At 42.8% G+C, this 71,652-nt stretch overlaps 2 protein-coding genes across 7 annotated transcripts; one reads left to right on the forward strand and one right to left on the reverse strand.

The window, feature by feature from the left end:
- Nucleotides 1-6,223: 6,223 nt before the first annotated feature.
- On the reverse strand, nt 6,224-34,919 carry MDH1B (malate dehydrogenase 1B). 5 transcript variants are annotated; one of them, XM_084818667.1, is made up of 13 exons: nt 34,741-34,919; nt 33,279-33,391; nt 31,939-32,073; nt 28,592-28,734; nt 25,864-26,363; nt 22,906-23,047; nt 18,678-18,841; nt 16,837-16,976; nt 15,059-15,110; nt 13,780-13,830; nt 12,439-12,492; nt 11,043-11,132; nt 6,224-6,694 (listed from the first exon to the last, which is right to left on the reverse strand). In XM_084818667.1, exons 1-13 carry the CDS (start codon nt 34,760-34,762, stop codon nt 6,678-6,680), a joined length of 1,623 nt encoding a protein of 540 aa, XP_084674793.1. In that variant the 5' UTR covers nt 34,763-34,919; the 3' UTR covers nt 6,224-6,677. The 5 variants fall into 5 exon arrangements, with proteins under 5 accessions (XP_084674793.1, XP_084674834.1, XP_084674824.1 ...); XM_084818678.1 differs by having other exon boundaries at nt 6,227-6,694; nt 25,864-26,267; XM_084818708.1 differs by lacking the exons at nt 18,678-18,841; nt 22,906-23,047 and having other exon boundaries at nt 25,864-26,267.
- A 25-nt stretch (nt 34,920-34,944) lies between these two features.
- Nucleotides 34,945-56,626, forward strand: FASTKD2 (FAST kinase domains 2). 2 transcript variants are annotated; one of them, XM_084818646.1, is made up of 12 exons: nt 34,945-35,040; nt 36,486-37,307; nt 40,289-40,392; nt 42,621-42,729; nt 43,740-43,863; nt 44,546-44,685; nt 46,417-46,589; nt 47,943-48,106; nt 48,427-48,654; nt 51,157-51,244; nt 53,139-53,253; nt 54,567-56,626. In XM_084818646.1, the coding sequence occupies exons 2-12, from the start codon at nt 36,558-36,560 to the stop codon at nt 54,663-54,665; spliced, it is 2,094 nt and encodes a 697-aa protein (XP_084674772.1). In that variant the 5' UTR covers nt 34,945-35,040; nt 36,486-36,557; the 3' UTR covers nt 54,666-56,626. The 2 variants fall into 2 exon arrangements, with proteins under 2 accessions (XP_084674772.1, XP_084674782.1); XM_084818656.1 differs by having other exon boundaries at nt 34,945-34,994.
- Nucleotides 56,627-71,652: the final 15,026 nt, after the last annotated feature.

Raw genomic sequence — 71,652 nt, forward strand, 5'->3', positions numbered from 1 at the left:
GCCTTAATAGAAGCCTGCTTTTTCCCTCTGAGCAAAGTAGCCTTACAATTATTAGGAGACCTCAGGACTCACTCCATTAGTAGACTAACAGGGAGTGTAGCATGAAGGCACCAGCCTTTTAAACTAGAGGGAAGACCACCACCTTCCCTTCCACAATCTGCCCATTATTTTCATTAAGTCCAGAGTCCAAAATTACCAGCAGCACCACTGTCACCTGGCTTTCTCAGAATCTGCCTGACTCTGCAGTGATCTGTCCAGCCAATTGCTACTGGTCAATTGCACTTGTGCCCTGGCCATTGGTAAGCAGTGAGGCCTTAACAAGAGGAAGAGCAGGCGCATGATTTGCTCATATATCAAAAGGAGTTCCAGAGGCTCTCTTCATCTGTTGTTTCCTCCAAGCTGGCCTAGGATCCTCATCTTTGGGGAAAATAGAAGTGGATTTGCTTGCAGAAAGGGTTTGAATGAGCAGCAATGTCTGAATTTGGGGCAACATAATGAATGGATTTACAGCTTGACCTGGCTTGCTGGCTAGCTTGAGTGTGTCTGGAGCAACTTGGGTCTGCAGTCACCTTTCTGGAGTGCACCTGGTTGTTGCATGATCCATGTGGCCAGATTCTGGTGGTGCATGGTCCTCCTTGGCATCAGGAGTTTGCACTAGGCTAGAGAAAGGTAAACAGAGGATAGTAGCTTCTTGATCGTTTGTGTTCAAAAGCCACAATGCCTTGTGGCACCTTAAAGACTCATAAATTTACTGCGGCATAATTAGCTTTCATGGGCAGGAGTCCACTGTACAGAAAGTTATTTTGAAAGATGTTGCTTTTCATGTAACTGGAGAAAATGGTACTTGCTGAAATAAAGGTACGGGGCCCTGATGATCTCTGTTGCATTTGATCCCCCTGGATTAGCTGGCTACTTAGTTTGCTAATAAAATAAAATTTAAACTATAGTAATTATTTATAATTATGCAGATATATTTACATATGTGAATTAGTATATGCAAATTTGTGCAGTTCTTTTGTCCTGTGGGCCTGAGTTTCAAATCTTTCTGATACCCAGCAGTGCCACCTCTTGCCTCCCTGATACCACCCTCCCTTCAAAGTCTGTTCAAAGGATGAAGTTGGGCAAATTTCATATTTTATTTCCTAACACTGGTGATTCCCAAAGGAGCTGGTGGGTTCACCGGTCTTCAAGTCTTTAGGCGTGCTTCCATAAGGAACCTGTTCAAACTTGGTCAAGCTGATCCAGATGAAAACATAATGTACTAAACTCTGGAAAATCTTTGAACCCCTCCTGTGCAGAGGTCAATGCAATGTCTAACTTGGCTCTTTTCAAATTGTTCCAAAAGTGGCCTGATCCTGACTGCTGCACTACTCACGTTGGCATAGACTTTGCACAGCACGGAGCTTCAGGGCTGTTCTGTAGACAGAATTCTGAATGGCATTCAGAGCCTCTGTGAAGAAAATCCACAAATATCATAATCACATTCTTTGTTCCTTTATTTTTTATTTAAAAGGCCAGGTTAGGGTGGCCATGTGTCCTACTACTTTACAGAGGACAATCCTCTTTCTGAAGCCATCATCTATTTGAGGGGCTGCCCAGTCCAAGTCTGGTTTAAAAATAAAGAACCCTCCGAAAGGAGAGCCGGGGCCTTGAAGCTGCCCAGCAACAGTGTTTGGACAGCACACTGAGCCACTGCACAAGTCACCTGATCACAATCTTCCTTACTAAGGTTAGAATTACTGCATTTCTATTTAAATTACAGCAATTATTTCTAAATTTGCTTCTCTCTCTATAAATTAGCACATGCACATTTTAGGCAAATATATATTTTGTCCCCCTTTTTTAAGTGATGCGTAAGTGACCTCCCTAGAACACCTTCAAGTATCAGTTGAAAAGAAGCAAGTGCATTTCATATTTACCTTGTTGATCCAGATCCATATCAATCTTAGAGACAGGAGGTCAAGCAGATTCCCTGAAACAAAACAAACTGTGGTAGAACATTATAGCTTCCAAGCAGCAGCAGCAAACACAACTCACATTACACATGGTAATAAGAAACAATACACCAAAATGGCATTTATTTATTTATGTATAATATTTAGATCTACCCCTTTATTTATTCATTTATTTATTGCATTTATATCCCGTCTTTTTTCCTCTTGCAAGGAACCCAAGGCGGCTTACATTATCCTCCTCCTCCTCTCCATTTTATCCTCACAACAACAACCCTGTGAGGTAGGTTGGGCTGAGAGTCTGTGGCTGGCCCAAAGTCACCCAGTGAGCTTCCAGGGCCAAGTGGGGACTAGAACCCAGATCTCTTGGCTCCCAGTCCCAACACTCTCACCACTACACCACACTGGCTCCTTTTTGATAAAACATTGCCAAGAAGGCTTACAACGAACAACTTTATCCTTGAGTTTAAACTTACATCCTTCAAATGCTGTCTACCTGTGCATTTTATATCTCTGTGTAGATCCCAGACACCTCTGACTTACTGCCCAGCTTTCAAGTCCCCCAATGTGCTCAGGTGGGGGATCATGGAAGAAGGGTGCACACAGGAAAGAACACGTTTTAAAGTACAGCATAAACAATGGTAATATCAAATGTTACCTCCTGCATTTTTTTTCTTGCATTGACATGCTGCTGCAACTGTATACGCTAGCTTGCCTTATGTGAAGGCCTTACCTCAGCATCAGTCAGCTACCGGAAGTCTCCAGGGGCCTCAAGGCAGTCAGAGTGGTCTACTTCCATTGTAAAATGACGTCCCAAGAAAAAGCGTTTCACCTTGAAATTACTGTCTCATTTACTGCTTTACAGACATCGTGGTAAAATGGCTCAGCTTCATCCCAGCTGTTGTCCCCTCCCAACAACAGCAGCAATTCAAGTGCTATCAATTAATAATAAATATTCTGAATAATTGAAAACAGACAGCTCCTTTGACCTTTTGTCTCTAAAGGCCATTTCACACAGGTTCACCTTCTGCCCCTCTAGAGTGTGAACCTTGAAAATCTATTGGTTGCTGAGAAACAAGATGCTACTATGGAGACAGAGAAGCAAGAGAGAAGTAAGTCATTAATACAGGAAGGAGACCATTATATGACAATGAGCTACTTCAAATTCCTGACCTCCTCTTAAAAACAGAGAGAGATATGGAGAGAAGAGACAATCTTAAGGATCTGAAATGCACTTTTGCAGCTCTCAGGATTAGCAGCCTCAAGAGTTTCTGAACAGTGAGCTTGTTTTATAAAAGATCTTATTCTTGCTGGTGCCTTTGGAATCTGATGTACAGTTTTAGGCATTTGGTATGTACAGTTTTAGGCATTTCATGCTATTACACAAGCACAGTGAATGCTCCCTTACCAGATGTAGAGTCAAAAGCCTGCCAAGTCTGATGGCCAATTTCTGCATAGTAATTAATCAGATTAATGGAATTAATCCCCTAGGATTCACTCTCTTCCCTAGTGTTCCATTCTTGGGGGAACAATTGTCATGGCTGTAAAGCGAAACATTACGGGTGCTTCCAGACAGAAGGCTCCCAGTACTACCAATCAAAAGGCACTGAGGGTCAGTGTGGTGTAGTGGTTAGAGTGTTGGACTGGGGCTGGGGAAACCCAGGTTCAAGTTGCCACACGTCCATGAAGCTCACTGGGTGACTTTGGACCAGTAACCGATTCTCAGCCTAACCTACCTCACAGGGTTGTTGAGAGAATAAAATGGAGAGACAGAGGACTGCATACACTGCCTTGGGCTCCTTGAAGTAAAAAGTGGGATATAAATGTAACAAATAAATAAATATTCTGTCTCTTCCTCCTTTATGGGTTTTTTTCTAGTAAGAAAAAAATGGAAGAAGCAGTGGGAAAACAAAGGAGGGTTACTAATGGAAGACAAAATTGTCTGGATCCCTTGTAAAATTCCATGAATGAAGTAGGGCACTTGTGCAATTAAGGGCACGATCCTATGCATGGCTGGCTGGCTGGCTGGGGCATGCTGGGAATGCAACTCTTGTCTCATCCCTGACCATTGGTCATGCTGGCTGGGGCTGATGAGAGTTGTAGTTCAAAATATCTGGAGGGTAACAGGTTGGGGAAGGTAACAGTAAATAGGGTCTAATGTAAAAGTACAAGCACCCATGCAATGGGATCACTTACTTTTTTGAATCCTGTCCCCAAGTAGTGTTGTCAAAGGCACTGAACAAAGACTCTATTCCAGACCATGTCTGCTGTGTCTCAACAGGTGCCTTTCTAAAATGGAATTATGGGGGTAAAAGGATCCAAAGATAATCAAAAGAACACTGGATGGAGAGGTCACAATTTGTACCACAAAGATGTACTTATTACAGATGTACTGACAGTCACTAAAGGACATTCATAGGAGTTCAAAAAGGACTCAATGGTTCTCTCATCAAGCAGAGTGTATTGCTTCAGCTCTTGCAGCGTATGCCATTACAGTAAGGAACTGTGCTGCATCTGTAGCTATCCAAGATCCTGATTCAATGCAGCACCTAGTTTTTGCTTTGCTGAATAGTTGCTTTTGTAATGGAATGACATAATTACGCCAAATGTTGGGAGATTGATCCCAGATCGATGACACTTGGTGTTAACTGTCTCAAATGAATCAATAAGCAGCAGTGAAGCAATTAGATTATGAAACCTAACTCTTTGGCTGCAACTACTGCTGTTACCTAATGTCTGAACATACGTGATGTCAAGACTTGTAACTCCTCCCAAAAACATGCTGCATAAGGACGGATCAATTTTTCTTATTCAAGAGTGACAGAGGTGCAAGATTCGTTATTGCTTTTCTACACATTCCTGAAACAAACCACTACTACTGGCTGTAAGTGACGTTACATCAAATACAGAGAAAACGTTTTGTGACTGTGTCAAAACCTAACCATGGACTCTCAGATCAAATATTGCAGTACAGTTTGCAAAAGTTTACACTTACGCTCCAATCCTGTCCTGTACATCTCCATACGTGACATATACCTCATTCCTTCTAAGCGCAAATTCAAATGGTTGAGTGCAAGACAGGATTAGAGCCAAAACAGGGCCACTAAGAAACAAGAGGGACATATCAGCATGCTCGGGTGAACCTTGAGGTATGCAGAAGTACAAAGTATTAAGGAACAAACAAAAGCCCCCCGCCCCGCTCAGTAAGGACTGAGCATGCTCGATGTCAGTTGAAAAAGAAAACTGGGAGAGTTAACCAGGAAAGGGGAAGAGTGAATTGGCCTAACTGAGCCCTTACGCCTGGAGGAAGTCATGGATACAATGCAACATTTTGTTGTAGGTCCCATTTATGTGTGTGTGTGTGTGTGTGTGTATATAATATATATGGGCAGTATCCAGTGGCATCATTCCACAAACTCAAATAGCGCTAGCAGAGCTCCCCCAAATCTTTGCATTGAGCAAGAGCTTGCACATTACACTTGCCCAACAGTGCTTCCACAGACGTAACTTTAGTTGTATCTCTTGCGCATGGTTTGGAACCTAATTTCCACTAGCACAATATCATTTCCTGTTGTGGAATGACACAGTTGGATACTGCCCACATGCACACATATATATAGTTTATAACACCACATATATATTATACACACAAACACACTTGCATGCATTATTTATATTGACTACTGATTATTCAGAATACGTAAAGATATATTTCTGCTTCATGAAATCAACCCAGAAGTGTCTAATTTGACAGCATCAGCAATCAACAAAATGATGATTGCATTTTACTGAAATCTTTATGTAAACTGCCCTGGAGTCTCTTTTGATGAAGGGTGGTATATACATACCCTAAATAAATAATAAATAAATGAGGTGCAAAACAAAGCCATGGCATAATTTGGTGCTGAGCAGGTAAGAATGTTTAGTGAAGCAACTATTTAGGAAAGTAGCAGTAGGAGGATGTCTAAATAGAATATTGTCATTTGTTTTCAGTCCTTTTTAACTGCACTTTCTATTGTCCTAAAATACCTGTGCTTTACTTTTATATGGAATTGATACTGTAGAATTCATTGTTTTTGTACCTGCTTTTTGAAAGCACTTACACCTTTCTTCAAATTATCCCCAAGACAACTCCATTCCATGAAGACTGCTCCTAGAATCTCTGGTTTCTTTTGAGCATTCTACACATGCTCCTCATGCTTTACACATGCTTCCACATTTCGAAAATTGTAGGTAGTTGGGTTATTCCATTAGAAAAAAAAGCCACAACCCATAGTACTGCAGTACCTTTATTAGGACTAAAAAAATACGACAAAGCAGTAAACACATTTTTGAGTTCTCCAGAACTCTTCTTCAGGCTGATTGTTAAGCAAAACAACATCAAAAGGGTAAAGGGAAGAGAAAGGAGGGATGGGAAATGACCTTTAAGATGACCTTTCCCTGCACCAAAATCGATCTAAACTGGTTTAACCAAAATACTTCAGCTCAAATGAATAAGGTTGGCCATACCACATGTGTTTAGTGTACAAATAAAAGACAAACATGCTTAGATTTTGACATAGCTACATTCTTCATTATATACAGAAAAAAGAACTGACATTTTCCTGCACTGAATCTATTGCTGAGTCATAGAAGCCACCATATCCAGGAATTCTCTCAGCTATAGGTGAAGTGATCAGTAACAAATTATGAACTTTCTTCATTATTGCTCAGATTGGCCTCTGCTTAAAACAAGTCAGGAGCTGCAAAATACAAGTAAATAAATACGAATTAGTTTTGAGTTGTTCTCTGTTTCCTTTTCCAAACAGGGTAATCTAGTACAGTGGTCTCCAAACTTTTTTGATTGCGCACCCCTATTGGTAAAAATGTTTTGAGCATGCACCCTCAATATATGTATATTTATTTATAAATTATATGCATGCACTACTAAAATATTATGGACATTATAAAACATACAGAAAAACCAGAAATTAAAAAAGGATGAGATAAAGATTAAATAAACAATATTTTTTAAAAAATATTTTATTTTATTTATTAACGGTACAACCCCCCTTTTTGCTCTCACTAAAAAAATATTAATAATAATGTTTTTTTAGGGAGAGCAATGTGACTGAAGATGCTTCATTATTTTTGAAAATCTCGGTTTAACACGTTGTGATACAGCAATTCCAAGGTCTGGTTCTAAGTTCAGTTTATTTCGATACTTGGCTTTGATGGCTGTCGTGGATGACACAGCTGTCGTAACATGTGCTTCCTTCTCGGCTTCCTTCTGCCAAAGGAGAGTGGGGAGGGTTAATCTCCTTCCTGCTCACCTTCGGCAGGACGACAGCTGCTCTGGAGCTGTTCTTCCTCTGCGGTGCCTGGCAGAGACTGGTGCAGTTGCTCTCGGTGGCCGCGGCACAGGCAGGATAGGACTGGAGCCGAGAGGGAAATGCCCTGGAGCTTCCTTCTTGGCTCCTGTCCCACCCTGCCGCCGCCATCACTGCACACAATGGCGGCTCATCAGGGCAGCGGGAGGCAGCTCAATTATCAGGTGGCTCCTGCACCCCAATGGATCGACTTGCGCACCCCAGTTTGGAAACCACTGCTCTAGGACTCTCATGGAATAGCCAGTTGTTGACATTTTTATGGCTCGCTGCATTTACCAGGGTAAAAAAATCTGCTTTCATTTATTTATTTTTTACAGTTCTTGTGCCTGTGATAGAGAAAAACAAGAACAAACACAATTGGACTGTAAACCCTCAGCCACATTTCTCAAAGGCCAGCACTGTACCTCAGGGTACGTACGTCACTATGGACAAAACGCTACTTCTCTAATTTATGCAGCAACATACCAGTATTAGTCCAGTACAGGAGTGGGTAACTTCAGGCAGTCTGGGAGCTACTTTCCAGTCCCTGGACTCCGATGGGGGCCACAGTCCTGTCACTGCACCGCCCACAATGGCAAAAAGATTGGTGGTTTTACAAGGTAAAAATTGGTTTTACCCACCCCTGCTCTAGTGTTTGCAGTGATAAACATACAAAGCCAAAGGGAAAGCCTTTTATCTCAAAACACACAGTGGACATGCACCCGGGAGCTGCAGCCAATCATGGGATGGGTCACCAGCATGTGTTCCCAAGTGTACCAGAGCAAACACAGTGTGACATCAGTGTAGCTATGGCAAACCTGATTGCTGCAAAAAGTTGGAAGTGTCTCAAAGAAGGCTCAAAGCCCAGCAGAGAGGGACCTATATTGCCCAAAGTGCAAGGATAACATGCGCCTGAGTAGAACTGCATTAAGGGATGACCGCCCCCTCCCCCATGGATTAGACGCTGGAAGCATGAGTTAAAAGGGTCCTTTATGAAACACTTGAGACATGATGGGCAACAGAACAGACTGACAGGTGTTATTTCAGGAAATAGTGATGTTAAGTTCTAGGACAGACTGTGCTGGGAGCAGAAGGGATACTGCCTAGGGGGGAAGATTTGGTTTTGACCAAGGAACTCTATGGCACATGATGCATCTAGAAAACACACGCTACCAGATTAGATTTAGACCGATTATATGCCATTAACCAACTACATGGCTGCTTATGTTTTAACCAGAAACATAATCCTTTAAGTTAAAACTAAACATGTACATGACTAAAAATAATTACAAACTATTATCACTTTAGACCTGGTATTTTATTACTTCATGGCTATGTTTAGGTGGTCATATTGTGAAACAGCATTTTGTGAACTCACAACCAATGTCAGTCCTTTGATAAAAACGTATTTTTATTTATAGTTTATCAAATTACATTTGCATCATTCCAGGGAATGAACTTGTGGACATTTGACTGATGGTGCCTGGTTTCCTTGGCCTTCACCTGAAACACCTAAAGATCTACGCAGTTCACGTCATGATTAAAGCAATGTCTTACTGTGAATGACACCCTGCCAATGATAATGGGAGTCAGAAACCAAAGAAGATTTGAGAAGAAGATAAGCATCAACAGATGCCGTACCAGCTTTAAACTGGAAATAAAATTGACCAATAACTGCAACTATATTAATTCTTCCGAAAAGCAAGGGAGAAAGGGGAAGATATACCCAACTGAATGCAGAGTTCCAGAGAATAGCAAGGAGAGACAAGAAGGCCTTCTTAAATGAACAATGCAAAGAAATCGAGGAAAACAACAGAATGGGAAAGACTAGAGATCTCTTCAAGAAAATTGGAGATCTCAAGGAACGTTTTGTGCAAAGACGGGCATGATAAAGGACAAAGAAGGCAGGGACCTAACAGAAGCAGATGAGATTAAGAAGAGGTGGCAAGAATACACAGAAGAACTATACAGGAAAGATCTGAATGTCCCTGATAGCCATGATAGTGCGGTCACTGAACTTGAGCCGGACATCCTCGAGAGTGAAGTCAAGTGGGCCTTAGGAAGCATTAGTAACAACAAAGCTAGCGGAGATGACAGTATTCCAGCCGAGCTATTTAAAATCCTAAAAGATGATGCTGTTAAAGTGCTGCATTCAATATGCCAACAAATCTGGAACACTCAACAGTGGCCACAAGACTGGAAAAGGTCAGTTTACATTCCAATTCCAAAGAAGGGCAACGCCAAAGAGTGTTCAAACTACCGCACCATTGCGCTCATTTCACATGCCAGCAAGGTGATGCTCAAAATCCTACAAGCTAGGCTTCAGCAGTATGCGAACCGAGAACTACCGGAAGTACAAGCTGGGTTTAGAAGAGGCAGAGGAACTAGAGATCAAATCGCCAACATCCGCTGCATCATGGAGAAAGCAAGAGAATTCCAGAAAAACGTCTATTTCTGCTTCATTGACTATGCTAAAGCCTTTGATTGTGTGGATCACAACAAACTCTGGCAAATTCTTAAAGTGATGGGAGTACCAGACCACCTTACCTGTCTCCTGAGAAACCTGTACGAGGGTCAAGAAGCAACAGTAAGAACCAGACATGGAACAACCGATTGGTTCAAAATTGGGAAAGGAGTACGACAAGGCTGCATATTGTCACCCTGCTTATTTAACTTATATGCAGAGTACATCATGAGAAATGCCGGGTTGGATGAATCAGAGGTCGGAATTAAGATCGCTGGGAGAATTACCAATAACCTCCGATATGCAGACGATACCACCCTAATGGCAGAAAGCGAAGAGGATCTAAAGAGCCTCTTGTTGAGGGTGAAAGAGGAGAGTGCAAAAGCTGGTTTGAAACTCAACATTAAAAAAACAAAGATCATGGCATCTGGCCCCATCACTTCCTGGCATACAGAAGGGGAAGAAATGGAAACAGTGACAGATTTTATTTTCTTGGGCTCCAAGATCACCTAAGGCGATGACTGTAGCCATGAAATTAAAAGACGCTGGCTCCTTGGGAGGAAAGCTATGGCCAACCTAGACAGCATAGTAAGAAGCAGAGACATCACCTTGCCGACAAAGGTCCGTCTAATCAAAGCTATGGTTTTCCCAGTAGTAATGTATGGCTGTGAGAGCTGGACTATAAGGAAGGCTGAGCGCCGAAGAATTGATGCTTTCGAACTGTGGTGCTGGAGAAGACTCTTACGAGTCCCCTGGACTGCAAGGAGGTCAAATCAGTCCATCCTAAAGGAAATCAACCCTGACTGCTCATTGGAAGGACAGATAATGAAGCTGAAGCTCCAATATTTTGGCCACCTAATGCGAAGAGAAAACTCCCTGGAAAAGACCCTGATGCTGGGAAAGACTGAAGGCAAAAGGAGAAGGGGACGGCAGAGGATGAGATGGCTAGATAGCATCACGGATGCAATGAATATGAACTTGAGCACGCTCCGGGAGAGAGCGCAGGACAGGAAGGCCTGGCGTGCTATGGTCCATGGGATCACGAAGAGTCGGACACGACTGAACGACTGAACAACAACAACAACAACAACAACAACAAATATTCATTCTTCACATGCTGTCTTCTTATATTATATAGTTGGGGCTTTTCCCTGCATACTTGAGAAGGCAATGCAGCTGTTATACATTGTACAGCCCAAAGAATAAAAAATACATGTTGTACATGTTGTACAGCCCAAAGAATAAAAAATGTGGTTTTCATTAAGCTTTCTGGCCTACCATCTGTAGGGTCTTCATCATTTTCTTCAAGGGATTCTTCAATGTTTCCTTCTTCCATACTCCTTGACTCATCGGGAGAACCTTCAGTCTCTGCAATAAAATGGTTAATTTTGCACATAGTCATACACAAGTTGCTCTTCTTTTTTTACCTATTAGTATATTCTGACTTCTCTTTTTCCCAGGAGGCTTAAGAGAAATATGTGGGATGAGTATTTGGGCTCTCCATCATTAATGTTGACCAGTACTCATGAACTGGGGAGTGCTTCAGAATGAGAAGGGGTAGAGAAATGCAGGGGTGCTATTAGGAAAACAAGAGTCAAAAGCTATGGATCATTCTAGGGTTATCCAAGAGTTGTTTAGCCTTCAAATAACCCATGACACCCAGGTTCACATGACTTGATAAGCAGTGGTGCCCCCCGCCATGGTCTGCATATTCAAAATGGTAGCTAGTGTGTGTCTCAGAGTCCCATGGGTTGATTAACCCATGGTGGCTTATCATTACATGCGAACCGGCCCATTGATTTTTCATGTTTTCTGGTAGTTAAGCAGGGACACAAAAGAGGCTTTACCAGCTTCTCAAATTCAAATGCCCGAAGTAGAACTAGGCAAAATACTTAATCTCTTTGTCTCAGGGCTAGTTCACACATGCATGTGTGTAATTTGATTACTGCAAATCAAATGGTGACTTGCAGAGCTGGCATCATAGTTAAAACTTCAATATCTCCTCACATCACCTAATATATCATGCTTTTCAGTGGGATCAATCAGCTACTCTTGTCAAACAAGCTGCTTTTTCATCACATGGGAGATGTCTATCCTCACATCAACCATGCATGAGGTGGTGGGGTGGGGAGAGTAATTTTGAGCTGGAACGTACCAGAGGGGAAAGGGTTATGTGGCCTCTCTCCATCTAGTCTTTTTTCACCCTGTACTGCAACACCCAGGGCGCCATCACACTAGGCTTTTATTGTGCACTCATGGTGGGTCACTCATGGAGGTTTGCGGGTCCTTTTCATGACATTGTCATCCTCTGGCGCCTCTCCTGAAGTTGTTTAGGTTTATCCCACAATGCTTTAACTCACCAATAATGTAGTAATAAATTATGCCACCATTAAAGAGGACATGTAATTCCGGGAACGCGCAATATCGCCATAGTGCCGCCGCGCCAACTAGTGGCTGTATAAATGGAACATTGGGAACTTCTGCAAAAGGGAATTGGCCAACCCCCCCCCCCCCCCCAAGGGGGAGGCACATGTATTGTGCTGATTGTTATGCTAGAAAGACTCCAGAAGAAGAAAGCCTGGTAGGGGTGTGGGATTTCTGCCCCGCAGGCTGGTTTTGGCTTTTTAAAAACCTGTGGAAGGGGGATCCCCTGCTGAGCTCTGTTGAGATTTACCTTCAGCAGTTTGATCTTCACTTTCCAAAGCGACTCCTTGGCCACTTGATGAAACTAAAAGAAACCAAATTAAAGAACAGACCAGTTGTGTAAGCTTTTGCAATGAATGTAGCAGTTCAAAGGTTCAGAAGTTAAAATGCCAGCACTGGCACAGAAACAGCCATCAGTGTGGCAGTGCCTGTTCTTTCCCCTTGCCTTTGTACAGCAGGCAGCCGGGGGGCTCACAGAAAGCCCTTCTGCAGCTTTCTCGGAGTCATTACAGTTTCCTCAGAGTCTATCTGCTAGCAGAATTGTAAGGGGATTTAAGAGTAGCCAGTGGCAATTGCTCTGCCCTATCGTCAAGCATAAGATACCACTTTCTGTGGTGGTACAAATCACTGAGGAACCCGTTATATTTTTTAGCTGGTCTTACAAAGCTGACACTTTCACTAGAACCAGTTTCTATACTGATAGCGTAACTGGGGATCCAGAGTCAGTTACAGAAAGTGCTGCCAGGTCCTGATCATGGGAGAGAATTCAAAAATTGTATTCCCATATTTTAATACAGTCCACTCTCTCATGTCAGGATTCTATCACCTTATCCTTCTGCAGGTGTAGACCAGGCTGGCGGTTATGCACATTAACCATTCATCTCACCTTATCATTGATAGGAACTTTGGATGGAATTGTAAAAATTAATTGTTGCAACTCTGTGTATATATTTTACAGTTTTTAGTATGGTTTTAAAATGTCAATAATGCTTTACAATGAAATTTTATTTGCAGCCCCTGGGGAAGGAAATAACTTTTTGAAATGTGTCAGGCTTACCAAAGCATTTTCAGGCACTTGACAATATTTTCTATCCTGTTTTTTGACATTCCTAATTGAAGCAAGAGTTTATTGCTGTGAAGACTCTTTCTATCATAATGGATATAAGAAACCATGAGCTCATTTGGAAAAGTAATCAGTGTGAGGTTGTCGATTCTGACTTGTCATTGCACTATTTTTCTGTGTATGGAACTACAAATTTGTATTCTACAGAAACATCTACCATCATCTGAGCAACAAAAGTCTATTTAAAATAAATAAAGATCAATATTATATGCCACATCTTCTCAATACCAGAGTGCATTGCTGCTATTTATATTTTTCAATCCTGAAAAATAAGTCGGGGGTAATGGGTAAAATCTAGCGTAAGCCCTACTTAGAGTAGACCCATTGAAATGAATGGAATGGAAGTTAGTCATCACTAACTTATGTCTCATTCATTTCAATTGTTCTACTCTAAGTAGGACTTACGTTGGATTTTACCCAATGTTTTCTCCAGTAAAATTATGTACTTCAAATATTTCTTTGCCTTACGATCAAGGACTTGCTCTTCTTCCCCTGAAGGAATGCGTGCCACACGAATTTCTGTAAGAAAGAATGCCATTTAATTATTTTTATTAGTATGAAGAACTCATAAAATGCACATTGATAAGTTGAAGTAAAATATGGTAACAACTGGGTCATTAGGTTTGGGTTTTGAGGTCTAGAAGAAGCCTATTAGGGAAAAAAATGTAAGAAACAACCTCAAGGAAGACTTCAGCCCATTATCTTCAGGCATATGGTCAAGAGGCAGTATCCAATACCACTGCTACACTCCTGCCTGACCCATCACTCGTGCAACAGAAAGTAGCAGTTCGAAAAGCAACCCCAGAAACAAGTGGGAAAGCTTGTTGCTGTATCAGGAGAGATCAGCGGAACTTCCCTCTGCAAGCGCCACTGATCTGCCCCATTTCAGATTGCAAGTGTTTCCGCTTGTTTCCGGCTGCTTTAAAATTGCTAGTTCCCCAGTGCCCTAGCAGTGAGACCCGCACAGCTACCGCACAGAACATGCTGGATACTGCCTAAGTATTATAACAGTTTTTCAGAATTGTTGAGATTTTAAGACTGCAGTCCTATATCCACTTACTTCTCCGTAGACATGTGTAGGATTGCACTTTAAATCAGGCCTGGGCTGCATTCAGCATTTCATGTCTTGCCCTATAGTCTGCCTGGTGCTTGAAAAAATTGATAAAGTTCTAATTTTCTGTGCCCTGGAGCTGCAAAATTGATAACCAGTGACAACTGATGCCTGGGATCCAAAGAGCTCCTTAGATAGTATTTTCTGTTAGCTCAGTGAAATTTTGACTCCCCCCAACTCTAAACAGCCATATCACAAATTGTTTTTGAAACTCCCCCAGTTCCAAAAGCAGTTTGCCATGTGGCATGGGTGAAGGGCTGTTGTTTGAGAAAAATAAGTCTAAACCTTTTGGTGCATGGAACTAGCTTCACTGTTCTTTGGAGTCTAGCCCGGATAACTCTCTGGATCTTGAGATGAAACAATCTTCTACCATTTTTTACATTATCAGTCACTGATAATATAAATGTAACTCAGATTTTATGACCCAACACTTGAGTAATTGGGAATTCCAAGAGTCTAGTAATGGATAGGATGATTAGACTTTATTCAACTGCAGCTAAACCCCAGATGTTCTCACTCCACAACTTTGGTTCAGTTTAAAAATCTAGTCCCTGAGAATGTATAGCTTAAAATCTGGTCTTCAGATTCTATTTGTGTTAGCTTAGAAAGCACTTTAACTCCACCACTGATTTTTACCTCGTCTCTGAGGATACATTTCTGCTACTTCACCTAATGCAACTTGTTTTTCCTGCACAGAAAACAAAATATTTTATTTAGCACATAACAGTTGTAGCTGATACAGCTATTACACTTTTAAAGTGCATTCTAATAAAAGTAACTTCAAACAGAGCTAATAACACCCTTTTCCTAAACATATATTTCTGCTTCTCTTGTTTAATGTCATGGACTGATTCCAAACTATTACTATGTTCGTGTGGTATTTATCTACTGATACCACAAATGTTAGGGACTGAGCCATGAAGATAACCAAACCTTTCAAAACTTTACAGTACTGTGTTTCAAATAATATTTTCCATTTCAATATTCTGAACACAGCAAATTGAAAGAAATGAACAATTAGTAGAAATCCCAACAACAGGACTATGCCCTCCAGGAGTTCTTAATTAGTTTCCCAAAACTTTTGATCCTATCTGCACTACAACTTCTACTGAAATTGAAGGGAATGGACTAATTTATTGTTATGCTTCTGCTGGCTTTTGTGCCTGTGAAAATCTTCTCCAAATGTGCAACCCACAGATCTCACCCACAGTCAAATTTATGATCTTTAACGTACATTTGGAACTGGTTTTAGGTGATCTGTGAGTGACTGCTTCACACATTACATATTTGTACCATCTATACAAATATGGGCATTTATTTTGTATCCTGTATGCAGTAACCTGCCTAACTGTGAACTAGCCAATTAAATGGATGAAATCAAGCAATTATTAAGCATGTACTCCTTAAATGTCACTTAGAGCACAATCCTATGGAGATGGCTGTAAGTTTCCGAACTCAGAGGCTTATGGCCATCCAATGCAGAGTGGGAGGAGTGGCAGAGGTGATCTTTGCCTCTACTCTCCTCCCACTCTGCATTTTAGCTCGATGGGCATTCTTGCCCGTCTAGCTGAGGCGTTGGGAAGCGGGAGGGAAGGAGGCTGAGGCTTCTGGATACAGCATAAGCTGGCCTCCCTAGTCTCCTCCCCTCCCTACCCATGAGAACACCCCCTTTACTTTCCCTCCAAGACAGCCAGCCCAGCTCTCTTCACACTGGCTGCGAGTGGGATGAGGCAGGGAACTTGAGCTCCTGGGTATGAGGTCGGAGTGCTGTCTTCGACCTCGAATCCAGGAATTCAAACTATCCCTATGGCCCCCCAGACTGTCTAGGGGCCATATGATTGCTGTCTTACCTGTACAGTTCCAATGTAAACTACTAGCAAGGGCTTTGTTGATCTGCAAATAGGGCCTTCGCACAATGAATGAGGGATAAATTTGTTCAGTTCACATTTTAATGTGAATTTACATAATTTTGCACTTTTGAATCACTATGCAAATCAAAATTCAGTTGTCTGTTGAAATTTGCACTTTTTTGAATTTTGCAATGGAGTTTTCCATTCATAAATTTCCATTCATAAATCTATGAAAATTCATATATTCGAGAAAATGTTATATTAGGAAAACTGTTTCCCCATCTATATGAAAATGCATACAGAAAATTATGTATTAGGGTAACTGCAAAAAATGCTTATGAATTCTCATGCAAGCTAAAAAACAATTCTCAAAGTTTGGGACAAACGGAACTTAAGACTAGAAAAGGAGAAACTGAGAGAAATTGAAACTGATAGATTTGTTCATCGCTACTCCACACCTGGAGTAAAAGTGATGTACAGGGACTCTCTTGTTTGAAATGTCCAAAACTATAAGGAAGAATTCTGGAAGCAATATTATAGGACATGAAAGCAGTACGGTGTTACCCGAATCAGATCACAGGCTAGAATCTGAAGATATTCTTGAGTTTTCTCATTTATTTCTATTTCTGTGAAGACCTTCCAGCTGCCATTCTCAAACCGTACAGGCATGGAGTAGACAATCCCCTCAGGAAGCCCAAACTGACCTACAGAACAGAAACAGTTCTTCCAAAATGTGTTTTATTCACAGATAATATACTCACTTTTGTCATTAAATGAGAATGAGAAGAACATGGAGCACGTTCCACAGTTTTGCTTTGGGTGCTTCCAGATGAGGCTTTTACGGCACCATCGCCCTGCCTTGTTCACAGAATTTTCCAGGGGTGGGGGGAGTTTCAGGTGACAATAACTTTCTCTCATAACCCCCCCATGTTTTCTCCATTGCAGAAAATCCATTAAGGAAAAGGACGGAATTACAGCACAATGCCTTCTGATGGTTAACACTAGGAGCCCTCCATCTGAAAGCACCCCTTGTCTGACCTAAGAAATGTGGCAGTGATGTCCCCTCTCTAGGGATTAATTTAGATACTGAATGGAAAGGTGTGGAACATAAGGAGGCATCCATATCTGAAAGACATGTGGAGGAAGGAGATGAAGGTGAGCTGTTGTAACTACCATGACCAGGAACAAGGATTTGCATAACTGAAGTCTCCTGACTTGGGTTCTTTATCATGGTCACAAGTACATTTATAGTCTAGAGGGTATTACAATATTTCTCAGATTACTTAAAGAGGTATTAGGAATTTAGATACAAATCATGCAATGAATCTTACTGCAATCTGGATCTGTCACATTTTCATATTTTAAAAATCGAAAGTACAAAAAGTGATAGAGATCTTACAGCCAGATCTTTCAGAAATAGTTCTTACAAAAATATTTCTGGATCTATCCCTTCGTGCAATAGCACAATGTGGTGTTTACTAAATAATCCTGTTAACATCACTTCAAGATCCAATTCAAAGACATTTAGCTCAATCCAGGGGCACACAAACCAATTCAAACATAGCAAGGTCCATGAGCTCCAGGAGTCTCAGCTCATACAAGATATCACAATGGCTACATTCATGATCCCCCAATATGCAACTTTGCTTGGTTCAGAGATTTTTTACAGCTAGAAGTATGGAAGACAGAAACACAAGGGGCTCACATTCCTATGTAGTACACTGGTTCTAAATTGGGTGATGGATTTACACAGCTCTTTATGTGGACAGATACTACAAAAACACATTTGGACAAGAGATTTCAGAGTAAGAATGAAGAATATTTTTTCTTTGAAAACTGCAAATACAAAGATTCTAATGGAAAATGTCACTTTAAAGCAGTTTTATAGGTTAAACTACACAAGAAACTATTGTACTGTTTCACATCCAGATTTTGGAATTCTTTGTGATTTCATTTAAATGCTTGATTTTGAAATGGTTGAGGCATACAATATCTAGATATCCCTTATTTCCTTTGTGCTGTCTTCCTTTTGGTTGCTCTATTTTCTTCTACTGGGAAAAGTGGATAATATTTTAAAGGCTGAAAGCTGGCCTGATGACCCACTCTTTTAAAAACAAAACTTTCATAAAGGTGGGTTTTCTTTTCTATTCTCTTTCAGAATATTAAGGGCATGATGTAGCCAAAGTAAAGTACTTTTAAGTACAATTGATTTCACTGAAAGTTAAGTAGGTATTTAACACTGCTACTGAAATAATTGGGAATGAACAGTGCTTATCTTTGGCTGGATCATGCCCAAAGATTTTAATTGGGATAGAAAATACTGTCTTTTTCATAGCCTCCAGTGAAAATGGAACAGTGAGACAGAGAGGCATTTCATGACTACTTGACTAAAGAACAACATTTACCTTCACTGATTACACCCAGAGAGACCATCTCGCCTGGTGGGGAGTCCTGGTACCAATACCTCAGCAGAGTAGCAATGACATGTGCAGGCGCCATGCCTAAACAGTGAGTCCCCCAAGAACTCAGTAAACTCAGTGCAACCACAAATTCAGTACGCATCCATTCACTGTCAGTGAGAAAGGAGAGCCTTTCTTATACACAAATAAGGAAAATTAAAGTAAAAGGCTATTATCTAAAGAGCATTCCCAACCTTTTTTTTAATGAAGTCCTTTTTCAAGAGGTTCAAGTCTCAGATTCCCAGCCTCATATATCACCACAATCTCTTCAGTAAGGTTTGTAGTGCAGCGGGAGGGCCAAAGAACTAAAAAATGTCCCTCCATTTTGTGCCTCTCCACCAGCAAGCATTCTTAGCCAGGGCTGACAGGTTGCAACCCAGAAACTTCTCCTTTACCTTTAATCTGCTGCTGAATTGGGACATGGGGCAGCCACATCTTCTCCCACCCATTTTCCCTCTAGTTCTCTTGTGTGCTTTTCTCCTCGATCTACTGCAATGAGCAGGACTCCAAGTGTGCAATAATGCTGGTGAAGAAGATTATGGACTATACGAGGAGAAGTGAATGGATTGGAGAGCGTGTGGATAGATGCCTTGTCTTCCAATTTAGCAGCAGATCTGAATGTAAAAGTGGAGTCCACAGGTTGGAGACTGGTAATTATGTGTGGGAGACATTGGTCAAGGGTACTTAAAAACAAAACAGCAGCTTTCAAATACAGATGTATTTCAAGACAAAATCTTCCTTTCGAATAAAAAGTTGTATTGGTCTGTGACCGTAATAAACCATTCATTCATTCATAGTAAGCAGCACTTATAAATATTTTTGATGGAAAATATGTGTTTCAAAAGCCTTGTGTGGTATGACTTTAAAACAGCATTGGAGCTATTGCAGGTTATCACCATTTTCATAAGCGGCCCATTTATTTCACTTTTTTATCTTAATAACTTTAAAGCAAAACACCAGGTTTTAGGTAAAGATGCTATTTCCTTATGTAACACTTCACAAGAGCTCACATGAGGAAAGCTTTAATTTGTAGAAGAGCTCTCCCTGTTGATGGGAGGAACGATTTAAATTTGAAAAACCTTCCCATGCCTTCTCCTCTGCTCTTCACTTTAGGTGCTCCATTTTTTTTTTTTTACAGTTGGTTTTCCGATGCAATTTTAAAGACAGGTAGAGAGAAACCTTGCTATAGTAAAGCCAGCCACAACATCCTGATTGAATTCAGTTTTGTGAATTTGGTCCTTAGGATTTTGCCCTGAAAAGACTCACATGTCTACTTCTTAGTACAATACTACATGAATACTTATTTTATTTATTTACAATATTTATATACTGCTACACATCAAAGATGTCGGAGTGGTGAACAACAAGATAAAGGGATAGAATACCATATTAAAACAATGAAAACATTGTAAAAGAAACAGATTCTGAACTTAATAACTTGTGGCTGGTCATTCAAGGAAGACCTCTTGAAATAACAATGTCTTCAGGAGCTGCCAAAAGCAACACAACGTTGGCACCTGTCTGACCTCCAAAGGCACAGAGTTCCACAGCAAGGGGGCTGCCACACTGAAGGCTCTTTTCCTGGTGGACTCCAGCTGGGCCATAGGTCCACGTGGAACCATGGAACATGCCCTCTGATGACCTCAGTGACTGGGCAGGTTGATAGAAGGCGCTCCCTCAAGAATCCTGGTCCCAAGTTATTTAGGGCTTTGTACACTAGTACTAATATCTTAAACCTGGCCCAGTAGTGAATTGGCAGCCAGTGCAGTTCCCTCAGCAAAGGAGTTACATGCTGAAAAGGGGGAGCTCCTGACAACAGCTGAGCTGCTGCATTCTGCACTAGCTCCAACTTCTGGAGCAGCCCTAAGGGCAGCCCCACATAGAGCGCATTGCAGTAATACAGACTTGAGGTTATTAATGCCTGTACCACGGTGGCCAAACTTATCCCTGTCCAGGAGAGGCCATAGCTGGTGAACCAGCCGAAGCTGGTAAAAGGCACTCTGAGCTGCGCCAGCCACTTGGGCCTCCAGCGACAATAATGGATCTAGGAGTACTCCCAGACTACAGACCTGATCTTTCAGAGGGAGTGCAACCCCATCCAGAACAGGCAATGAGCCTATCTCCGGACCCGGGAACCACTCACCCACCGGGCTTCCGTCTTGCCAGGACTCAGCTTCAGTCTATTGGCCCTCATCCAGCCCATTACTGAGTCTAGGCACTGATTCAGGACTTGCACAGCCTCTCCTGATTCAGATGTCACAGGGAGACAGAGCTGTGTGTCATCAGCACACTGATGGCATTTAGGTCCAAATCCACTAATGACCGCTCCCAACAGCTTCATATAGATGTTAAACAACATTGGGGACAAGATGGTACCTTGCGGCACTCCGTAGCTCAGTTGCCAAGGGGCTGAGGAACAGCCACCCAGTTGTTACTCTCTGAAATCAGCCCTGTAGGTAGAACCAGAACCACTGTAAGCAGTGCTTCCGATACCCATCCCCCGGAGTCGATCCAGGAGAATACCATGGTCGATGGTATCAAAAGCTGATGACAGGTCGAGCAGAATTAGCAGGGTTGCACTCCCCCTGTCTCTCTCTCAATAAAGGTAATCCATCAGTGCAACCAAGGCTGACTCAGTCCTGTAACGAGATCGAAACCCAGACTGGAAGGGGTCTAGATAATCAGTATCCTCCAAGAGCGCCTGCAGTTGCTCTGCCACAACCCTCTGACGTACCTTCCCTAAAAAGGGGGTATTTGTGACTGGGCAGTAGTTGTCTAATACCATTGGGTCCAGAGTGAGCTTCTTCAGCAGTGGTTGCACCACTGCCTCCTTAAGGAGAGCAGGAACTACACCTTCATGCAGGGAAGCATTTATCACCCAGTCATACCTCCTCAGCTAGCTTTTATTAGCCAGGAGGGGCAGGGATCGAGAGGTTACATAGTTGGTCACATTGAAGGCACCTTGTCCACATCATCAGGCCACAGCAACTGGAACTAATCCCACAAAATCAGGCAGATGGTCACATCAGACACCTCAACTAGAACTGCGATAACAACAGCATCAAGTTCACTGCGGAGACAAGCGATTTTGTCCTCAAAGTGCGATGCAAAAAGGTCACAGCAGATCCTCAACGGGGCCAGGGGCCCATTTGCTGGGGAGGGTGTTAACAGCCCCCAGACCACCCGGAAAAGTTCTGCTGGACAGCTACTCGAGGACGCAATGGAGGCAGCAAAATAAGCCTTCTTTGCTGCCTGAACCGCCATGCAATACGCACAATTATCTGCTCTAGAGTGCGCCTGGACATCTTCACTTCAAGTCTTACGCCATTTGCACTCTAGCTGACGTCCAGCCTGTTTCATTGACTGCAGCTCCTCAGTATACTAAGGAGCGAAGTGGGCTCTACAGCATTGGAGTGGGCACTCAGGTGCAATCAAGTCGATGGCCCTCCGCATCTCACTGTTCCAGAGTGAGGCTAGGGCCTTGGCTGGATCACCACCTCTCTCCACTGGAAAACCCCCAAGAGCATTCAGAAATCCATTGGATTCTATCAGTCTCCTGGGCCAGACCATCCGAATGGGTCTCCCACCCCTGCAGAAGGAATGTAGCACCGTGAGTTGAAATCTCACCAGGAAATGGTCTGACCATGACAATGGGGTTACTTGGATACCCCTCCCCCCAATCTTCAGACTACCCAGCTCACAACCTGGAGCAAAAGCCAAATCTAGGGCATGCCCTGCTTTATGTGTTGGGCTAATGACAAACTGAGACAGCCCCATGGTTGTCAGGGAGGCCATGAAGTCCAGAGCTGGAACTCCAGAGACAGCCTCAGCATGGAAGTTGAAGTCGCCCAGAACCACTGTCCTGGGGTCCTCCAACACCACACTCAAGACTTGAGTACTTATAATTTAATTTTGGCAAGCCCTTCAGTTAGATGCTCTTGTATGTTCAGGGATTTTTCACACACAAACACAGGGCCAAAAGACATTTTTAAGTAGACTTTAAGATAGCAAAATGCAAACACTGGCAAAGATACTGTGAATTAGGCAATGTACTTGAGTAGATTCGTAAGGTGTAAACACATAAAAGCTCTTTGTGTTTCTAGTGTTTCCTGAACTACATAAAAGCAAATAGAAAGCAAAACAAAGATGTAACTGTAAGAATCACAAAAAATACCGATCAAACAGCACGTCCAACAAAGGGCGGAAAAAGCTTGGTGGGCCCCAGATGGCACTGTCATATCTATAGAGCTCTGTCTTACTCAGATCAACAAAGCTACTCCCGCTGACATTACCCCACACGATGAGATTTTTTATTCCTGTTGAAGATAACAATAAAAAGATGAATGAACAAACTGGTAAGAACATAAGAAGAGCCTTGCTAGATCAGACCAGAGGTTCATCTGTCCCAGCATTCTGTTTCCCACAGTGGTTAACCAGATGCCTCTGGGAAGCCCTTGAGTAGGACACGAAGGCAATAGCCTCCACAGCATATTGCCTCTAAACCCGACACTCCATATAGCCATCATGTTTCATAGCCATAAACAATGGTAATCATTCACATAGAATGCATCTGTCCACCACGCACAATGGTAGAGTACAGTTGCTTTGCTGAGAGATGGCATCCCCTATAGCAGGGACACAGATCTGTCACCCACATGCTTGTGTGCAAGGCAGATGTGAAGCCTTGTGTGATTGCACCATTGCTCTCTAGAAAACTTTCTTTCACCTCATGACCTAACACCCCTCTGCATGCCAGTGTATGAAATGGGGACATAACAGGAGTTATCTGGTGTCAATTTAATGGATTTTTTGTAAGCAAATCAAAATGAAATTGTAAAGTGGTGGCAACATTTTTATGTTGAAATCTTCAATGGATCCTTACAAATGAGCTTTTAATAAGTCCCACTGCCTTGGACTATAGCATTCTCCAAATTAAGCATGTCACTGCTCCATAATCTGTTAGTTAAAAAAGCTAACGAGGCAATTCATTGTCTTGAATTGGAGAAACAATGCTTTGTATATCAGGAGTTAACTGCTTTTTCTAACCAATGAGTATTTTCAGGAGACATATGTTTTCTGCTATGTTCCATGAAACAATGAACACTTCTGCCATTTATAAGCAACTGCTTTGATTTCACTCCATGCTATAGGATACACAAATCTAAGTATGATAAAGTCACATGAGGACTGTGGTATTAGCAGTTTTAGGGGTGGGGGCTTTGGGACTAAGGTCTTGCATCTCATATTCAAAATTCTTGTGTCACATGGTTAATGACACTCTGCTCTTTTGGGGAGGTGTAGGATTACTGCGTACATAGAATCATAGAATAGAATCACAGAATCATAGAATAGTAGGGTTGGAAAGGGCCTACAAGGCCATCGAGTCCAACCCCCTGCTCAATGCAGGAATCCAAGTCAGAGCATCCCTGATAGATGGCTGTCCAGCCTCGTCTTGAATGCCTCCAGTGTGGGAGAGGCATTCAAGACGTGCTGATCCTTGCGATTTCCCCAAATGCGGGAAACTCGACTGCATAATTTGTGGTTCATGTTCATAGGCCCATCCTAAGTTTAGCCCACCAAAATCCTACTTCAGAATTCCAAATGTTCAAATGTGCCTACTCCTTCATTGGATTCCATACTGCATACATCTGCCACAGATTATCTTTTCTGGTGATCTCACATTTATGATTCAATCTCTAGGAGACATGAGCTTTCAGCTGGTATGAAGCGCCTGATCCACTTCTACATCTTCTTTCTAATTTATTGGGGCCAATGGCTTGGTGGCAGAATACGAGCTTTGCCTTCAGAATATTCAAAGTTTAATCCCTGGTACTTCCAGTTAAAAGAATCTCAGGTTTTAGGTGATGGGAAAGACCTCAGAGCACTGCAGCCTTTCAGAGTGGACTATAATGGGCTGGATGGAGCAATGGGCTGACTCAGTATAAGAAAAGAACATATGTTCATTACAAGCATAAAAACTTGCCAATATAATGGAGCAGTGGGAATTGCATGAAGCATATGAATATGCAGATCTGGAGTTTTCATATTAATACACTTTAAAATGTTTAGACACCCATTATTGTCTGTGAAGATGAGAATTCATCCCACGCAAATATGGAACCATATATGGGCAACAGGTATGTTTCTTGCTTAATACATATATAAAGTATATAATTCTTTAGAAAGATATGCTCAATAGTACAGATGCAGCAAAACCATAATTCCAAAAATATTTTAAGTATAGACTAGGTACTTCCAGGTACACAGCTCCTAACGCTAACAATCAAAAGGCACTGTGTAGCTATCCATCTTTCCCTCCTTAATGGATTTTTTGTAGTAAAAAAAAACTAAGGAAGAAGCAGTGGGAAAACACAGAAGGGTTACAAATGGAAGATGGCAGCATCTGGGCCTCCCCTGTAAAATTCCAAGCTTGAGGCAGGGTAACTGCACAACAAAAGCTTGGTCTGGAAGCACCCTAGATCTGGGACAGATCTCTGAAGAGGAATTTTGCATCCAAATTGGTTGTTAGATTTTTGAGAACTTTCAGGCCCCAGCCAGATTTTATCTGAATCAGTGGAGAGGCAGTAGGGAACACTTTACCATAGTCCATAGGTTTCCCTGATGTGTTGTGCCTTGCTCTACCTGGGTAGAAGCCTACAGGTGCCAAGGTGGGTGTATGACATCATTGGCTTGCACCAATTCCTATAGACCACTGTGGAGACTGTGGTTTGCATAATACTGACAAGGCTTTCCTCACTATCCCCTCTTCCACTCAGGAGCTATCTGTTCAGGGAGATAGCCTGGACCCAATCTGTACTACACAAGTTGCAGCCTACGTGGGGATTTTCAGTTTAAACTCAATACTTAGCCCTCAGATCCTCAGTCAAAGCCTGAGCTTCTTGCAGAGATAGTACAGGTCCTTTTTGGTACTGATTTTGGGATGTATAGTCTGGTATACTTTTAATCTTGAGGAATTATGAGGATTGTAATAAGGATATACCCTTTGCTTAGATTTTAGTTTCTCATCTGTTTTTTGTGTGGTTTTAAACATAATTCGCCCTGAGACAAGACAATATAAACATCCAAAGTAACTAAATAAATAGTAATCAATCCACAATTGTCTGTTGCTTACCTGCTGAATGCATTTGCACTTTTCTTGCCAACATGGCCTTGGCTTCACTTTCCAAGAGTGTGGCCAGAGTGACAATATTTCGAGGGTTAATGGATGGAGCATGTGTCATAAGCATTAGTGCCTTCAGGTTGGCAAAGGTTTTCCCCATCACAACAATTTTGACATCACTTTTGGCATTCTTCTCTATCAGAGGACCATATATTTCACATTGATTGGTCACTTGTCGGATGCAGTCTTCAATTGTTGGGATCGTCTCCTGAAGGATATCATCAAGCAAAATGATGACATCACCATTGAGAAAAGCCTCGTCTAGCTCAGTGTGCGAAGAGACACTGCGAAGGACAGGGGATGCCAAGTCTTGAGTTTCCATAACAATACCCTGAAGAATTTCTTTGCAGCTCGTTCTGTCAAGCAAATGGAGGCTAACCTCAGTTTCCATCCCAAATATTTTCCCATTCGTTAACAAAGGGATCAGATGATAGCAGATATGAGCAGATGCTCTGATTAAGAAAAGAATGATAAAGAAATTCATTAATATCAAACAAATTCTGCTGATTTAATTGCACAGGAGATGTGTTTTTTTGAAAATCCTTTTTATTTCATAGGTTTTCATGGTCCCCGGTAAGCAGCTGTTTGTGTTTATTTTATAAGAAATGAACACTAATACAATGCCATGAGCTCTGGTAAAATCATTTTCAGATAGCAGAGCTGCAGCCGACTTTTTTTTAAACTCAGCTATGTGATTCATTATACACCATAGGTTAAATCCCACATGAGGTAGCTTAGGCTGTAAGACCAAGAAAGAGATCTTGGGGTTATGGTGTACAGCTTGTGAAAATGTTGATCCAGTGTGCAGCTGCTGTGAAAAAGGAAAGGAATTGAAAATAAAACTGCCAAGATCATACTCCCCTTATACAAATCTATGGTGTGACCACATTTAGAATACTGTGTACAGTTCTGGTCACCACACCTGAAAAAGGATATTGTAGAGCTGGAAAAAGGGCAGAAAAGAGCATGGTCAAGGGGCTGGAGCATATCCCCTGTGAGGGAAGGTTACAACTGCTAGGTTTGTTTAGCTTGGAAAAAAGGAAGGTCTGGGGAGACATGATAGAGGTGTACAAAATTATGCATGGTGTGGCGAAAGTGGATCTCTCATAATAGTAGAATGTAATGGGGTGGGAGCTTCAGGACAGATAAAAGGAAGTAGTTCTTCACACAGCACAAGCTGTACACCATAACCCCAAGATCTCTTTCTTGATCAATCATTACTAGAGGCTTCTCCACATGGGACTTTTATCCTGTGATCGAGACTGGTTACTCACAGAAGTTTGTGGGTCCTTTACACAATGTCGTCAAGCTCCAGGACCTCTCCCATGCTTTCTGACCTTTATCTCGTTTTTAAAAGATTTTGGATAATGAGCTATTTAAATATCGTGAGTTGATTTTCACCATGAAAAGAGGAAGTGGTGCTATAACACAGCACCATCTAGTGGCTGTATAATAAAACATACAGAGCTTGCAGAGAAAGGAACTCCCCCAGGGAAAAAAGGGGAATTGTGTGAAAAGGGGAGATCCTAATCCTGCAAAGAATACGGAAGCAGAAGCCCTGGTAAAATGGAGGGTTAAAAGTGTGGAGAAGCCCTAGCTGAGATCCCATCAGCTTACACTGGGGCGGGGGAGGTGAAGCTGGAGTGTCAGTCTGGAATGTATAGAGATGAAAATGTGGGTGCCTAGGCTGGCCACGTTGTTTGTTCAAAGATATTTCTAGGTAGATATGATGGGGTAAGGCTGAGTTTGTCACACCACTCTGTAATGAAAATGCAGGACAGGTTGTCCAATTCCATTGCCTCATTTAGGGAGCAATCCTATGGCCACTAGACACTGTCTAGAGGGCCACAGAATATGCTGTTTTCCAGGAACCGACCTCGGAGCCTGCGCTCCCAGAAAACTGACCTCCCCCCACATCCTTGCTGCCTTGGAGGCAGCGTGGAGAACCCCATCCTCCGCACTCAGAAGTGGAGTGCAGAGCGACTGAAAAGGGGCATTCCGGGGCAGGGAGAGCAGAGCTGCGTGTACGACACATCCAATGTGTTGTACAGCAGCCTCCTCTCCCGGTCAGCCCCTCCGCGGCTGGACAACCAAAAATGGCTGTCTAGTAGAAAATAGCAGGGCAGGAGAGGTGTGGAGGGGACGATCCCCCCGTGCCTCTCCTGCCTTGCTTTGGATAGGCGGTCGCCTCTGAGTTCAGAGGCGGACGCCTATCTTGATAGGACTGCGCCTTTAGTAAGTCAAAAGGAACAGTGGAAAGAAACCAAGGAAACAGAGATGAAGAAAGAAAAGAGAGGAGGGGGAAAAAGAGACGCCAGGAACCAGAATGGATAGGGGAAGCAGGGCAGTGGGAGAGAGCGGGCAGTGAGGAGAATGGGAGTGGGGAGAAGCAGTCTTTGGATGCTGAGGATAGTAGTCACTTCTAGTATAGGGGAGAGTGAGATTTTATCACATACCTCCAAGAATTCTCCCAGATTTTTCCAAACGTGTCATGACTGCCTCATTGCCTACATGCAAAGATGGGAATCTTTGCATCACAAGCAAACAGTGCATTCATTCATGCACATGTTCCAGATTCAGCAATTGTTCCAGTTTGCATGACAGTTGTATTATGTAAGGAGAAATGGATTAGACTAAAGTTTTTGAGACTCCCTGATGCAGTTCCTTTTCAGCTTCTCACCTGTTGATCCAAATGTGCAAAGGGTTGATAAGGCTTTTAAGTTCTTCCTCCTCTGTGTCAATTTCTATGCGAGTCTGCAAATTCTCCTTAGCTATTAGGAGCATTTCTGCAGTCATCATGTCTGATGTGATATTATAGTATTGCTGAAGAGTAAAAAGAGTCATCAGCAGACATCCAAATATGGTTCAAACACACTTATCAAAAAATCTGAAAAATAACAAATATTTTATTTTAAAAATATGGAAGAAGAACAAATGATACAATCGGACGAGCCCTCAGCAAAGGCCACCGATGATCTATGTTGTTACCTGCTCTGAGTACATTAGTAGAAAACCAAGGTGGAGATAATAAATGATCATCATCATCTAGGCCAGTGGCAGGCAGAATTCGTTTGTGCTGGCAGGCTGCCAAGCAGTGGAGCCTGAGACACACTTTGTTCTAGTATTCTGTGAAATTGTGTACTGCCACTTTAAGATGTTCAGTCTGGCACCCTGTGTAGAGACCAGCCTCTAGGGCTTGCCCTTCTAGCTGGAAGAGGCCAAAGTATGCAATCTTGCCATGATGTCACGTACTCAGGACAAAATTAAGTAATATAACCCAAATAACTACACCAAAACGTGAATGCCTCACAATTAGATTAAGAGACATTAATCAGTAGATAGGCCACCAGGCAAAGAGGTGAATACTTCCAAGGTACTGCATAATTCGTAATAAGTGTGATGGCTGTGCAACGGTTCTCACCACCAGGTGTTGCACCACAGGAAGATTCTGTCTTGATGAAAGTTAGCCCATCCTGAGAAGAATTGAGTGCAGAAATCTGACCTATTGAGACTATTGCCTGCTGTTGCTAGAATCATTTCTCCCTCTTTTGTCTGTTTTGGCTAAAGAATGGTCCCCATCTGGACCGAGATACTCACTTGTGTTTTCCCTGTTTGCAAAATATTATAAAAATGGAGGACTTCAGGGCCCATTGTTCCTGGCCTTACCCAAGATTCTGTACCACAGGCATGGCAAGTTGCATGTTCCTGGCTATGTCTATTGACTCTTGCTCCCTCTCCTGAATCCTCACTGAAATTACTTTAAGCCATGGAACCTGGGGTTCTGCCAGAAAGCCTCAACAACCCTTTCCCCAGAACACGCAGTTCTGGCTGCCTAAGTCCCCATTTCTGCCAAAGTGGTGACTGGCATACAGCTTTTTTCGAGCTCCTTCTTCCACAGCAACTGCAGGAATTTCCCCACACCCCAGTTCTGCCTTCAAGACAACCCAATGGCATCCTAGGAAAGGTATCTTTCAATTCTGCTGTATTTTCTGGCGGTCCTTTCCCTATACATTGTGGCCACCACCTCTTTGACCGGCTTTCTTATCATGTATTTGGGTGAATTTGTGTGTGTGTGTGTGTGTGTGTAAATTTGTTCTGTTTTGGAACCAGCTTTTGGGTGGAAGCCTGGCCACTTTAGTGCATCCTCTCCCTGGTAACCCAGTGGAAAGGACTACAGTCAGGCTCCTATTCTGTGACCCCCCTTGTTGTCTTTTCATGCCTGCTGTGATTGCCAAGATAGCAATCATAGTTCTCCAGATAGCTCCACCACTTTCCTTGGCTCTACCCCCATTCCTCAGTCATTGGGTAGTTTCCTGGCATTTGTGCAGTTTTTGCCCCATTCTAAAAGGTTGAAATGCCCCTCCTAAGGCATAGTTACCGGCAGCTTTAAGCTACAATGTGCTTGTATTTTTGTACTTTGGCCACATCCTTTGCCTTTGGTCCCACCCACCACTGGAATGTGGCCCCCAAGAGCTTCTCCGAAACTGAATTCAGGCCATGGGCTGAAAGAGTTTCTGCACCCCTGCCCTAGAGGATTTCAGTGACACACAACATAATCTGGAGTTTCTATGAACCCAGAGCTGAAACAGGAAAAATGGACAAGTGGGACATGCTGTACAAGGCACTGGAAATTGCTGTGAGTATTCTGAATTTAGCTGCCCCGACCACTAGATTTTCCCTTTCGCCATGGTGATTTGGTGCAAAGATTAGCTGCCGCACACTGTCTGTGGCTAGGGGTGAACCGCTGTGAGCTCTTTTTCTCTGCTTGATCTGGTGGTCTCCCTCTCCCTTGCCTCTTTCCTTCTCTTTCTGACTTTCAAAAAGCTGGAGGGCCCCAACTCGCCTAGCCCCAACTTCAAATCTCCCTTGGGACCATAACCCAGCCATTCAGATCCAGACACACAATGCATGTCTGTGGCCTAGCCTTCCGTGCAAGGCTACCCTTGGAAGTGAGCCTAATTTCTCCACTTCTTGAGTCTTGTGCATGGAGGTCTACGGTACTGATTTGGTTTTCTGCTTCGTATGCTTAATACGTTTAATTGCTTTATGTGAGCTAATCCATTCTCTGTTAGAATTCTTATAGTGCCTCATGATTGCAACCAGCTAGTTACCCATGACTGATCAATCTGTACAGTTTTTATTCTTTTGTAACAAATAAACCAACCCGTTTCAAACAGACGTGTGTGTGTGTGTGTGTGTGTGTGTCTGTGTCCTTGGGACAAATCTTCTGAAACATGCTACTGCCAAGGTTAAAAGATCCCTTATACGTGTGTATCTTGGAACACTTGTATGCTTGTACATGTGTCTCGAGAGGACACTCGTTAACACTTGTCAGATCTAGTTTCTTTTTCACAAGAACCCCCAAGATCCTTCAGCTAGAGCCAAATGCAAAAGACATACACTTAGATTAAAAGTAGAGGGTGCCTCTGAGTACAGTCTGAGCTTATGCCTAAGAATTTGTTTTCCATACCAGAACTGAACTGAGCTCACAGTCCTTTCACACAAAAGTCCATTCCTGGTTACCCTTCATTTCAGCAACCTAATTTAGATGGTAAAAGTCATTTAGCTGTTGCTATTGTTAAACAAATGGTAGTCAGAAACTTTTGCTCAGAGATCTACCAGCAGATCCCAATCTACTTACCCACGTGTGATCTAGGCCAGTCCTTTGCAGTGACAGGATTCTTTAGACTTAAATTATCCAGTCTCCATGATTCCACAATACCTACAGTTAGGAATAATTTCCTGACCATTCAGTCAAGCCCACAATTCTGCCAATTGAACTTACTGTTTATTGTACTTTCCCAGTGGCCTCAGTAAACACCTGTTCCACCCCTTTATAGCAGCATGATATATCATGTTTTCCAAACCCTTTATGGTCTTTCAGTGTGATTCTAATATGTTTACTCAGAAATACTGCAGTACTTTGTAGGGAGACAAGGATACAAAAATGCTGAATACAGGCTAAATGCAGAGACAAAAAAAATTAAAGAAGAAACAGATAGAAAATTCAGAAGGTAAACTTTTTACCTGAGCATGTTCCAGGAAATCATTGAATCCACCCAGAAGAAGGCCCTTTCCTCCACGGTCCAACAATTCCCTCCAAATAATTGGAGAGCGCGTGTGTTTCCATCCATTTTTTTCACAGATCTCCTGAAGCCACGTCTAGAAGCAAAATCCCCAAAGGAAGCATGACTTGTAATGTTCATGTGTACTAAATTCAGAGAAAGCTTTCAAGACAATGTTGAAATGAATGCTTCACTTTCCCAAGAGGATGGATCCAAATATTCTTTCATATTTGACAAGAGGCTCATTATTTTGTATTTGAATATCTATATTTGAGCACAGAGGATAAAATGAGAGCTGGTGGAATCCGCTAGACGTTGGATTTCTGCTGCTTCTAAAATCCATGGTAATTCTGCCACCAAATTTCAGAGGAATCATGATCACATTTGCACCAGTAGTACAGTATAAGTGAACCTTTAAAATGTTGCAAACCCCACACAATTGATTGAGAGAGAAGGACCTGCCCTTGAGAAAGGGGTATCAGTAACTGTTACTGGAAAAGGTTTTCAGTTCAGTGGCAATGCTAATTAGGCCACACATTAATATACACTTTATACTTTAATTGTAAGCAGGTGCATTAGAAAGCTGCAGTAAGGAAAAAGAAAATTGTGTGGCTGAATATGTGAGTGCCTCTGTAGCTAATAACACAATGTCTGACTTTTAGCAGAAAAAAAAGTCTTGACTCATCCCCGTAACAGATTTAGAAATACTGTAGATTCTGCACATCTCACCAGAGTGTGAAGCGGGTGTGGGGAAAGACTGCTTTAGCCAACACCCCCTTAAGAGCATACTTGTTAAATATAACAAATGCACCCACTAGTGGACAAAATTTTCAAACACTTTCTGCTGAGCCACTAACCAGCAGCTCTTAGACCTCCTCATTCTTACCTGGGCTGAGTTATAATTCTTTCTAAAGAAAGAAAACAAAAGAAATACAAACGTATCGCAATCAGGAACAACACAGTGCTGTGCTTACATTAGCTGTATGTCAGTGCTTGTCCATCTATAAATGTTCATAATGATCCAGGGAGGGTTTGTGTGCTAGAGAAATAAAAGGCCCTTGATGATTCACCCACACCTCATTTCGTGCCTATGTCCCCCTCCACTCGCATATCTGATATTTGAACTAAAAGAATGATAGACATAATTAAATTCAGTGGTCAGGATCCAAAGGACCATGCACATGGTATGGAGGCTTTCCCCACAAGTCTGCCTCTTGTGCCACCTGAAAATATGCTTCTGAAGGTTGTGGGGAATCTCCTTTGGGAATCCCTGCACTAATGAACCAGACTGAAATCTTTTACCTCCCAGTTGTCAGGATGTTGAGTAATCTTGTGTATCCTGAAGTCAGGCAAATTTTTCTGCAGATAGTCGGCTAGGAGTTCTGCCTTAGCATAGTAGGGGCAATCTGCCCTACCTGGAAATTAAACAGTTAATGAAAACTGAACACATTAATGAGCTTGTGATAGCAAAGGAATCTATATGACATTAAAAAAAATGTGTAATGCAAAGAAGGATGATAATCAAGTCAGAGCAACAATGCCACCATGTCACAGAACATAGCATCTGTACACCGCTCTGGGAGTGTTTATTGTATTAAATCATGCAATTTCCTGCCATAAGATGTAGTGATGGCCATTGATTTAGATAGCATTAAAAGGCAAATTTGTTAAGGAAGGCTTTTATCACACCATCACCTTGTCTTATTCACAGAGTTTTACAGGGGTCTAAATGAAGTTAATGCTTTTATTGTAGCTGATGCCACTGTTGTCCTGTGTAAGTCATTAGCATGATCTGTACTGCTTTAACTGTATTTGATGCATGGATGACAGGAGACAGACAAGAGCAGGCTGAGGGAACATCAGGGCCTGCTGCAGTTGCACTGTCTTCACCAGGAAGACCTGCTGAACATCTAATTTTTCCTTTTTCCTCCCCATCTCCATTACCTTGTGTGTTGTGTCTTTTTTAGATTGTAAGCCTGCAGGTAGGGCTGGTCTTATTTGTAGGCCGCTCTGGGAGCTGGGTGGGGGGGACGGGGACATAAATACTTTATTTATTTTATTTACAAAATTTGTATCCTGCTCCACATCTAAGCAGATTCCAGAGCAGTGAACAACAAGAGACAAAATGAACAAAAGATACAAAGAAGAATGAAACATGATATTAAAATTATTCTTTACAAAATACAGTGCCAATAAAACCGAGGCTGGTTAACCAAGGAAGGCTTCCTGGAAAAGAGCTGATTTCAGGAGGTGCTGGAAGCAATACAGTGTTGGCGCCTGCCTGACCTCCAGGGGCAGTGAGCTCCAAAGAAAGGGAGCCACCACACTGAAGGCTCTTCCCCAGGTGGCCTCCAGTTGGGCCATGGGTCCATGTGGAAGCCTCAGGAGCAAGCCCTCTGATGACCTCAGTGGCTGGGCAGGTTGGTAAGGGAGAAGGCGCTCTCCCAGGCATCCTGGTTCCAAGTTGCTTAGGGCTTTGTCCACTAGTACCAATACTTATTTAAATACTTTAAGTAAATTAAACAAACAAACAGAAGCAACTTGTTTTTCTTTCTACCATAGGGGCTGCTAGAAGAAAAAAAATGAAACCTGAGATCACTTCTCCCTTTCCCCCCTCCAAAATCGAGATGTTCGGCGAAGGAAGGGCGCTCTGCGCATGCTCAAAGACACGGTGAAAACAGAATCCCGAAGGCAGACCAGCCGCGCGAACAAACCAAGCTTCGGAAGATGCGCGGGAGTCTCCTGAGCGGAGCCCTCGCCTCACCTGCGAGCACGAATTTGGCCATCAAAACAGCCCGGGCGGCGAGTACCGTCTTCTCCCATCGGAGGAGCGGCGGAGGGGACGTTGCTAGGTAACCTGACGCACGAAGGGAAAGAAAAGAGCGAGGACGACGCGCGGTGAATTATTTTGTCCGCCGCGGGCACCTATACCTTGAGTGAGGCACTTCCGCCGGGGTTGTCACGTGCCAGTGGCGCAATGGCGGCGTCCGGGTGAGCGTCACGCGCGGAGAGTGGCCGGTAGGTGAGCGGGGAGCAAAGAGGGTCGAAGAAACAGCCAGGCCGGGTGAGCCTCGCGGTGCTGCGTGCCCCTTCGCCCCCTTCCCCTCAGAGGTGTTGCGCGGGGCAGCATCTTATGTCGCCGGCTCTTTGTGGCGCTCGCCTGCGAGAAGCCGCACTGCAGCCTTCCCCAAGCGCGTGCCCTCCAGATATATTGGACGTCAACTTGTAGCCGCCCCCGCTGGCCTTTGCAACGTTTGGGAATGTTGGGAGTTGTAGCCCAAAACATCTGGGGGGCACTAGGTTGGGGAAGGCTGACTTACTGGAACTGACCAGCATCCTGTTTCTAACAGCGGTCAGCCACAAGTTTCAGGGGGTCTTATAATCAGGGCGTGGTGTTAACAGCACTCCCTCTGTTGTGTGTGTCTCTCCCCTCCAGCCCCCCCCCCCGGTATCTAGAGTTACACCGCCTCTGAAGGTTGCATCATAGCTAGTAGGATGCTTCCAGGCAGAGGGCTCCTAGTGCTATTAATCAGAAGGCATTGTGCAGTTTTTCCATCTTTTTCTCCTTAGCCAATTGTCTGCAGTAAGAGAAAAGGTGGGAGAAGCATTTGTCAGGGAACATGGGAGGGCTATGAGTGAAAGGCAGTGTCTAAACACTCCATAAAATTCTGTGAATGAGGCAGGACAATGGAGTGATAAAAGCCTCACCTGGAAGCACCAGATGAGTGCTTCCAGAAGTGGTCACTGACAGATCTGTCCTTCATGTATTTAATTCTCTTTTAAAACTATCTAAGCGGATGACTATGAAGTAATTGTGGCAGGGAATTGTGCAAGTTAATTACGAGTTGTGTGAAGGATTTCCATTGTTGTCTTCCTCATTCTACTGTCAAGTCAATTTTATCAGATGACCCCAAGTTCTATGGGAGAGGAAAAACCTATCTCCTGTTGTTGTGGCCGTCTCTATTGGTCCTTTAAATGTGCAAAGCTGCAGGAGGAGTGAGTGAAAGTAGTTTGAAAAAGTGTCAACCCGCATACTTATTGTGAATTAAGCTATTGGTGCACATGGTTAAAATTGCCCATTCACCGAGTAATAATGTAATAAAACAAGAAACTACCTCACCTTTTTCTTTTTACCCCATTCCATTTTACACCAAGGAGTTGGCTAAAATGTAACTGAGGCTTCCTGATAACACTCTCGGAATGTTGAACTTGGTTTGTCTGCATGTGGTTGTCCACAGGTCTTAATCTAATTTGTGAGATCTGGGCCCAAGTTGGCTCAATCTTCCTGTCAATTTTCCTTTCTCCCATGGTTATGTTAATACTACAATTAGGGCATCATTCCATGTTGGGAAATAGATCTAATTTGTTAATGATTGATTGCAGTAAACAGAATGTGTCTTAGAATATCCTGTTTTAGTTATTCTATGTCAAAGATGTGTTTGTACATTTGAACATAAAGTTGCACGTGTATAATGCTAATGAAATTACCATTTTGAATTCATTTAACAGGTAATCTACGTGACCTTGTTCTGGCCTGCTTACTTGTGCTCCAAGGATTTTTTCTGAAGTTGTTTTCTTTGAATGCCTCATTGTAAAGTGCTAAATGGTAAAATGAATAAGAAACTGGATTGTTTTGTAAGGACAATGAGATGGTTGCAAGCATCTCATTATGCACAGAGTCCTTTTTCTAGAAATGCAGTGCGAATGTTTGCATTGAGAATCAATGGACATACAAGTACTGTAGAAAATATTTACCCAAGGCAATTCTTACGGTATGTTTCTCCTCGCTGGCCTCAGTCATCTATTGGGTTTTTTTCTCAAGATACCCTCGCTATTAATGTAGAGGGTGCCAATGCAAATGAACAGAAAACTAGTAATGCCCTATTAGAGCATGTGCAGGGCCCTGAACCACTGCCTATCAAATCCACTGAACCTCCATCTGGTTTCTCAGTCTCCTCAAAAGAAGTCAGAAGTGCCATTGAAGAAGGGGGTGAAAGGAGCACATCCCAACAGTTCTTTATTGACCTTCAGCAGTGTGCATCTCCCTGTGATGTACTAGACCTTGTTGCAAAATGTCCAGTCTCTCTGAAGTATATTGGCAATTGTCTTGCTACGATGTGGACGCTCACAAAAAAACTCTCAGAAGGCCAGAAACATTATGAGAGACGGCTGATGTTTGAGCACCCTCAATTTAGCCCGGTCTGTCAGTGTCTGATGAACGAGGCAAAGTACATGTGGCGTGATGACTTATCATACAGCTTGCTTGCTGTGGTGAAACTAGGAGTCCCACAGAACACACGTTTGGTCCAGACTTTGCTTAGGGTTTGCCAGGTAAGCCACAGAATCTTTTACAGTTTAGACCATAATTAAAGGGTGTAGCGCATGGAACATCAGAATTGCCGATGGGGCTATACCTATGGCACAGACAGGAAAACTAACAATGTTAAAATGATAATTTAGTGATACTTAATATTTAGTCAGCAGTAATTAGCATTTATATAATGCTTTCATTGTTCAAGTACTTCATGTACATTATCTTGTCATCCCTAACCCTGTAAGATATTTATTTACAGCATTGAATTATTATCGCTATATTGCAGATGGTAGTTTGAAGCTGAGAGAGTGTGGCTTGCCTATAGCCACTTAGGTTGCAATCTTTACACCAGTTTTCTTTGGCTTGATGTCCTCCAGATGTGTTGGACTGCAACTCTCAGCATGCCCAGCTGGTTGGGGAAGGCTACTATACACGTTTACTTGGGAGTAAATGCCACTGACCTTAGTAAGACTTCTGATTAGGCATGCATAGGATTGCACAGTTCATGGCAGAGGAAGGGAGTCTTGAGGAACTGCGGCAAATAGTGGTGACAAAAGATGAAGTTCTCAACCGTATTGATAAATTGAAAGTAAATAAATCACTGGGCCCAGATGGTGTCCACCCTAGAGTTCTCAAAGAACTCGAATATGAAATTGCTGATCTTCTAACGAAAATATGCAACATGTTCCTAAGATCAGTCTCTATACCAGAGGATTGGAAATTGGCCAACGTAACACTACTTTTCAAAAAGGATCCAGGAAATTACAGGCCGGTTAGCTTAACGTCTGTTCCAGATGAATTGGTTGAAGACATTATTAAAGATAAAATTAGTAAGCGTGTAGAAGGACTGCAAAGGGAAGTCCTGTCTCACTAACCTTTTAGAGTTCTTTGAGAGTGTCAATAAACATGTAGACGGGATGATCTGGTAGACATTGTTTACTTGGACTTCCAAAAGGCTTTTGGCAAAGCCCCTCACCAAAGACTCCTGAGCAAACATCGCAGCCCTGGAATAAGAGGACAGGTCCTCTTATGGATCAGTAACTGTTTAAAGAACAGAAAGCAGAGAGTAGAAATAAATGGTAAATTCTCCCAATGGAGGGAAGTAAATAGTGGGTTCCCACAGGGAGCTGTATTAGGACCAATGGTTTTCAACCTGTTTATAAATGATCTGAAATTAGGAGTAAGCAGTGAAGTGGCCAAGTTTGTGGATAACACCAATTATTTAGGGTGGTTAAAACAAAAAGGGATTGTGAAGAGCTCCAAAAGGATCTCTCCAAACTGGGAGAATGGGCATCTAAATGGCAAATGTGGTTCAATGTAAGCAAGTGATGCACGTTGGGGCAAAAAATCCCAACTTCAAGTATAACCTGATAGGATCTCAGCTAGCAGTGACCGACCAAGAAAGAGATCTTGGGGTTGTGGTGGGCAGCTCAATGAAAATGTCAACCCAGTGTGTGGCTGCTGTAAAAAAGGCAAACTCCATGTTAGGCATAATTAGAAAAGAAATTGAGAATAAAACTGCCAGTATCATACTGCCCTTATACAAATCTGTGGTGCGACCACACCTGGAATACAGTGTACAGTTCTGGTCACCACACCTAAAAAACGATATTGTAGAGCTGGAAAAAGGGCAGCTAAAACAATCAAGGGGGTGGAGCATCTCCCTATGAGGGAAGGTTGCAACAGCTGGGAATGTTTAGCTTGGAAAAAGGGAGGGTAAGGGGAGACACGATAGAGGTGTACAAAATTATGCATGTGGTGTGGAGAATGTAGATAGGGAGACATTTTTCTCCCTCTCACAAAATACTAGAACCTGGGGTCATCCCATGAAACTGATTGGTGGGAGATTCAGGACAGATAAAAGGAAGTACTTCACGTGGCTCATAGTTAAAGTATGGGATTCGCTACCACAGGATGTAGTGATGGCCACCAATTGGGCTGGCTTTAAAAGAGGGTTTGACAAATTCCCGGAGGAGGAGGCTATCAATGGCTACTAGGCTTGATGGCTATGTGCTACCTCCAGTATCGGAGGCAGTGAGCCTATGTACACCAGTTGCTGGGGAACATGGGTGGGAGGGTGCTGTTGCACTCGTGTCCTGCTTGTGGGTTCCTGGTCGACAGCTGGTTGGCCACTGTGTGAACAGAATGCTGAACTAGATGGACCCTTGGGCTGATCCAGCATGGCCCTTCTTATATTCTTAGGTGAGGTTTGAACCAGGATCTTACTGATGCATGGCTCAGGGCACAGTCCTGTTGGGATGCCCGTTAGCTTCTGAACTTGGAGGCTGATGGGCATCTTATGCAGAGTGGGAGGAGTGCAGAGGTGATCCTCGCCTCTATGCTCCCCCTGCTCTGCATTTTTGCTAGATGGGATTTTTTGCCTGTCTAGCTGGGGCTCTATGGAGTGGGAGGGAAGGAGGCTGGGGAGGCCAGAGGACTCTTCATAAGCTGGCCTCCCCAGTCCCCAGCTGGAAGCTGAAGTACAAAACATCTAAAGCTCTACTTCCTGCCCACTCCTGCTTAACAAGATACTTCTGTGGAAGTATCTTGTTAAGCAGGAGTGGGCAGGAAGTAGCACTTTAGATGTTTTGGACTTCAGCTTCCAGCATTCCTGATCATTGGCCATGCTGGCAGGGGCTTCTGGGAGTTGAAGTCCAAAGCATCTGGTGATATACTTTCTGCCCACCCCTGCTGTTAAGTTCTTAATGTCTAGGTTGCACACCGAAAAATTCCACATGCCTTATTTCTCTTTTGAAGAAGCAAAGATAAATCTGCGTAATCTTCTGCAACCAAAATGAGTACGTTGTTTATTCACATAAGAGAATCAGTGTAAAGCTTGATTTGAAAATGCATTTGCTGAAGAATAGGTAACTGTGTTTGAGATACAGGATTGCACTGTAAGGTTGGACTATTTGTGTCTTTCATTTGGGCATGAAAGATTGCTGAAAACTAGCTAATAAGCCTCCTAACCCTTTGGGTTTTCTTGTGTTTTGAACAGGAACGTCTCAATGAATTTGATGACCGATGTCTCTCAGTTGTTGCAAGCACTTTGCAAGTAATGGAAAAATGCAAGAATGTGGAAGCTCTTCAAGCTGGATTGCAGTAAGAAAAGAAAAAAAAGGACCTTGACTCCTTATAGGTGTTATGTTTGTACACTGGCACACAGCTAGAATGGACATATTGCAGTGCCGTAAGATATAAATTAAGTGGGATTGGGTGAGTCGGTTGTGGTGTCAGCCTGTAAATAAAGGCATAGCCAATAATGTATCAGAAATAAGGATCAGTGGCCCCATTTGGTTTCAGTGCTAAGTTCAGAGCTACATGAACATGCCTTGGGTTCATGCACTCCCCCCTTCCTTCTCGTCTGGCACCATGAAGAGGAGATAAGAAGTTTTTGCTGCCATTTTAATCTTAACTGCCGTTTATTATTATATCTGAACCGGAATAAACTGAGGTTAGCCTTAACTATGATTTTTCTGAAACAAGCCAACTTCAAACCACAGTTTATGAAGCTGGCTTTTTCAATAAGCCATAGTTTAGATTAACCACAGTTTATTGTTCAATTGTAAACTATAGTATAGTGTTACATTTAACCAAGGCCAGTGCATCAAAACAATGAGATTCCTTAGCACTCTAAAGTTAAATCGATTAAATCCCTAGTGAGATATTTGGGAATTAAGAAGGTTTAACATTTGTGTAAAGTTGGTTCAGAAAATGAAACAGAATGTACAGTGTAATTCTCTGCACATTTTTAGGAGTAAGCCCCAATGAGCTTAGTGGGACTTACTTCAAATATTTATGTATAAATTTGAGTCTCCCTTAAGCCCAAATAGGGGCCCCAAGACAACCTACAGTTATAACTTAAAACAATTAAAAACCCCTTCAGTAAACATGCATAGAGTCAAACTGTTAATTTCTTAGTCCAGATTCTTTATATCTTGGCTCAGAATAATGTCTAGGGTAAAATGAATATTTTTCTGGTATAAACATTTTAATGACATGTCTCCCAATTTACATAAGATAATGAATAGCAGAAATGTATGTTAAAATTTACCTGGAGCAGGTAAAGAAAGCAGGGCTGTAGTCCCAAGCATTCTTAATCCCATTAATCTCAGCAGATCTGACTTCTGAAGAAAAATGTGGCTAGGATCAGAGAGCAAGCATATTGTATACATTTCAGCTTAGCATGCCAGATTTGTTGAACTAATATGCATCTGAACTTAATACCCTTAAGGCGTGGTTCAGGATGTATGCTTTCAAATACTGGGAAGATCTAAAAGCAGAAGCTACTATAATATAGGGGTACAACTACTTTTGAAAGTCTGGAAGGAGGGAGAGACAGCAACCCAAGTACACCAAGAGGAGGAGAAACCCTGTTCTTGCTCCTCTATCCTGGTCTTTTTCCCAGGCCACCTGCTCCTTCTTCCAGGCCTTGCTTAACTGAAAAGTGCCAGGCTTCAAGCCTACCTGGAAATCATAGCTTCTGACTTGGGAGCCATTCCTACAGTGAGTAGTTCCTGGCAGTGACTGGGGAATAAGCAAGTAGGAGAGGGTTGGCATGTCCCCACAGAGCACACAAGGAGGAGAGGGAATAAGCCCCCCCCTTCAGTTACCCAGGTGCTACTGAATTTTTAGGCACTACTGGCATATGGGCACCTGGACTCTTGTAATCTCTATACTGTAATACCATCATAGTTTATGCTTTGAAGTAGGAAGGAAAATGGCCAGAGCAAAGAAAAACATTTTTGATTCAGGTCCAATCATTTGGATCAAATGTAAACCAGTTTTTAAAACCCCAGATTTCTCCCCTGGTGGCAGCTTTTGACCCAAATTCATAGATCAGGTACAGAAAGAGATATGATTAGGTTCATAGACTTGATTTAAGCATTATAAAAAGCCTGTGCAGACATGGGTCTAACTCAGTAGAGCCTACATGTGATGGGGGACTGCAACCATGTTGCCTACCCTCCAGGCCTTCTTATGCCCATGTGTTGTATGCCATATTTGAATGGGAAAATGACCCTCAAACGCGAGGTGGTGGCGGGAGCAGTAATAACCCTGTAGACTGGTTCCGTGTGAATAGGCCCCTCTTCAATGCGTGTCTGTCAGGTCTGCAGCAGGCTTGTAAAATTAGCAATATTTTATAATAATCTTCCAAATGTTTTGGAAGTGTTTCCTTTCAACTGGAAAATATACCTCACTTAAACGTTCATATATCGCTGTTTAAAAAACAACAACAAAACCCAACAACTCTTAATATTACTTGCTCCTTGGAAGCCTATTCCACGTTCTTTTTCCATGCTGATTGAATCCCTTGCCTTTCTTGTCAGGTTACTGGTGGAGCACCGAATCTCAAAAATCTCGGATGTTTTTATGTTGCAAACCATTATGAAGTGTATTGGGAAAGACGCACCATTTACACTTAAGACAAAACTGGAGGTAAAAAATGGGAATTTTTCGTTCACCAGTGTATCTAATTATAGGAATTGGTATATAAGTTATTCCATGACTGGAAGTTTATCCTAGAATTGGTCTCCATGTCAGGGTTTGGCAACCTTTAGGGCCTGTGGGCATATTTGACAGCTTGAGAAACTGTCCTGGGCACCACCACAAAATGGCAGCCATGGGAGCCGTGGCTGGTCACAAAGGACAAGTAAACTGCCCTAAAGACTGAATCAAAGGAAGAGGTGAAGTCTAAGCCCCAAACAACTAAACAGCTCCTTTGAATCCACAGTTCTCAGCTCCAACCGAAAACTATTTTACAGAAGGCAAACTCTTTTTCTCTCTTCACGTCCTCTGTCTGTCAACTCAGTCCCTACTATCTTTTTCTCTCTTACTCGGGATCACCTCACTTTGTTTTGAAATGATTCCAGCTGCTGGTAAGAAAATGTGTTAATTAAAAAAAAGTGGTGGGTGGGGGTGCCAAGAAAGGTACCCTGGGGCTCACTGGGCCTGTGGGCTTCATATTGTCCACCCTTGTCATATGCGGTACATGCACACACAGAAACCCTACGTTACTTCAGACAATGGAAGGAAATTGTTCCATTATTCTGAGGGCTTTCAATGTGGTCTCATTTAACATAGTCATGAGTACAGTTCTTTCATTTCATGTTAACTCTTGTAATTGCAGCTGCACAGTAGAAGTAATTATTGCCCTATGTTCTGTGTTCCTTTTCAAGCACTTTGATAGAAGGTAACTTATGCTGTCTGTCTGTCTCCAAGTAGAAAGAAAAGGGGAAATTGAGAATAAGTATTCCAATATACTTATTCTAATCCAGATGAAAATTGGACCAGCTGAGTATTGTTTTAGAATCTCAGCTCACTCTCAATAATTCCTTGACAGAAAGGGTAACAGGGAAAAACAACTCTTTCCTCTCTTTGTGACAGTGGACAGTTATCTCTTCAAACCTGTCATGGATTCAGTCCAATTCAGATCTGTTTAATTTTAGAAGAAGATTTTGAGTCAGATGGACCAATTTACTCACCCAAATGCTCAACACATGTTCAGTGTGCTGGCTGAAATGAATCACCGCTCTATTCCAATCCTGAATGCTTGTAGTAACAAACTAATAGGTAAGTCATATATGAAATTGTCTTTCTCACATCAGTTCAGACATTTTTGTCTCCAGTTTTTTTTTTAAATTTGAAGGAGGATAATAGCTTGGTAAGATATAATGCAGAACGGAGCCATTAGCCAAGGAACAGAAAAAGAAGACAAATAGGAATGATTAAAGGAAAATCAAAACTGTTAAAGGAAAACTGTTATCTTTGCATGTAGTTTTATTAGAAACAGTCCTAGCTATAGAGTGGCCCTCTACTGTATATGTTATAGACAGCTATTAAGAATGTTGCTCCAAAAAGATATGGGCCAGGATTCAAAGAACAGTGCAACATTTTCTGTGAGCCAAAGGGAATTTTAGATTAATATTTTTAACAGTCCCTGCCCCCATATTGCAAACAGATTTTGTAATGAAGGGGTGGGATTCAAAAACAGTTTGTTTTATGGCATGGGAATCAGCTGTTGAAAGGGGAAAAAATCCCAAATATCCACTGAAGTAGCACTATTCCCATGTGTTACTCTAAACATCTCTTTGGTTCTGCCAATCATATTTTATCCCTACGTCCTGCTGTGATTTAATATGGCAGGTTTTTGACAAATGCACAAATGTCTTCACGTTCGGTTACATCTCAGTCGTCTTATCAACACGTTTACTACAATTTTCATTTTCTTTTTGGTCCTTTTTGTGTGTATTAGAGAATATCCAGGGAACTCCATTTTGGAGGCTGCTGAGTGTTTTGAGATCTTGCAAAGACCTCATGTACCGTAACACTACACTTTATTCTGCAATAGCAGGTTATGCAGAATCAGCCTTCTATATGTGGGACACAAAGCAGGTAAAATTTGGGATGACAGTATTAATGCATATGAGTGGGATTTCTGATAGGAAATGAATTCCAATATAGGACTAGCTTTAGCCTCTAGTTATATTCTAAAATTGTCTTTGTGTGAGCCATAAGTTCTAAATATCTGTTGCTGCTGGGGCTCCATTCTGATATTTCATGTAACTGCAACTTTGGAGCTCTTGAGGTCTACAGGCCTCAGTCCAGTCTGTCTGCTAAAGTCAGGCTGAACCTGTTATCTTTGATAGGCACTTGTATCCTATGGAATTCTGAAAGACTTTAGCACATGCATTGGACTGTGGTCAATTTGTATATTTTTGCTACAGTGTAAGAGTGCAATGCTATTCCTTTTTCTTATGTTCTAACTTTGAATTGCTACTACAGAATTGCAAGCTTGTAAAAGCAAAATCTTGAATTAACGCTTTTTCTTTAGTGTAATGCACTTGCAGTTAGCCACTCACCCAGGACAAGTAATTTCTTCTGGGCAAGTTCAGTGACTATCCCTCCTTTTCTCCAGCAACGCTTTAGAACAGCAGATCATGAGAATTTTGCCAACCGTATTATAGCATTACAGTGATCAGAGCAGGGGTTTCTTTCAGTCTGGTGGTTCGTTTAAATCGGTCTTCCCCAACCTGGTGCTCACCAGATGTGTTGGACTGCATCTCCCAGCATCCCTAGGTAGAATGGCCATTAGCCAGTGGTCAGTGATGATAGGAATTGTAGTCCAACACATCTGGAGAGCGCCAATTTGGGGAAGGTTGGTTTAAAAGATCAAATTGTATTAAGGCTATAAGAAGCTCAGAAATGTAGGGATCAATTTCTCTCATGAAACTGTTATAGTGTGAAGATTAAGATGGGGAAAAGTCATATTTGTATTAGGGGTATTGAGAAGGACGCTTGGCTTTACAATCTTAATAGGACCCCAAGGCAGATCACGATCATAAAATAAATATGAAGTACAATAACACTCTAATAATAAAAATGCATAAAACAGTTAAAAGAGCATTAATAGAACCAGTAAAACATAATTAAACAGTGGGGCAGGAATCATCACAAACCAAATGCTTGGTGAAATAAAGGTGCCTTCGCTGTGCATCTAAACACCAAAATAGAGGGGCCGACTGGGTCTTCTGAAGGAGGAAATTCCCCAGTCTGGTTGCCACAACCAAAAAGATCCTACCCCATGTCCCTGACCCTGCCAGTGAAATCTCAGATGATGGCTGGATGCAAAGCAAGTGAAGAGCATAGTGTGGACAGGCTCATGTGGGAGAAGTGTCCTAGTCGCGAATTGTTTAGGGCTTTAACCAGCACCTTGAACTGGGCCTAGAAATTTTTTTTCCTGGGGTAATGTGCTCTCTGTGATGAGTCCCAGACACTACACTTCGTGTCACATTTTGTACCAGCTTGTTTTCAGACACTACTTCTAAGGACAACCTCATGTGGAATGCATTGCAGTGCTCTAATCTAACTTGTATTTACTGGCAAAGCTGCTGTAGTCCAATGTTTAGAATTATTTGCATGGTACCATCAGTGTCCACAGTACTTCACACAGTACAAGAGGACAGATCTCCGACTGAGGAGCTTACAGCAGAGGAAGGGGTGGGAAATGGAGACAGTGGTAAACAGGGAAAGAATTTGCATTTATTTCAATTTCACATACTTAGGCTCCTCTTAAAACACTTGTTTCAATAGTGCGGATTTGTAGATTTCTCTCTTTGATTTCAGGTAATACTATTTGTTTCGGCCTTTGAGAATCTTGGCTTTCGACCAGTTGATCTGATGGATTTGTTTGCTGAGAAAGTGACATCTCATCCTGAATCCTTGAATATGAAGGATCTCGTGCATGTTCTACGATCCTATTCTCTTCTCAATCACATCCCCAAAGGCCAAAATCAGGAGTAGGTTCTGGCTTAGGGAACATATCATTTTGTTACATGGTGGTTTCAGAGAAATTTAGCCATCTATAAGTAGAATCACAATTTTCCACACAATTAACCTATGGAATTCTTCATGGTGATGGGCACCGTCAAGGTGGCTTAGCCAGCGGTTCCCAAACTTTTTTCCACCACAGACCACTTGAAAATTGCTGGGAGTCTCAACACACCACTTAATAAATATTTTTTGGTTCTACAAATCAAAGTATAACTCACATTTTTAAAAACCTTTTCCTTCAGCACCAGCATCATCATCAAAACCAGCACTGTATTATGAAAATCACATGCCAGGCCATTGAACAGAGTCTCTTGAACTGGTAAATTTTAAGGGAAAAATTAGTAGACTCCACCAGTGTCATCCTGTGAAAATCATGAATCCTAGGTGAGGGCGTTGTCAGGCTGTTCAATAATCCAGCCCTATTCCTGTCAGAAAAAACAATCAAGTTCAGGGCCAAGTAAGGTATTCCCAACTCTTCCCCAAATTTCTAAAAACTACCTAATGGGGTTCACTAGCCACCAGTGGTCTGTGAACCTCAGTCTGAGAACCCCTGGCTTCGGCAAATCCATGAATGGTTGCTCTCTCTGTGCCATTAACTAGGATATCTAGAAGTTTGAACCTACATATGCATCAGCTTGCTTCCACTACAGAGCAAACTAAGTCACACATAGAATATATGGTTGTGGGAATTAAGTTGCTCTTTATTCTCTGGAATCAGAGAATTCTTTGATTCTCTGGAATCAGGTTTGCAGGAGGGGGTATTTTCATTAGGAAACAGGAGCATATATCTATGCTTGTTAGGTGCCAGTTGTATTTGTCTGTGTGTATGGGTGTGTTTTGGGTGAGAAATGTGGCTCTGAAGATGTTGCTGGACTGCAACTCCCACCAACCCTAGCCAGAATAGCAAGTGGAGAGGGATGATGGAAGTTGCGATTCAACAGCATCTGGAGGGCTACACATTCTCCACCCCAGTGTATGTTGTTCATTCATATACACGTACGTGTGTGTGTGTGTGTGTCTCTGACTGTACAATTGTAGCATAGTACCGTAGCAACAGTTTCCAGAGGGTAGCCGTGTTAGTCTGTTGCAACAAAAACAACAGTGTTGTGGCATCTTCAAGACTGACAAATTTATTCTGGCATGAGCTTTTATGGACAATGTCCATTCGCATCCACAAAAGCACATGCAAGAATAAATTTGTCAGTCTTTAAGATGCCACAAGGCTCTTAGTTGTTTTTGTATCTATAGTGGTAACAGAGGGTATCTTGTTAATGAAATTATTTGTGTGTGACAATATTTCTTTTCCCACATTTTTGAAGGTTTCTTGAGGTTCTGAATGGTGTCTTAAATAAGTACCTCCCCAGGATCACTAATGCAGACTTACTAAGGGCTGTATATTCGTTCTGCATTTGGGGTTATCTTCCCCAACCTGCACTTAATAAACTACTGCAAGATGAAATCCTCCATGATCTGGTAACATCAGGTCAGAAACTTGTTTTGACTCATATTCTCATTTAAACAAACTTGAGGCCATACAATGTCAGGATGTGTATAAATTGTGTTCTTTGTGTATGCAAAGTCTTTGTATAAGACTTTCATAAATTAGTTCTGTAATAAAAAGTGCATGAAATGCCCGTCTTCTCTTTCACAGTATTACCAACAAGGTAATAACCATATTGATTTAGCTTTGGTTAAAATATTAATATGTTGTTCAACATTACTGTTACAGTATATTGCTGAAGAACTGTAGATTTTAGCATTCATTTCATATGTTCAATGTTGCTATTTCTTTATTTCTCCCAGGTGGGCAGAATATAGAGCAAAATGAAACGATGTTGCGTTCTATAAATGTTTGTCTACAACTGGATGGAAATTCTTTCATTAAGCCAGCAATAAAAGAGAAACCAGTAGAGAAACTACCTTTGGCCTCTACTTTTAATCTTCCTGATGTTCAGGAGGTGCTGCTTACACTTTTGGGAGATGGAAGTCTGTTTCAACCGAACGTACAGGTGACTCATGGCTACAACATAGGTATGGGATATCCCATTATTGTTACCGACTATTTTAATAATGGGTTAATGTGAAGACCTGGGGTGGATGAAGTGGGAAGGGAGGCGCTTGGAGCGCACAAGAGGCACTTGGCTTGAGCAGAAGCTTACCAGTCGCAACTTAGATCATGATTAAGGTAGTGTCATTGCAGAGAATAAAACTAGCTTCTCTGCAAAGTACTTTCTGTGGGAGCTATTCTGGAGGTGAAGAGCCTGTTAAATCCTGGGATACCCCTCCTGATGGTTGAGCCATATTCCACTTAATACAATTTGTCTTTCCACTTTATTTGATAAATAAGTAGTGGAAGGAGCAATCCTGTGGCCACTAGATGCTGTCTAGAGGGCCATAGGGTTTTCCGGTTTCTGGGAACTGAGGTCCGAGCCAGGGCTCCAACTGCGGTTCCCAGAAACCACGCTCCCTGGCCCCTCCCCGGCCCTCCCCTGGCCCCCTCATAGCCGACGTAGTTCTGTCCGCACCAGCTGCACCTCTGTGCTTAGAAATGGAGCACAGAGACGGGGAAAAAAGGGTGACCCCAGGGGTGGGGTGGGGAGAAGACCATGGATGCTGCATGACACAGCTTCCTATGTGCCAAGCGGCCTCCCTGCCCCGCTCCACTCTGCTCCAAAGCTCCCCTTTTCGCTAGATTTCTCTTGTCTAGCCAGAAACACAGAGTGACGAGCACAGAGGCGAGGGCTGCCTCTGTGCTTCAGCCACCCTGCATTGGATAGTCGTCAGCACCCCAGTTTGTACCTAGACCTGCCTTAGTGTGAAAACCAGAACATTTTCTCATTAAAGTATCGTGTTGGAAGGAGCCTAAAATCTTAGGACCCTTGATTATTAAAATAACATCAGATGAAGATTTTCTGCCAAGTTACTCTCACATTTCAAAATATACTTTTTTGATGGCAGGACCTCTGTCCAGTATGGAACTCAACAAGGAAAAAAGCCAATTTGAATAACTGATTTAAATCTAGTTTCCCATGGATGCTGCTTCATATATTTCCTAAACAATGGCACAAATCTGAAAACTAAACCATGTTAATTTACAGTTACATAATTGTATTTTTTCATCTTTACAACTCGCCCTTGCATGTATTTGTCACACTGCATACCCTTTGCATGCTTTCCTTTTTTACCTATAGAGGGGAGTTTAAAATATTCCCTTATAGAGCATGTCTAACGACCAGCAGTCATGACACTTTGTGAGGTCAAAGATGGAACTGTAAGAACCCATGTACCTGACCACGTTGTCTTCTCTTCTTCTTTTCAGTGTTGCTCCTTTATGCTTTGGCTTAGCTGCACCCCCACAGAATCATAGTGGCAAACAAAAATGAAATGTCTATGTCTGATTGGTAGAAGTGAGATCTGACAGTTATGTCAGTTCTTCATTTTTGCAGAAAAGCCTCCTTTAACTCAACATGCTCAGATTTTTTAATATTAAATTATTCTTCAAGAGAAATTTACTTTTTACAATTTTTTTAAAAAATCTGTTTTTCTTTCAAATTGGAACCATCAGTTGTTATACACCCTGCTTCCCTCATCGATAGCATTCCGTCTCCCACGTCCGTATAAGCTTACTGCTTTGCCATGCTCCTGAATTTGTTGCTGTGTATGAAATCCCATGTTGCACCAGTACCTGGGAGTTGCTTTCTCCAGCTCCATTTGGTGATTTTTTAAAAATGATTTGTGATAAAGTGCTATTGTAAATATGCCTTCTATAAATCCATGTCATAAAATCATACACTTTCCCACATGTAGTCATAGCCCTGACTACCACACTGGAACACATGAGTGCATTGTCCCGTGCGTCTGTTCCCAAATTCTATGCTAAATAGTAAGCTACTGCACCATTTGCAGTTCAAAGTGGCCTCATATAGCCTTTTGCTCTCTAAGCCATGGCTATTTCCAACAGAGAAAAATAAGTGCTGAAGCTTGTTGGTTTCCATGGGCCAGTGTTTATTTTCCAGGAAAGATGATGCTGGAGCTCAAGTTTGTCTGCAAACGGTACCCTGTGATTTGGGAGTTCTTGCCCATCTCGATAACCCCATCATGTGGGATTCCATCTACTTACTCAGTGGAGAGAGAAATGCACTTTGAACATGTTCAGGAACTTTTTATCCTTTCATACATTCCAGGATTAAACCTTGGCATTGGAAACAGATGCCAGGCTTGAGCTCTGGCGCAAATTAAAGCCATGTAGTGGGCGAAAGCGCACCTGAGTCTGTGCTGGATTGTGCCCTATATCTGCAGTTTCCATTTCTTCCACCTTCAGCTTTCCTTCTCCAATCCACCAGAATGTAGTGGGGGCTGTAGTTCCCTTTATCCATATCTACAAAAATGTATAGCTTTGATAGCTTATATTTGGTATACCTTTCCTTAAAACATTACTGTTCTTGAACTTCCTCTTTACTGTATTCCTGAATAAGATGATATCTTGTACAATTTCTTTCATAAGAACTTAATATTTTGCCTCTCTTTCTTCAGATTTTGAAATCTTAATGGATGCAAACAGAAGAATAGTGATGTCAAACACTGAAGTAGATCAGTTAACAGATGATTCTAACATTCAAAGGTGGCTTTATTAAATACAGGTTTTCTTTAATTTGCTATTAAGGCTTTCTTCCAGTTGCAGCTATTTACCTTTCTTAATCTGCAAAGACAGTAAGAGCTAATTTATTTGCTGAGTGGTCTATGTGTTTCAGTGAAGTGGTCAGTTAGATTCTGTTGAAAAAATAATTTCAGTAAATGAAGATCTATAGAGGACTCCTTGCCTTAGTTTGGGTTACTTGTATTGCAAAGATATTAACTAGATCAAACAGCTACTCATTCACTTGGTTGCCTATTGCTAGTAAGAATTTCATATAGCCAACCAGGCAGAGAGGCTTCTACATATTGGAAGACACTTTAGAGTCATCCGTGAGTTAGAAAGAGACTAACCCAAGCATAGGTGTGTGGTTAGATAGTGATTTTTCAAGGTTTAGTTGCAGTATTGATTTAAATTGTAAGAAAGAAAAATCTGTGCAGAACCTGAGCTCATCGTAATACAAACAGGAGTAACTTCCTAACACTAAGATCAATTCAGCAATACCTTTCCGCTGTTTAATGTTATAACCTATGAATAAAGAATCAATTGCTGCTACTACTTTGGTCCAGTCAACAGAACATTGGATGTCAATTTAACAGTAGCAATTGGGTAACCACAGAGGATTTCTGTTGTTGTTCACTCTTGTGGAAATGAAACTACATTGGTCTTAGACATGTTTGATATAAGGACAGATGGAAATTTCACCGTGTAGCTTCTCTTTATGATTTTATTTTTCCTGTTGTTACAAAGTCAATTTAATACTTTATATGTGTGCTTGGTGGTTTATTTCTGTTTCCAAGTACAAATCAAAGCGCTGGTCCTTACCTTTTTGAAGCCTGGTTTGGGCACTTGAGGGATCGCCTTCTCCTACTTGTGCCTGCTTGTGCATTAAAATCACCCTGGAGCCCTCCTGGGTGTCCCTGTCCTCTGCGGTTAGGTGTGTGGGGGCTGCTGAGAGGGCCTTTTCACTCCTAGAAGCACCCCGCTCATGGAACGTTCTCTTGGCGCCCACTCCTCTGTAATTTCGATGCCAGGTGAAGCCGTTATTATCTCAGGCCGCCTTAAACAGTGGCTGAATCTCATTTCAAATCTGCTGCTAGGGTGGCTTTTCCTTTTTAATCATCTGTCTTAATTCTCATTGTCTTAGTGCTTTAATTGCTTTTCCATTGCTAGCTGTCCTGAAAGTATTTTTACTTCAGGGCAGGATGTAGTTTTTTAAAATTAATTAGGATCTATGGTCATGGCCAGGGATAGGGAACCTTTTTGGGCTTGTGGGCACATTTGGCAATTTGATTAACTGCCTTGGGAACCACCACAAACTAGCTGTTCACTATGAAACTAGATGCCCATGGAATTTTCTTACTTGGGTGGATGTTTTTGTAAACACATATTGAAAATTGAGAGTGATTTGGATTAGGCAGGAACCAACATTCTCCCACTGCCCCAGTTGCAAAGAAGCTATTTCCTGGGGGCTGCTTCTTTCTGCCCTCCATTTTCTCCCCTGGCTCCAGCTGACCCGCGGACCACAGCTATTGTGGGAATGGAGGGGGAGCACAAAAGCCTTGACCCCTAAAATCCTATTTGGAGGGTCTCAGAATTGTCTTGCTACCCTGGATTAGTCAAGTGCTCTTTTTTAATTAAGCATCTTTCAAATATCATTTGAAACTGCACACATGTATATAAGTGAGAAGGAGACCAAAAGAAAGGCAAGTAAAAATATACAGCGCTGATATTTTACAGAAACAAATGGAAAGAATTGTATGTTTTATTTGCAAAAGAGCAAGTGAGCAGCCTTCAGGGTTATGATCCTTGTTTCAGTAAATGGTTAGCCACAACATACTTCGGATGTGTGCAATTTTACTATTATTGCTGTCGGTTATAGGATAGCTGTGCTGTGTGCGCCTGTGTCTGCCTTCTGTGTTGACTCAACTCATCCCCGAGGCAGGTTGGCAATGAAGATGAGACACCTGCATCTTCTGGGCTATCATGTGATCCTGGTAAGATAAACCAAAATGATATTGTTCTATCACAGTATCCTATGATACATAAATGATGAACAGGAAATCTGGACTCTGATAATCATAATAGCTTTGGGTGTTTTGTAAGAAATGGAAGATCAGGCTGTACATCTAAAATATATTCATGATGACATTAATATAATTAATGATATTATTATTAATAACAACGTAGCAAAAGGTACCAAATCCTATTTGGATATAGGAGCTAATCTGTTTTATATGTCTGAATTCCTATATTCAGAGACCTTGCCTAAATTTTATAAGGCAGCTAACTACTTATATTAATTTGGAATATGGTTTGAATGTATTAATCCTGAAATTTCGGAAACATAGCTATACAGTTTTCAGGGAGGTAGCTATGGTAGTCTGTTGCAGGAAGAACAACAAAGCCTTATGTGACACCTTCCAGACTAACACATCTATTATGGCAGGGGTGGGCAGCATGCCGCTTGTGGGCTACATGTGGCCCCCAGGAGGATTTTTGTGACCCCAGTGGGCCCCCTGTCTCCATGAAGCAGCCCCCACCGCAGTGCTCCCCCCCCCACTAAACAGCTTGTGGGGGAGCTGCTTGGCAGGTTGTGGGGGAGTGCCATTCTGCTGGGAAACATGGCGTGCACTCCCTGTGCATCTTGTATCCCAGCAGAATCGCTGGGAACAGAGCTATGTGGCCACTTCTGGGTTTTTTTTGGGGGGGTTTCTGGGTCCAACCCCCCCCCCAACCCTCGTAGTTGCCCACTCTGTGCTTTAGCATAACCTTTTGCGGATTAGGGTCCACTTCATCAGATGCATGAAGCATCCTAAGTTGGCAGATATGCGCATATGGGTGTAGAAGCGAAAAAATATAAGCCATGCAGTTAGAGGGTAACGCAGTGCGAAAAATACAGACTGATAATTACATTAAAGCTTAATATATGTAAAGTAATTACAGTGACCATTCACAAAAGCAGTGTTGATAACACAACCGTCCTGGCCTTGGTAAACTCATTAACACATGCTGTGGGATTAAAAACCTATTATCAGGTTTTTTTTGTCAGGCCGCTGATTAAAGTATTCAACTTTTATCAGAATGAAATTGCCAAGTTACAGCTTAACACTCTTCTTCAAGTTCTTCTGTTCAAGAATGGCCTCTTTAAAGTCGGTGACAGAGTGTCCTCAGAGGCTCAAATGTTCTCCCACTGGTTTGAATATTGCTGTTTCTGGTGTCAGATTTTTGTCCATTTACAGGTCTTATCTTTTCTACCCGTCTTTAGGCTCAAAACTGACCTTTTCTGCTTTTGCTTTTTCTTTTTTAGGTTCATTACCAGGAATTCCAAAAGCTGAAGAAAGAAGAGGCACTTGATTTCTTGAAGGGAAAAATATTTTCAGCAGATGCGCATTCAGATTCCCATTAGAACATCCAGGATTACTATTTAATTTAAGATGCAATCCTATACTCCCTTTTCTGAGAGTAAGCCCCATTGACCTTCTTAGTAGACATGTATAGGTTTTTGCTGCTAATGAACCATGTTTCAACACTTCTGTATTTAAAGAAAATAAGTCTGAGTAAGATTCCTGATGGGCTTACAATTCTGTCATTTAACATTTGTTTTAGAACTGAGGAAGAGTGCCCAATTGTGACTATGGTATTGTGTTTGAAATAAACAAAAGACCCACGAATTGCCTCTATTCCCAGTAAGAATTTGAGTACATTGTTATTGGCTACCATAAGAATGTAAGGATCTGTTCATCTAGCCCAAGGGTAGGCAGTGTGGTACCAGTGTGCCCACCAAGACACCCTACTCCTTCCAATTTTTATTTTAAAATACTTTTGTATTTTCAGGGATTGCTTCAAAGTGAAGTGGAAGCCTCTAGCTGCTGCCATCTTGATTCCCATGAATATTTGGGCAGGTTACTTTCCCTTTGTGACTTGCCATGCCCACCTTTGGTAGCCATTTTATGTTTTTGTCCAGAACAGTTTCTCAGATTTCCAAATGTGCTCACAGGCCCAAAAGGTTCCCTTACCCCTGTTCTAGCCTCACATTTTTTGTTATAATTGAGAACATTTGAAGTGATCCAACGGAAGGAGGCCATCACCATTTCTAAACGGAGATGTGCCTGGTTCAAGCCTGACTAGAACTTTACAGCTTCTGCCCTAGAAGCCCTTCCTCCTGTTTCTAGAAAAGTCAGAGTGATGATGTTCACTTGGTAGTAATGTGCAGGCACTCGGTATGTGCTCAGAGACACTCATTTTATTAATACTTTACTTTGTTCCAGCAATCCAGCCCTGGTGTGCCTTGTCTCAGATTAAGCCCTAGAGTGTATAAGTGGGCTCCAAGGTGGATTAGGCAGGAGCTAAATGCCAAAATAAATACCGAAACCTCCGTATGAAGGTGAAAACGAGTCTTGTGGTACTTTAAACACTAGCAAAATTATTATGGAATATGCTTTCATAGGCTAGAGTCCACTTCCGCAGATAGTCTACAAGAGCTTATGCCATAACGAATTTGTTAGCCTTTAAAGTGCCACAAGGCTTCATTTTATCAGACTAACAGCTACTCCTCTGGGAAGTGTGAAGGAGGCTGTGCTGAGAGATGGCCCACAAGCACAGTAACTGTAGAAATAGCTGGAAGTGTCTCCTCTCAGAGACTGGTTCACAGACAGGTGTCTCCATGCAATCCTGTATGGGAGGTCTTACATTTAGTTTTCCTGAAAGTTCATTTACTCTGAAAATGAAAGAGAAAATAAACAGCATTGCTCAAATGAAGTAGATGTTCAGGAATACACAAATAATTTTCCTTCTAGCTCTTCTGACAACCTTGGCCGTGCAGACATGAACAGCCAAGTTTGTACAGTATCCACAGTACTTTGTAACAGGCAAGCGCACCAAAGTAAGTTAGATCTCGTATGTTAAAGCATGGCAGTACATTCAGCTGGCCTAGAGGTGGTGCTACTACTTCACCTTACGATTTCTATTGAGCAAGATTTCTGTGTTGCTTTTTCTTTTGTGAATTCAGCTTTTGATTTAGCTGAAGCTTTGTATCCAGTGATAAAAAGGAGGAACTGCCAAGTAACACACGGCTTTTAATTGCTGCTTTAAACTTCAGGGAGGTTAATTGTAGCATATGTTCATGGGGAAAACGTAGTCGTAAGGGTTAATCGATGAGTTTTGTTTACAAGTAAAGCCATTCTTTTGCAACCAGAAGGAGACTGGAGGTATGAAAAGATGTTGGCAGAAGGTAAAAGGCTGATTTTCACATTGCTCATAAGCTGTTTTGGTTGTGAATTAGCCCTGTCTCTGAATATGCACCCAAACTTCTTGTGGAAATGAGTAACATATGCTAACAGCTCTCAGGCAAACCTATAAACATTCCAGAAACAGCTGTAGTGTTGGCATGTCTCTTTGGGAACTAGTTGCATGCAGTGTTGGTTCAGACATAACATTTTTCAAAAGGTCTAATGCCATCTCGAGCTGGTGTAGCCCAGTGGCTAAAAGACTTCCCTATGAAGCTAGAAAGGCTGGCTCAAATCTCACCTCTTAAAAAAAACAACCCTCAGTAGATAGCCTTAGGCCAGCAATGGGCAACTTGTGGCCTTCCAGCTTTTTGAGCTGCAACTCCTATCAGCCTTAGCCCGTATAGTCAATGGTGAGGGATCATGGGAGTTGTGGGCTAAAACATCTGGAGGGCCACATATTGCTCACCCTTGTCTTACAGGGTTGGGTGAAGTGTTTTGAACACTCTCAAAGCTGCAATCCTAAACACGGAATAAGTCAAACACAGTGGGACGTCTGAATAAAGATGCATAGCACTATATTTTATTTATTTCCAGTGTTTCTATGCTGCCTCTCAGATCAAAGCTCTCCTAAGGTGACTCCCTTCCATAGTTACAAACATAAGCTATAACCAAATGCATGTCATTATCACTCAAAAATAAATCGAATACAGCAATCTAAAACGCTATCCAACACTGATGCTGCACTAGCAGGAATGACCACTAGTACAACTGGAAGCTAGTGGTGTCTGGTGCAACCAGAAACTAGCCATAATGAATGCTTCTGGAATGGGAGAAGTTAGCAGAGCTTGTGGAAGGCGGCTCCTTCACCGCATCTTTGAATAGCCTTCCCCAACACAACTAGGTTTTGGAGGGTTGGGGGACCCTCCAGAGCAGATTTGGGGGATGAAGACACACCAACAGGCTGCACGATCGGACACAGACGTCCTATTCCATAAGTGTTATCCTGCTGGTAGGATGAAGGATCCAGCCCTGATCTTTAAGATTATCTCCTTAATTCTGCTGGGAGTCATGTTTTAAAGGGTTTTAAAAAATTGTTTTAAGTTTTAATTTTAAGCCACCTTAGTGGCAGTATTCAGGCTGAAAGGTGTCTCCTAAATTTATAAATAAATAAAATTTATTTCTCTTGAGGTCTAATGTGAAGCAAAAAAGGAGAAAGAGCTAAGCCTTTCTGTGCCACATGGGACAAATAGCATCTTAAAGCATGTGCACACAGAACCTTACTATTGTGCCACATATAATGCAGTATGTGCATCAGCATATAGATAAGCAGCAGTCCTTCAATAACCTTTTGGCTTTTTGTCCCTGGATTTCATGCTGGAACAATGGTGGATGGTGTTCCCAAGGTAACTGATGGTATCTATGGGGAAGTGTGAAATAGGTGTAAGTGGAAATGTGGACAGTGACTGCAAAATTAATGTGCCTCCTACCTTTCAACCATTGGGTAATTCAGTAGACTTGAGTATACATTTCTGTGTATCTATGAAGCCTGTTACTCAATCCTAAAGTGGTTGCCCTGCCAATTTTCTTTAAAAAATCACCACTAAATCCTGATCTAAAAATTATGCAGGCTACACAATCAAACGACATGAGTACAGATGATATATTATTGCTGGATTGGATCTAGAGTGGAAGAAATTTGGACAAGAACTAGTGGCAATATACAGTATGCAATGCCTTGAGCTAGCAAGCATCTTGAAACCATGTGCAAGAGCTTGTGCAAATGGAAGCACACCTCCGGGTTTCAGTTCTCGTCATGCTCCAAGATCTTCTGCTAAGCCAGAAACAGCCCTTGTGCACATGGAAGATCCCTTCAACTTGGGAAAGAGGACATCCAGATGTGTCCACAACAGTCTCACCATGTATCAGTTGTGTGTGTGTGTGCATGCATACATGCTAAACTGCCTGTAATCTCGCAAGCAAAATGTGCATATTTGGAAGCCAAACAATTGGCATTCATGTGATACCTTAACCATTCCCCAGAAAACTATATATACTCTTGTATTCTAGAGTACAAGAGTCTGTAGCATTCCAATATTTTGGCCTTTTTGTGGCAAAACATCTTTATTTTTGTGTTATTTGAGCTCTCTTCTTGTGAATGAAACATGCGCATTCACAAACAATATACAGCTGTAAGGTGGCAAAGCCCCATGATGTAGTATGGCTGGAAACAAGGAGCATGTTCAAAAACAGTTGTAGCCTCCAACTAAAAGTCTGCCATTAAAAATACCAGCAGGCTGAACCAGTTGAGATTTTCCGTTAAAATCTGCTTCTTGTGGATTCACAAACGGAGTGTCTCTGGCAGGTTTTGAAAATACCTTCCAGACTGAGTTTAATGAAATTTACTTCCTCGTAATAAGCATGAATGTCGCTGTTTAGCTGTTTCTTTTCTATCCTCTCTCCTTGGAACAGCTTTTTGTGATGAGAAAACTACCGCTCTGTGGTAAACGGCATGCTTTGTGCTTGCCTGTAACACTGGCAAAGATTCCTGTGCTGCTCCAAATTGTATGAAGAAATTTCCACCCCAACCCCCAAAGAAACCTAGTTACCATAGCAGCCAGCCATGTGCTGGGTCTGTTCTGCTGCAAAATGGACACTCTGAGGAGGTGAAAAGTATACCTTTCCTTGCCAGCTTCATGCTCTGGCAATGACATCTTCAGACAAGCAGATATTGAATATTGTGTTATAAGCCTCTGGTGGTGCTTTGCTGTGCTTTACTTGCCGGCTTTATGGATAGATTTTATTGAGATATCAAGGCCCAGATGTTCAAATGCTGTTCAATAGCCATTGCTCCTTTCAAGACACGTATGCCAGGACAGCCTTTTCTGCAGGAAAATAACAATGCTTCCCTGCACTCCACAGTTTTTAAATGATGAAATTTTGAGTCTTGTGGAATCTTCTGAGGTTTAATCAGCACTCCACATCTGTGCTGCTGATTTATAGATAACCAGCAAGATCAGTTTTGTCCTACTCTATATCAGGGATGGGCAGACTTCAGTCTTGGGGGATTGGTTTTTGTTTTTGTTTTACTAGAACCCTGAGATTCACCAACTGGAGCCTGGTGCAAAAGACATAGGCTCAGAATTAAAAGTATTCTGAGCCCAGGAAGTTGTTTAGAGCACCAGAAATGAATGGAGCTGTCATCCTTCCATGCAAAAATCCACTTCTGGTTTACCCTAAGGGGTCTCCAATGTGGTGCCCATGGACACTAATATGTCTGAGGACACTTCTCTTCACATCCTGATTTTTATTTTATTTGTTAAGTTTTTTAAATGATTGTTTAATTGGGAGGGAGGCATACAGCAAAGCAAAGTGCTCTCCTCCAGCACCATCTTTTATTTGGGTTCAAAACAGTGGGTTTATGTTTTGGAGCTCATCCTCCACTTCTGCTTTGTACTTAGGTTCTTGGGCAGGTTATTTTTCTTTTCATTTCATGAGTTTGCCTTCTAGGAAACGACTGTGACCAGCAATAGCCGCTGTGTCAGCCATCTTATGACTAGACAAGCCCCCATGGCAGCCATTTTGTGAGAGCACCCACATCACTCTCTCAACATTCCAAATGTGCCTACTGATCCAGAAAGCTTGAAGCGTTCTTTATTTCAGCAGTATAATTTAGGGTGGGAAGGAGTCATTTTGTTTAAACAATTTGGAGTCAGGAATCCTTGGTGACCTATTGCAAATCCCTCAGAGATCTACCAGTAGATTAACAGCTAACTTCTGCTCATCCGTTTTAGGAGCCTGAAGACTTCAAACAGCCTCAAACATGCAAAATATATAATTTCAATGAGTGTTCTCTAAGTATGTCCAAATCTGAAGCCAACCCATTACATTGGTATCTCAAGGTACGGCTGGAAAAATTCCTACCTGAAACCCTAGAGAGCCACTGCCAGTCAGTCTTGACAACAGTGGGCTAGATGGACCAATGGGCTGACTTGGTGTAAGGCAGCTTCCTATGTTCCTATGCTTATTTGAGTTTCTGTAAAATTCGGGATTTTGTTTTTGTTGTAGTCACTGACAAATTGGCGCCACCCATGGCGTTTATGGGGCCTGGGGCAAGTCTGATGTTGGGGGCCTTGCTGCTGCCCCCTTCAGATGCCCATGCATGTATGGGGCTCTGGTTAGCATTGTGGCAGGGGCCAACAGTATGACTATGGGTTTAGGGGAGGGGCGTTGCTTTGCAAGAGCCCAGGGAAAACTGCCCCAGTTGCCTCCCCACCCCCTGTCAGCCCTGTGGCCACTAGCCAAGGGACCTGGACAGATGGATGCATAAGTGGGACTTGTTAAATACTCTGCAAAATCTAACATCACAAGCAGATAATTTACATTGAGAATAAATATTTGCCATGGCTTCGTGCTCATATTCTAGTGTTTTCAACTGTTGCCAAGATACTGTGCTTAAATAGTTAATATGCTGTTTTATTGCTTGCAATAAAAAACCTATAAAAACTTAAGTGGCTGGTTATCTCCCAGTGCACTGCGGTAATCTTTTTCAGACTGGTAGAGAATAATAATGGGTTACTCCTTCTCTTTTACGGATAAGCTGATAGTAATAAAACTCCATCTATATACAAAGTTTCATTATGTTATTACAAGTAAAGCATTAGTTATAAATGAGTAAAGCATTTAGCAATAAACGTATGAACAGAAGCTTCAACAGGCTTATTTGAATATCTCTCTGTGCTTTCTGCATTCCTCTTGCTGCAGGCTGAAGTCCTATACCCACTTTCCTGGGAGAAAGCCCTGGTGAACATGATGGGGATTACTTCTGAGTAGACATGTATAGGATTGTACTGTTAGTGCTTGAATGCTTCACTGCCTGTATTTACTCTTCACAGCAGTGGAAGTAAGGAAGACCGGCACTCTCATGGCACTAAAAGGAAGCAAAGACACAAGATGGCCCGTTTGTTCAAACCTCAAGGTTCTCCAATATTCATACCCACCGAGATGTTCAAAGCCTGTTGAAGAGGCCAAAATCTGCATCAGAATCATTCTGATTCTGCACTAAAGATTATGCCAACAAAAGACAATTTATGGATTTTGCATACATTTTCTGCTTCATTCTGTACCTAATATTTGTCATTCTGCACAATGTGTGTCTGAATGAATGCACTCAAGGCTGCAGATGCATGTAGGGCAGGGGCAGATAACCTGGTGCCTCCAGATTTTTTTTTTACTATAACTCCCATCATCACTCATCATTGCCCATGCTATTTGGGGCTGATGAGAGTTGGAGTCCAAAAATATCTGGAGGGCCACAGATTCCTCGTCCCTACTCTACAAAAAGCTACCAGGTCTGCATGTATGCTGCCTTTAAAGAAGGAAATAAAACATCTGTGCCAAGGTAACCCAGATTCTGCAACAATGACAGGTGAATTCTGTTATCCTTATGCTCGTTAAGGCCCCAGCAAAATCCTGCCAGTAACTTGTTACCATGCAATGATGCTGTCCAGGGGTGAAACGGACCCCTAATGCAGGGATGGGCATTGTGTGGCTTATAGGCTGCATTTGCCCCCCAGGGGGCGTTTTGTGGCCCCCACTGGGTCCCCTGCAGCGCGGCCCCCACTACAGCTGTGCCATGGGATTCCCAGCGATTTTGCTGGGAATGTGGCCATGTGGCCCATTCCAGTTGCGGCATAGCCACTCCTGGTTGTGGTGGTAGAAGGGCACTGCGCCTACAAGATTGGGGTGAGGGAGACCCTGAGGCCCATGGGCGAAATCTGGCTCTCTGGGGGTCCCAGCGTGACCCTCCGGAGTTCTCCAGAAGGCACTGCCCCCTTCTCCTGGCTCCACCCCTTCTCCCACCCATCAAGGGCTGGTGCTTTCTGGGGCTTCTTTCCCCGTTCTGAAAAGGTTGAAATGTTTCTTGTAAGGATTAACTACTGGTAATAAGAACTTTCGGCTGAACTGTGCTGGTGTTTTTGGTGTTTTGGCCCCATCCACTCCTGGAACACAGCCCCTGACTTTGGCCCTTGGACTGAACGAGGTGCTGCATCTCTGCCTCTAACCCCGGCGAGTAATGAGGTAGGGCAGGGCTGCAATCCCCGCTCTGCCATCCGTAGGAGCCATCTCCTCTCTCTGCCCTGGTGTGGATAAAGCCTGGCTCTGCCAAAGGGCAGGAAAAATCCCCCATCTAGACAACAGTCACAGGCAGTTATGCGGACATTTTGAGGAAGCCGTGGAAGCGGTAAGAAGGAGCCATTAATTCCAGGTCTTGACTGCACAATCCTCTACATGACCTACTCAGTTCAGGTTTACAGGTACGTGGCTACAGGCTTGCAGCCTCCTGGGCCACCACCCCTCTTTTAGCTGATGGAATTATAGTGTGTGCTGGGCTGGGGGGGGTGCGTGCGTGTGTGTGTTACAGCCACTGGAGTTAGCATACCGTCTCAAAAGTGACCAACTTGATCAGACCTGAAATGTGTCATAAACTGGAAGGCAGCATCTAATTTGCATGTTTTAATTAACATAATTAACAGTTTGCATAACATTTGCTTGAACACCAAGGGTGCTGTCAAATGCCAAATGTGGTTTCTCCACATGTAGTTTATTATTATTTGCCTTAGAGGATCTTTCGATTTCAGGGTTTAAAAAATATAGATCCAGGCAATATCTTGGCAAGCTCTCCCCATACCAGCTGAGTTTGCCAACTGGCTGAGTTAGCCCAGATCCTGGGCATATCTCACACCAAATGCTCTTATACATAAGCCAACCCCTCAGAATCATGCTGTAAGTTTAGAAATTCTAAATTTTGAAAATTAAAACGCCTCTGGGATTTAAAAAAAAAAAGGCTTTTAGTTTTTAAGCTATTAGGCTTTAATGCTTCTGAATAAGTCTTAGGGCTTTTCTATATGAGGCTTTTAATAAGCACCTTTACTGAGGCTCCTGGGATTCTGTGAGCCTTTCTACATGAGGCTTTTATTGTGTGCTTATGATTCCTCACTCATGGTAGTTTGCAGGTCCTTTACATGATGTCATCCTCCATGTCCTCTCCCATGCTTTGCAATGCTTATCATGTATTTTTTCCTAATGAGGAAAGTCTGGTATTTTTCTTAATAGCATTATTGAAGCCTCATGTAACTGTACAATTCTGCTATACCACAGCGCCACCTAGTGCTTGTGTAAGGGAACATATAGAAAGGCAGAGAAACAACCCTCTACCCCTGGGAAAAAAAATGTGTAACGGTGCTGATCTTAATCCCACAAAGTGCTTTTCTATTTCAGGGTTTTAACCCGCACCTTTACTGAGGCATCTGCTTCTGGATTCTTTGTGGGCTTAGTCATTCATCAAGATTTTAGGTTTTTCCTCTGAAAGAAAAGGGCTAGCAATAGGACTAGATTTTACAATGAAAGCTAATGTTATCTGAATTCTAAAAACCCATAGATCACAAATGATCTTACATTCTGTTGCCCTTCCCTTTTGTGGTAATAACACCATTCCAACACCACGGTCTAGTACAACCATGGTCGAGGGAGAGAAATGTTTTTGGGGGTGTTAAAATCATCATCATTGAGGAGCAGTATTGGGTAACTCACAAGGTTATAAGCTTCTTTTTGTTGCTGTTGATAGAACGCACAAAATTGCTTGGGTAAAATGAGTATGCTCATCTAGGCTTTAACAAATGGTTTGATTCGCTGTGTTACCTTGCCTGAAAAATCAATTAAAATTGATTTGGATGAAAACACCTGTGTTGAATAAAAAGTACTTAGCCCCCACCCCCTGTGCTTAGCTACATATATTATACAGTATGAGCAATTGCATTTAGTAGGGGTTCTGGAGTAACCAATCCAATTGCAGCTCATGCAGGGCTGATTGCTCCACTGTGGAAATGATCCTCTGAGACTTCTCCTGACAATGTGGGGACCTCACTGTACACGGACAGCAATTTTTGTATGTCTAGCCCACTGCCAGAAGCCTAACCCATAATTGTAAACCCAACCCATAATCATAAAGGAGCAGGCGATCTCTAATTTCAGTGTCCTGTTAAAATAAAATAAAACATTATGTGTCCACATTGGCTACTGTAAAAGGTTTATCAGTCAATAAGTGCTGGCCATCTGGCAGCAATCTGACTTGCAGGCATTTCTTTCCTTTCGCATAATTAAGATGTAATGTCAATTGGGAAGGCAGAGACATTATACAGGATATTGTCTCCAGTCAATGAGGAAAGCAAACTGGAGCATTTATGGAAAGTGAAATTGATGTATTTATATGCAGGCAGCGAAACATTTATCCAGTGTCTACAAGGCTCCCTTGCACTGACACATCAGCTGTTATACCAGCCCGTTAGCAATGCAAGCGTAATCATTTTTGCTTAATGGAGAAGGCTGCAACAAAGTGAAGTTTCCTCCGCTTGCCAATAAACGGCACCAAAGATGGTTGAGGTGGCTGTTTCCTCCCCTTCAGTCAATTAGCAGCAGCCATCACATTTTTGAAAAGCGAATTACAGATGTGTGTGTGTGTGTGTTCTGCTTAACTGCTGCAAATCTGTGGCAAAATCTAACCTAAATCCTACTTAGAGTAGACCTATTGAAATAAATGGAACTTAAATTAGTCATGACTAACCTAAATCCCATTCATTTCAATGGGTTTACTCTAAGTAGGACTTATGTTGGATTTTGTCCCTGGAACAGGTCTTTCACTGGCAATCCCCACTGCCAATCCATGTCTTAACTAGAGTGGCATGGGTGTTACTTTCACAGGACTAGGTCCCACCATGCAGTCATGCTTAGAGGACAAAGGGCCACTAGGAGCACATGGGTGCTGTAGCACTAGCATCCCCCCCATCTAGATGGCAGTGTGCAGACAGTGGTGTGGGTGCTATCCACATCATTGGAGCACCCCCAACCCCGCTCTATGACAGAGGCTGCAATCCTATACTCACTTCCCTAAAAGTAAATCCCACTGAACTCAATGGGGCTTACCGATGCATAAGGTCGCACTGTTGGTCATCCAGATGTTAGTGGAGTGATATGGCTCCCAGCTGTGAGGAAGTGGCAATCAGTCCACACCGCTCTTGAAACCTATGACTCAAGGACTCACATAAGTTGTGTAACGTGATGAGTGGAGGTAAACAACAAGCTGTATGGACTGATTTTATTTGTAAGAGTTGTCAATAAATATTTGTATTGTTAACATATATTGTAGGCCACAATATATTTACTTGGGAGTAAGTCTCAGTGAACTCTATGGGACTGACATCTGAGTCAATCTGCAGAGGACTGGGCTGTTAACCTGAATTTCCCCCACATTTTAGCAATGTAAGAACCAAAGCCTCTTTTTCCAGAGTGTGAAGGCCAATCAGAAAATAATGCCTCCTCTTGCCCTTCCCTTGTACATGACAGGAGATGAAGCTCATCAAGTGGAAAGCATACAAATTAGATAGGCTAATGTAGTGGATCTTATTTGCATCACTGGCCCATCAGATTTGCATAATACACATATTATTGCATTTGGGGTGGAGTAGGCAAGGCTTAGATACGTCAGCTGAGTATAAGTGGCAAATACAACTGTTGGGGTCAAGGAAAAGACCAGAATTTGAGCAAGAATAACCTGTTCTGTAGAACAGCTCATTCTGAATTTGCAGAGTACTTTGTAAACTCACAGAAAATGAATGGCAGAAAAGAAAGGATTATGGGACAGGACAATGTTCTGTTAATAAGTGACTTCAGTTATTTCCTGCCTTTATGAGCTAGTTGCTGCATGTTTTGCAGTGCCAAATTAACAATAATGAACAAAAAAACCCATAGATATAGACAGCGGAGGCTGGTGGCTCCGATGTCATGGGGTGGTGAATCTGCTCTGGGTTTCAGTCAGAATTAGTCAATAAAGGAGCTATCCAAGGTGCTGAACCCAATCCCCAAGATTCATTTAGCACCTTGGATGCTTCCTTTAGAGTTCCTGTTGGTTCTGACTGAAACTCAGAGCAGATTTACAGCCCCACTGACACCACAGCCACCAGCCTACAGTAGATATAGAATGGACTCCGTATTCCTTGGGCTAATATTCTGTTCCAGATTGGTTTTAGGAAAACTAACTATCCTTCCCAAACTTGGTGCATCCAGATATACTGGACTATACTTCTTATCACCCCCAGCTGGCATGGGCAATCCATTCCTCCAGAGAACAAAGGTCAATACAATTTTACTTCGCCAAGGTTCTGTGTTTTAAGATCAAACTTAGGGGGGCTGTCTCGTGCAATATCCTTTGTTTGGGAATACAATTAGCCCTCATACTATGGGCCAAACATGATACGGCAATCAATGTATGGCTGCTACATAAAATGGCAGCCACATATCTAGCTCCTCCCACAGTAGTGTAGTGGCAAATCCAGAAGTGCAGGGTCCCTTTGTGATAGTCACAGCCACGCCCCCTCACAGCCACGCCCCCTTCGAAGATTATCTTACAGGGTTGTACATGCAGCCTTCAGCTGGGATCCAAAAACAGTGCAGCTGAGAGTGAGGCAGGGGTATTTTAATTGGACGTCTGAGAAAAATGCAGGGGTATTAATCTTTTCACCCACTCGCTCACTCACACACAAATATTTTAGGTTTTCAAAATATGATACTCTGTGGAAGCTTCACCCTCTCAACTCAGCCCTCATAGACAGATCCTTTCTCATATAAACAGCCCCCTTGCACACTCCCTTAGCGCCCCAACATTGCCCACTAGCCTTCCCTAAGCTCCTTCATTTTATCTCACCCATCCCTCAACAGAAACGTCCACACACCCAGCTGGACTGAACCACGCGCGTGCACACACACACACACACACACACACACCTACTTTCTCCTCTCCCCCCAACTGATTTTTTTCTGTTTCTCTTCCCTCCACCAGGGTTTGTTTGCCCAGATACATGCCAACCTTGTACCAAAAAGTATAGCTGACAGAGCAGGTTGCTGCAGTCCTACGCACACTTACCTGGGAGAAAGCCCAACTGGCAATTGAACATAGTGGGACTGACTTCTGAGTAAACATGCATAGGGTTGTGTGATAGACCCTAAAAACTGGCACAAACCAGCCACCTGCCCTGCCCCATAAGTAAATAATGGTGGCAGCCGCACCCCCTCCCCAGTCTCCTGCTGCTGCTATGGGCGGCACCAGCTGCCCTGAACGGGTGGCCGGTGTTGCAGGAGACGAGGGCAGTGCCGGGTGCGCAGACATGGAGCAGGGACGGGCGAAGAAGCCAAGAGCTGAGGAGGAGAATAGGGGCGAGGTGGCAAGAGGAGGCTGCAGAGCTCCCTCAAGCAGCTCCCTCTCTCACTCACTCCCTCCCTTTATCTGGCTGGCTCTGTGTCGTAGACGAGAGGCAGCCAAGAGGCAGCCGCCTGCACTCTCTCTGCTCCCTCCTCCTTCCCTAGCAAACTGCGACCCAGCTGGGGGCTGGCCTCAAAAAAAGTGCCGGAGCAAAGCCCTGGCATGACCTGCCACCACTACATCACTGCCCTCCCCTCTAATGTCTATCCTCGAGCGGATGTCATGGCATTTTGCATTTCCCCAGCCCTACTAGGAGCATCCAATGATGTGGAAGAACTGGGCAGAGAAAGGCAGAAGGTTGTGATGTCAGGGCCTGGATAAGGGCTACCATAGGTTATGGAGAAGGAGGCTGGGAGGAGCTAGAGACATGCAGCTGCTGTTTTGGGTGGCAGCCGCCTGTTTAGAGTCATCTCTGGTTTGGCCCTGTTCACAGGTAGTGAACCTATGAATTTCTCCTAAACGATGACCACATGTGTAGCTTTGCTGCGAAGGCCCCATATGCACGGCCAAACTCAGTCTTTCCCGATTCAGTGCCCTCCAGATGTGTTGGACTACAACTCCCAACATTCCTGACCATTGGCCCTGCTGGTTGGGATTGATGGCAGTTGAAGTCCACAACTTCTGGAGGTCGCCAGCATGGGGAAGGCCGGTTAGTCCTTCTAGAAACAATCTGGAACAGAATAATATTAGCCCAGGGAATGGGGAGCCTATTCTGTATCTATGAACTTCATTCCTACTATACCAGTGGTAATTGAAATGGCCATTTTCTTAGCACTTTATCATGGGTATGTTTCCAGGAGAATAGACAGATGGGGCCAGTGGAGGCTGGTGGCTCTGATTTCAGTGGGGCTACAAATCCATTAGAGTTCTAGCTGGTTCTGACTGGCACCCAGAATGGATCCAGAGCCCCACCAAAATCAGAGCCACCAGCCTCCACTGAGTGGGGCTATCATTCTTCTGTCTGACAGATAGTACTGAGAACTCCACCAGTAGTACATCCCTGGTGTTAATCAGAGACAGTGGTGTTGGACTCACTACCCTACCACAGAAGTTAGCTAAGGAAGTAATATAACACCCATGATATAATGGTTAGTTGAGAGCTGGAGTGGCATAATGGCTAACAGACCAAGCAATGAAGGAGGCAAGTGCCCAGTCTGCATCTCACTTCTGCCATGGATTCCGTTGCTGGCCTTGGGCAAGCCTCCTGTGTGGAGATAGAGCCACCTTAGCTCCATAAGGGTCTACAGCAAGAGTAGGGAACTTGAGGCTCTCTAGATACTGTTGGACACCAACTCCCATCAGTCCCAGTCAGCATGTCAATGGTCAGGGATGATGGGAGTTGGAAGACTACAGGCTCCCCAGCCCTGATCTATAGCCACCACTGGCCTTCAGAAACTGGGACTGATAACTGCTTCTGATGGATGGGATTATTTGGTACTGCTGCCTCCTGTTAAAAAGGCCGTTAGCAGAGTGAAAACAAAAGGCAAAGCAAAATGAGCATTTACCAGCCCCACATGCACACACAATAAAAGAGGGACCACACTCTTCTTCAGGGAAGTAAAGGTAAAATGGTTTACTCACAGTTTCTGGCATAACAATGCAGGTACAGCATATAGTTTCAGAAGAAGCTTGTTCAGTCCATTTCTTTGTGTTTTATAACACCGGCAGGAGTGAGAGCAAACATGCATGCTTGCAGCAATGGAGAAAGACAGAGAGAAGGGAAAGGAGGAGGAAGGAAGGGGAGGAGCACAGGAAACCATACTATAGGCTATAGAGATCCTAGGGCTAGCTATGCCCGTATTCCCAGGAACTAACTGCAACACTGCCCCCTTCCTGTAACTTGCAGACAAGGGAGCAATATCCCCCAACACTGATCACCACCACTGTGCTCACTCATGCACTTACTCCCCAGACAAATGAACAAAACTGGTGGTTTATACCACCATGTTACAATGGCAGCATGAAAAATAGTGTCGTATCAGGCCCCGATTGTATGGTCCGATTCTTCTCCTGTGTTATGAAAAATGTACAAACTCAAATTTGGCTATACGGAATGACTTTGTGCTTGCCTGTTGAGGAACCTCATCCATAATCCTGTAGTGTTTAAATTTGTTTTTTTATCCGTCTCCAAAATGACTATTGTAAAAGGTTTATCAGCAAATCAGGGCTAGCCATCTGGCAGCCATCTGACTAGCTGGCATGGTTTTCTTTGGGTGGTGATGAAAATGCAATGCCAACGGGGACAGACAGTCATTATCCGTCTCGATTGTTTCTCTTCCAATAGAAAAAGAACGAGGCAAGTGGTGGCATTGATGGGAAATACACTTCAAGAATACAGTGGAGATGTGGAGTTCCAGCATGGAGGAGAAGTTTATCCAGCATTGACAAGCCTCTCCACCCTTCTCTCGCACTGGCAACAGTGTTCTAAACAAAGCGACCGTTTCCTGCTGAGAAGCAGCAGGCAGCACTGCAAGGAAAATGGACTCCCCCTGTTGCCCCAGCGAATCGGTGAGGAAGACGGATACTTCATCACATTGGGCAGCTTGTATTGTTTAATGTTAATGGGACGCAGCTACACAGGCTCTGGATCTGCCCGGGTGCTTCTACTGCAGAACGGTCGGCGGAGGTGATGCTGACGTTGCGTTCAGCTCCATAGAATGGACTCAGACACTGAGGGGGGACCGCAGGGGGAGCTTGGGAGGAGACCATCCATGGCAGAATCCTCGCCTTTCAGATCTAGGAGAGAGCTCTGGCGGGGACCCTGGAAAAATGGGCTCTGTAGAGAAGGGCATCAACCTTTAGAGACATTCCCACACACAGGACACTACTTGGCAGCATTCAGGACACAATGATTTGATGGCAAGCCCTAAACCAACCTTTCCCAACCTGGTGCTCTCCAGATGTTTTGGACCTCAGCTCCCATCAGACACAGCCAGCAGGCTGTGTGTAATCCACACACATTTGGAGGGCACCAGCTTTGAGAAGGCTGGACCAGAGAAAACCTTAAAACGGCTGGACTAACTGCTTAGTCACTCTTCACGTCAAGGTTGCCCTTACTCCTTAGAATCAAAGAATAGGAGGGTTGGAAGGGGCCTATAAGACCATCGAGTCCAACGCCCTGCTCAATGCAGGAATCAAAGTCAAAGCATCCCTGACAAGTGGCAGTACAGCCTCGTCTTGAACACCTCCAGTGTGGGAGGGCCCACCACCTCCCTAGGTCATTGGTTCCATTGTCGTATTGCTCTAACACTCAGGAAGTTTTTCCTGATGTTCAGCCGGAATCTGGCTTCCTGTAACTTGAGCCCATTATTCTGTGTCCTGCACTCTGGGATGATTGAGAATTGATCCTGGCCTTCCTCTCTGTGACAGCCTTTCAAGTCCTTGAAGAGTGCTATCATACCTCCCCTCAGTCTTCTCTTCTCAAGGCTAAACATGCCCAGTTCTTTCAGTCTCTCCACAGTAGGGCTTTGTTTCCAGGCCCCTGATCATCTTTGTTGCCAAGTGACAACAGGCCTGTGTCCTTTATACGAGATGTTGTGGGGGCACCAGTGGGATTGTAAAACAAACAGACTGGAGACTGTTCATAGTAAGCGCATGTGCAGATCTAGCCTGACTCAAAAACAAACACATATGCCACAGTAAAACGTTGAACCGGGATTAAAGGCTGCACCAGAACGGTGGCAGTGAAGAGCAGCGATGCCCATGGCTGCTCAGTGGCTAAGGCCATTGTGACAGGCCCCCCAGTGTGACATGTGACTCACCTGGTTCAGGGGTCAGATGGGCAGGCATCCTCTGGAGTGTCTGGTGGATGATAGTTGTCATCATAGCCTAGCACAAAGACAGAGAGAGAATGA

The sequence above is a fragment of the Heloderma suspectum genome, chromosome 1 (assembly GCF_057233095.1).
Source record: "Heloderma suspectum isolate Gila_16-S chromosome 1, 16-S_ref, whole genome shotgun sequence".
In the NCBI taxonomy this organism is placed as follows: Eukaryota; Metazoa; Chordata; class Lepidosauria; order Squamata; family Helodermatidae; genus Heloderma; species Heloderma suspectum.

What these genes read in the sequence shown, in the direction of transcription:
- FASTKD2 (XM_084818646.1), top strand. Translation starts at nt 36,558, where the DNA reads ATGCCTCATTGTAAAGTGCTAAATGGTAAAATGAATAAGAAACTGGAT. An exon ending in ATATGTGGGACACAAAGCAG is followed by an intron (nt 44,686 to 46,416) that starts GTAAAATTTGGG and finishes CTTTGATTTCAG; the next exon opens with GTAATACTATTTGTTTCGGC. An exon ending in CCCAAAGGCCAAAATCAGGA is followed by an intron (nt 46,590 to 47,942) that starts GTAGGTTCTGGC and finishes ACATTTTTGAAG; the next exon opens with GTTTCTTGAGGTTCTGAATG.
- MDH1B (XM_084818667.1), bottom strand. Translation starts at nt 34,762, where the DNA reads ATGGCCAAATTCGTGCTCGCAG. An exon ending in TTGGACGTGCTGTTTGATCG is followed by an intron (nt 18,842 to 22,905) that starts GTATTTTTTGTG and finishes TCTCACTGACAG; the next exon opens with TGAATGGATGCGTACTGAAT. An exon ending in AATGTATCCTCAGAGACGAG is followed by an intron (nt 13,831 to 15,058) that starts GTAAAAATCAGT and finishes TCTTTCTTACAG; the next exon opens with AAATTCGTGTGGCACGCATT.